This window comes from Crassostrea angulata, chromosome 3 (assembly GCF_025612915.1).
Source record: "Crassostrea angulata isolate pt1a10 chromosome 3, ASM2561291v2, whole genome shotgun sequence".
In the NCBI taxonomy this organism is placed as follows: Eukaryota; Metazoa; Mollusca; class Bivalvia; order Ostreida; family Ostreidae; genus Magallana; species Magallana angulata.
In genome coordinates, this window is record NC_069113.1 from 47,432,582 (window position 1) to 47,504,670 (window position 72,089).

General features: G+C 34.3%; 8 protein-coding genes across 9 annotated transcripts in view; 3 read left to right on the forward strand and 5 right to left on the reverse strand.

Annotated features, from left to right (window-relative positions):
- Positions 1–6,709: 6,709 nt before the first annotated feature.
- On the reverse strand, positions 6,710–7,917 carry LOC128176938 (uncharacterized). The gene is made up of 2 exons (XM_052843453.1): positions 7,873–7,917; positions 6,710–7,502 (listed from the first exon to the last, which is right to left on the reverse strand). The coding sequence occupies exons 1-2, from the start codon at positions 7,915–7,917 to the stop codon at positions 6,786–6,788; spliced, it is 762 nt and encodes a 253-aa protein (XP_052699413.1). The 3' UTR covers positions 6,710–6,785.
- Positions 7,918–17,457: 9,540 nt separating this feature from the next.
- On the reverse strand, positions 17,458–19,381 carry LOC128177939 (transcription intermediary factor 1-alpha-like). Its single transcript, XM_052844872.1, has one exon. It carries the CDS (start codon positions 19,348–19,350, stop codon positions 17,458–17,460), a length of 1,893 nt encoding a protein of 630 aa, XP_052700832.1. The 5' UTR covers positions 19,351–19,381.
- Positions 19,382–19,946: 565 nt separating this feature from the next.
- On the forward strand, positions 19,947–40,388 carry LOC128178025 (uncharacterized). 2 transcript variants are annotated; one of them, XM_052845016.1, is made up of 2 exons: positions 19,947–20,017; positions 36,463–40,388. In XM_052845016.1, the coding sequence occupies exon 2, from the start codon at positions 36,464–36,466 to the stop codon at positions 38,321–38,323; it is 1,860 nt and encodes a 619-aa protein (XP_052700976.1). In that variant the 5' UTR covers positions 19,947–20,017; position 36,463; the 3' UTR covers positions 38,324–40,388. The 2 variants fall into 2 exon arrangements, with proteins under 2 accessions (XP_052700976.1, XP_052700975.1); XM_052845015.1 differs by lacking the exon at positions 19,947–20,017 and adding an exon at positions 28,356–28,437.
- On the reverse strand, positions 23,225–25,174 carry LOC128178024 (E3 ubiquitin-protein ligase TRIM71-like). The gene has a single exon (XM_052845014.1). The coding sequence runs from the start codon at positions 25,142–25,144 to the stop codon at positions 23,261–23,263; it is 1,884 nt and encodes a 627-aa protein (XP_052700974.1). The 5' UTR covers positions 25,145–25,174; the 3' UTR covers positions 23,225–23,260.
- LOC128178023 (uncharacterized) lies at positions 31,675–35,444 on the reverse strand. The gene is made up of 2 exons (XM_052845012.1): positions 35,349–35,444; positions 31,675–34,158 (listed from the first exon to the last, which is right to left on the reverse strand). The coding sequence occupies exons 1-2, from the start codon at positions 35,353–35,355 to the stop codon at positions 31,982–31,984; spliced, it is 2,184 nt and encodes a 727-aa protein (XP_052700972.1). The 5' UTR covers positions 35,356–35,444; the 3' UTR covers positions 31,675–31,981.
- Positions 40,389–40,866: 478 nt separating the features above from the next.
- Positions 40,867–52,043, forward strand: LOC128178349 (protein Wnt-4-like). The gene is made up of 4 exons (XM_052845467.1): positions 40,867–41,619; positions 49,061–49,320; positions 49,975–50,246; positions 50,812–52,043. Exons 1-4 carry the CDS (start codon positions 41,546–41,548, stop codon positions 51,271–51,273), a joined length of 1,068 nt encoding a protein of 355 aa, XP_052701427.1. The 5' UTR covers positions 40,867–41,545; the 3' UTR covers positions 51,274–52,043.
- Positions 52,044–57,987: 5,944 nt separating this feature from the next.
- Positions 57,988–66,582, reverse strand: LOC128177942 (testis-expressed protein 45-like). The gene is made up of 8 exons (XM_052844875.1): positions 66,454–66,582; positions 64,905–65,466; positions 64,483–64,589; positions 63,771–64,002; positions 62,031–62,149; positions 59,671–59,872; positions 59,483–59,571; positions 57,988–59,226 (listed from the first exon to the last, which is right to left on the reverse strand). Exons 2-8 carry the CDS (start codon positions 65,461–65,463, stop codon positions 59,068–59,070), a joined length of 1,467 nt encoding a protein of 488 aa, XP_052700835.1. The 5' UTR covers positions 65,464–65,466; positions 66,454–66,582; the 3' UTR covers positions 57,988–59,067.
- Positions 66,583–66,774: 192 nt separating this feature from the next.
- Positions 66,775–72,089, forward strand: part of LOC128177732 (vesicle transport protein USE1-like) — a 6,121-nt gene continuing 806 nt past the window's right edge. The window contains exons 1-5 of the mRNA XM_052844565.1: positions 66,775–66,908; positions 68,981–69,033; positions 69,226–69,304; positions 70,912–71,035; positions 71,496–71,662. Coding sequence (XP_052700525.1) covers positions 66,813–66,908; positions 68,981–69,033; positions 69,226–69,304; positions 70,912–71,035; positions 71,496–71,662 — 519 coding nt within the window. The 5' untranslated portion in view covers positions 66,775–66,812. The remainder of the gene's footprint in view (positions 66,909–68,980; positions 69,034–69,225; positions 69,305–70,911; positions 71,036–71,495; positions 71,663–72,089) is intronic.

A 72,089-nucleotide genomic window follows, 5' to 3' on the forward strand; every position in this document is an offset into this window, starting at 1 on the left:
ATGATTTGCGCTTATGTCTTGACACTGTTTCACTTTCGGTTTGTCTGAGTAACTGCATAGGAGAGTTGATTAAAATCAACTCACAAAAAGGTCGGTAACTTATGTTGTGTATAAGCTACTAGTATCATCATTCGATTTTCCGTATTTTAAACTATGGATATAGGGATATCGAAATACAATATATTTGATAATTAAATGTTTAATGTATATTTTTAATATGCTATTTTCGAACGAGTGATATCACAACTATCAAAAGTTGAATATTTGATATTATTCGAATAAAAGCTATTTATTGTTGAGTATATGATTTCATCTATTAACAGGTTACGTTAATATTTGCTGGAATGATCGTTTTCCTCATAGCCTGCATGGATCATCAAAACAGCATTTTATTGTTTAAATTCACATATTTCTCTAACAAATTATTGGTTTATTCATCGTAAAAAGAAAGTAAAAGTAACCAATTTATTGTTAGATAAATCAGTAAAAGTAATAGGCTAATTGTTCTCATATGGGAATTTGAGTCCTTCATCATCATGATTATCACGTGCAGTCCGTGATTTTAAAAGTTCGCTGGAAGATTCTACCGATCGATAAACTGGTTAAAACTGGATCATGTAGATTTCAGTCATGTTAGTTTCTATTGAGCAATAATTTAGAATCGATTTTCAAAAGAAATAGAGGAAAATACTTGGTGGATACAGATATATGAAAATAAAGTTAGTTCACCTACTACTGATTTTGTATTAGATTTTGTAGCAATGATTTACAGAAATCAAATCAAGTCTTGTTCTAAACAAGAGTGTACAGTTGAACAGATGAACAGTTTATTTTATCTCTTTGGTTGTAGTTTACAACATAAAGAATATTACAAACATATACACAATTTACACTTTATGCGTGAGTAGAGGAAAAAATAAACAATGATTATGGTCCTGTACAAAATATATATGAAGTATAAATGTACATTTTTTTTATGTAGATAAATACATTTACAAGGATAAATAACCAGGAGGTTTAGCCTTCTCGTTATCAATACTGATACATTTACTTGGTAAGCTCACATTGTTTGAAGAAAAAAGGCTCGTTAAATTTGACTGTATTTGTTTTAAAAGATAAAAAAAATTTGGTACATACTTTTCTCTTTCGTTTTTCAACAGAGTGCAACACAAAATATAGTGAAATTAATCTAGATCTCAAATGTCTCTTTTACATAAATTACATAACCTGTTACTTCTTTTTATATATTTTATGGTTTGAAGTTTGAAATCTATCTAAAAAAAAAATTCATATAGTTACTTAAATTACATTTAACATATGTTGGCATCTAAAGTCTAAATTAGTAAACAACTTATATATAACACCTTTTGAAGAATTATTGCAGATTGATTCCACGTTTTGTTGAAACTGATCTGTTAGCTATTGATTTTAGCTTAAGTTGTAAAAAATGTTTACCTTCATTGCCCTAATTAGTGTTAAATTTTACAGTTTTGATCTCTCTCTGTCCCTCTCTCTCTCAATATCTCATTGATTATGCATATAAAAAGTATTAATTATCGTTACTGTTGATCCATTCGTTGTATTGAACAAATTCTCGATTTTTCCATATAAATCATACACTATTATAATTATTATCAATCCAAATGAATCCAAATTTGACCGATCAAAATTAATTCAAGCATATTCCACTTCAAAAGTGCGTTTTGAAGGCAGTTATAATGGGACATGGTCCCGATGTGAGCTAAATTTTTCAATTTTTCTCTCTAGTATGTTTCATTGAAGTATTGACAATGGTCAACCTTTGAAAGTCATTTGCAGAGTTACTGTATATATCATTTCATTATTTATTTCATTGTACAGATATAACAATTATAGAAAAGAGAGTTTTGTACATACCGTTATATTTCTATACACAACCAAATATTTACAAATTTCAACAACTATATATAAAATATTAATTAGAAAAAAATGTTAATTAATCTGTAGAAATTCATTAAAACTATAATCAAAAGAGTTAGCTCACTAGGTTATTGTCGATTCTACCTTTTTCCACTCTTCAACGCAGGTATTGCATTATATGTATATGTATTATTGTTTATTGGATTTTCCTCAACAATGTAAATTAGCAGTTTTATGTAAACAAAACTTAGGTGATGCTTTGTTTACACTTTGAGTCCTGAAAAAAGGCAAGTTTTAAAACAAATTGAATGTAAGAAATAGTTTTCTTAGGCAATCAAATAAAACGTTTAAACAGTTATTGAATGTTTTGTATGTAAACATTAAAATTTTTATTTTTATTCACTTGGAAAAAGTTCTTTTCTACAAAAGTAAGAAATAAAAATATTCAGAGACATCATGTTACATCTTAATTTTTGAATCATGAGATAATATTTACCACGTTGCTTCGAAAACTTTAACGACGCGTTTACTGTTTGCAACAACAAAAATTTGACTTTGCTTTATTTTATAATTTGTGGTGAATCAATGTCAAATATTTTAATAGATATCTATTTTCTGATAAAATATGAATTTTCCCCCATCTATGTCATCACAAAAATAAAGCCATTATTGTCGATAGCTAGGTCATGTGGTCCCAAAAGTTTTATTGGGGATCATAAATAAATATCTTTCTGTGGTTTAGGTACGGATCAACTTTAGTGATTTTCAGATATCTGTAGTGTCCAAAAAACGCAGTCATAATTGTCAACATCATATCATCTGTGATATCTTTTACCCAAGATTTATAATGGTTAAAATCTAATCAATCTTTCCTATAGTGCCAATCAAGTATTTGTCTTGCCGTTTTGCAATTCCTCTATATGCACATGATAATTTTATTGTTTTCTCTACAGCTAGTGTGCTTTCCTGCATTATCACTATATAATTTAATTTTGGTTGTAACGCTGCATTTGATTGGATAGAAAAATTTAGTAAAATTTGTATATCCTGGTTTGCACGTCACCAGACACGTCACAATGCACCAACGACAAAAAACGTACTAATCCGCTTGACGTTACGTTTGAATTTTGAACAGATTAATATCATTTTTAAAAGTAAAACGGGCTCAATTTGTACAGCAAATTACAGAAAATTTAATTATAAGGAATGAACTCCAATACCTACCCAAGTTATACTCGTATAACCTGGGTTGGAGCAAGTTACGCCTTTTTTTTTAAATCCGCTTTGCGGATTATAAAGCGTAAATTGTCCCAACCCAGGTTATACTCGTATAACTTGGGTAGACATTGAGTTCATTTCTTAATGAATCTTCCTCTGGAATTGTGACGAGGATTCTTCCATCGGATTCTATATATGCACCCCATGAGGCACCAGGGAGGGGTACTTCCTGTAGAACCGATCCATCCTCGCTACATACAAAACATTTTTATGAGGAATTGTCACACAGCGACAGTGGACCATTTGGAAGAAATCCTCCGGCAGTTATAACATTATCTAGAATATTGAACTCTGTAGTTTCTACAAACTTTGCATCCTGAATGTCATTGAACTTGATATAGTTTTCAGTTGTTTTCATTGAATAATGTACCCAGGGAATTAACTTTTTCAACACCGCCGCTTACTTACTTACAAAGGTCAAGGTTCATTTGAATCAAAGGTAAATTTTTGACAGCTTTCAACACTTCCTTAGTTTTCAAACACTTGATGACCATTTCTTCTCTGTTTAGATTCTGTGTATCTGTTGATATGACATCTAACCAATGCTCAAAGTAGAGCTTCCTTTGTTCGAATGAACGAATTGATTCCTCAAGCTTGTTTTTTTTTGCCCCACCCTACCCTTGGGGATCATGATTTGAACAAACTGGAATCTACCTTACCTAAAGATGCTTCCACATAAGTTTTATCTTTTCTGCCTTATTGGTTTCTAAGAAGATTTTAAAAGATTTACTCGATATATTCCTATGTTAAAGTTTGACCACCCATTGTGGCCCCACCCCTACCAGGGGAGCATGATTTGATCAAACTTGAATCTACACTACCTGAGGATGCTTCCACACAAGTTTCATCTTTTCTGGCCTATTGGTTTCTGAGAAAAAAATTCTCAAAGATTTACTCGATATATTCCCATGTAATAATTTGAACCCCTATTTTGACCCCAACCTACCAACGGGGATCATGATTTGAACAAACTTGAATCTACGATACCTGAGGATGCTTCCACACAAGTTTCAGCTTCTCTGGGTGATTGGTTTCTGAGAAGATTTTAAAAGATTTACTCGATATATTCCTATGTAAAATTTTGACCCCCCCCCCTCCCCCATTTAATTAGTAATGTTTAATAGGTTAAAACATAGGTATTGACAGATTACAAAGCTCACCGAGACGAGACATCACCCTTATGAGACATCACCTTTATGAGACCACCTTTATCATATTATATGAAAATCATACTTTATGATCTTGGATATTCATGGATTCTGTTTTGACACAATATCGTATATCATCTGTCTAAAATTGTCTGATAATCATATGTTCATATGTTAATCAATACAATAATATAGAATTAAATATTGCATCCTACCATATTTACAACATATATCATATAATATAATAAAATACCGTAACAAACAATGATGAGATATGATATGATATTGTATTGTGTTATACTTTATTGTATTTGATCACATAATACAATATCATAATATATAATACAATATAGTATTACATTACACTATCATATTACATAATACATCATAATATTTAAACATATGATATTATATTGTATAATATAGTATGATATTGTATAATACTGTATGAGTTTTGATACATAATATGATATTGTATCATATGATACAACATAATTTGATACAACATGGTCTCATATCAAATGATACAATATTATGTGATAAAGTAAAATATTATATAATACAATATTATATTATACATATTGTATCATATTATACAATAATATATTATACAATATCATATAATACAATTTCATGTGATATAATTCTATATTACAGAAAACGATATCATATTATACAATATCGTATGATACAATATTATAGAATATATAAAATTGTATCATAGGTACCATATTATATTTTGCAATATCTTATGTAATATTATCATGTGATTAAATAAGAAATTAATAATAGAATATAATATTATACAATATTGTATCATAATATACAATACTATACATAACAATATCATGATACAATATCATAAAATAAAATATCAAAAAAATTAAAACAATATCATATCGTATCATATAACTTTTATAATATAACATATGATATTATACTGTATCATATTTAACAATATTGTTTCATACAATACTATATCATAGAAATCATGTTATATCATTTATCAACAAACACATCTATCTATCAAGCAGGTTTGAGTGAGGTAGGAGATTTCTTTAGCATCCTTGATAATTGAGATCAGGCTCTGCATCTGAAGCAACCTCTGCGTTTCATTTATAATATAGTTAAATCAACTATGCAAGCTATCATCTATAAAACATGTGACCTGTTCCAAAAAACTAAACCTCATCCAGCATCCGAAACCTATGGCTCAGTTTCAGCATTCAAGCCTGTCAGGTGCATCAGTATACATTAGATGCATCATCCATGCAAGTTTAGTGAAGTTCGGACCAGTAATAACCAAGATATCATCATCAGAGGGCACTAGCAATTAAAACCTTAACCTCCTCCAGTATTTGCAACCTATGGCTCAGATTCAACATCCATGCCTGTCAGGTGCATCTGTATCATAAGACACGCCATCCATTCAAGTTTGTTGAAGTTAGGACCTGTAATAACCAAGATATATTTTTTAGCATCCTTGTTAATAGAGATCAAGCTCTGCATCTGAAGCTACCTCTGTGATTCATTCATATTACAGTTTAATCAACTATGCAAATTTGAAATAGTACTATTATCTATTAAACATGTGACCTGTTCCAAAAAACTTAACCTTATCAGAAACCTTTGGCTCAGACTCAGCATTCAAGCTTGTCAGGTGCATCAGTATCATAAGACGCACCATCCAGACAAGTTTGGTGAATTAGGACCAGTAGTAACTAAGATATAATCATCAGAGGGCACCTGCAAAAAAAACTTTAACCAGCTCTAAAAACCTTAACCTCCTTCAGCATCTGAAACCTATAGCTCAGATTCAGCACTCAAGCTTGTCTTGTGCATCAGTATCATAAGACACACCATCAATGCAAGTTTGGTGAAGAAAAGACGAGCAGTAACTTAGATATTGCTATCAAAGGGCACCTGCAACAAAAACTTTAACCTGCTCCAAAAACCTTAACCTCCTCCAGCATCCGAAACCTAGAGCTCAGATTCAGCACTCAAGCCTGTCTGGTGCATCAGTATCATAAGACACACCATCCATGCAAGTTTGGTGAAGTACGGACCTGCAGTAACTTAGATATTGCTATCAAAGAACACCTGCAACAAAAACTTAAACCTGGTCCAACGACCTTAACCTCCTCCAGCATCTGAATTTTAGGACTCATATTCAGCATTCAAGTCTTTCAAGTTCGTAAGTAGGTCCAGATGCATTATCCATGCAAGTTTGGTGAAGATAGGACAAGTAATAGCTTAGATACAGGACCTGCAACAAAAACTTTAACCAGGTCCGGACGTCGACGTCGATGCCGACGCCGAGGTATTGAATAAGCTCCCCTTGACTTCGAAAACGATTTCTTTTAATAATATACTACACACCGAAATAAATTACAAAAATTTAAAAAAAAATCATTATATGAAGTTGAACGATATCTAATTATCCTATCTGTGTATATCAATCTACCACATGATTTGAAACATTTTTACAATGCCTTTGCTGTTTACAACAAACATTCTCTGACTGTTTTTGTCAAATTTTATACATCGTGGTTCATTAATGTCGATGATTTTCAATAGGTTTCCGTCCGCAGATAGTATGTGGATGTTGTTACTTTGCCGGCCATTCACAAATATAAAGCCATTGTTATCAAAAGCTAGACCACATGTCTTCTCCAGTTTTTCTTGCTTGTAAGTGAATATCACTTTGTGGTTAAGATCCTCTTTAATGATTGTACTATTTTTATAGTTTCCATACACAATGCATCCATCATTGTCAACAGCTATATCATCTGTGATATCTAATTCACGAGATGTCAGGTGACGGAAATCTGTGCTAAATTCTACAATCTTTCCCCAAGTGCCAATCAAGTATTTGTCTTGCCATTTTGAAATCCCTTTGCAGTCACAGGATAAAGGCAATGTTTTCTCTATAGCTAGCGTGTTTTGTTGTAAAACAACAATTGTATTTTTCTCTGGAATTGTAATGAGGATTCGTCCATCGGATTCAAAAAATGCATCCCATGGTGCACCAGGTAGAGGTATTTCCTGTACGATCGATCCATCATCGCCATATACGATACATTTTTTCAGTGAATTATCACACAACAACAACTGACCATTTGGAAGAAATCCTCCACCAAATACCCGGCTGTGTTCGATGTCAAAACTCTGCAATTTCTGTTATTTCTGCATGCTGAATGTTATTGAAATTTACATTGTTTTCAGTTGTTTTGGCACAAAATAATGTACCCAAGGATTCTATTTTTTCTTTACCATTGCTCATTTGGGCACTTAGCCCAATGCTCATTTGAATTAAAGGTACACTTTTAACTGCTTTCAATACTTCATTGGTTTTCAAACACTTCATGACAAGTTCTTCTCTTGTTAGATTTCGTGTATCTGTTGAAACAGTTTCAAACCAATGTGCAATGTACATTCTCCTGTGTTCATACGAACTAAGTGACTCTTCAAGATTCTGCCTTTTATTTTTGGAAATTTCTGCTAATTGATTAAGATATTTCTCTTCTAATGATTTTAATTGACTAACCATTTCTTCTATCATATTTCTTATCTTCTCGGAGTATGTCTCCATTTTCTCATCTATATCAGCAATATTCTGTTTTACTTTTACTATGATTTTATCAACCTTTGATAAAAGTTGTTCAAATTCTCGAACCAAGTTCAATTTAATTTCATCTGAACCTGTGTCAGCAGCTTCTGCAATCGTAGAAAACTGTCTACAATGTTTGTGTTCTTTGATAATGCACACAGAACAGCATCCTTTTTGATGATCATTACATACATGTTCGATTGTTCTATCCTCATGTTTCTAACAAATTTCAAAATAGCTCTTTATTTTTTCATGATCTTTAAAAATGTCTGTTCCATTATTTGAAATTGGTAATATTTGATGGGACTGCAATGCTTTGAACATTTTGTGCCTTTGAACACATTTCTCACAAATTGAGTCTTCGTACTCTACACACCAGCTATCTGCTTTTATGCCATGCTCACCCAATATTTCACAAGGTCCACATGTAGTGTCACTCGGTGATACTTGTTTACGTACACATGCACTTAGAAATGAGTTCTCTGGGAATCGGCTCGCCCAATCTTGAGTAGGATATTGGCGCAAAATTCCGGGTGCTGGTACAAAAACGCGACACACTGGGCAGGGAAATCCAAAGGCTGGGCCAGAGTCCTGGCATGAAGACTCGATGTGGGCTGATAAACAACGGTGACAAAACGTATGGGAACATGGCACGGACCTCGGAGTCTGAAACTTGTCTAAACAAACAGGACATACGGTAAAATCAGCGTTAACATCGTAATGGGTTGATGTTGCCATTTTTCTGAGAAACTTTTCAAAACGAAAGTAGGTCGGGTTTATATATTTATTTTTGTAATCTAGATCCCGATTTTTATTGCTACTGTTCAGAGACTCGACACACCAATATCTATTTTGTTGGATGTATAAAGTAACATTTTAAAAAAATATGATAAGAAATATTAGATTAAAAATATACATTTCCTAAATTTTGTCTGGCGGTCCAGAGATTTTGGCTTTATACATGTATATTCAGATAATTATGTACCTGTCGGCCGACAGACAAACTTTTTAATTGTTCCTGAATTTTTCTTTGTTGTCACGCGATTTTAAAGCATAGTCTTTATCATACTTTAGATATAAAGCATATAAAATAGATATGTTTTATTTAGTTCATGTTTTTTTCTTTATCATTTTTTATGTTAATCAAAAATTATACTGTAGAGTGTTTAACGAAAGTAAAGTTTTAACAAACAAACAAACAATCTTTGAAAATAAAATTTATATCCACGGAAGAGTGTTTTCTTTAGTATGTACAAGTATATTTAAAACACATAACAAAGAGGAGATAATCCACATTAGTTTTGCTTCGATATATTTTGGATTTCTCTCGCGAGTTGACAACCCCCTGTCGTATTTGGTTCCATGTACCCACACTTATGAACACGCCACCAAGTAAGTGGTATATCCTGTATATAAATCGGTATTTAAAACCAACTTGTAATGACCACATTCTCGGAATTTGCAAACTGTTATACATTTTTACCAGAATAACACACACCTATACTTTCGTTTTTGTTTATTTTTTAAGTTTGGAGTTATCTTTCATGTTACCCCCAAAGACCTAACCAGTATTAACATGTATACAAGGTCTAAAACGGTGAATCCTTTTTCATGTAGATAAAATTCAAAATGATATTCATTTGAGGATTATTTACCCATGTTTTCGATAATACAATTTCCAAGTGTTATTTTATCTTGGTTATAAGTAAGATTTTGACTTTTGAAGAGAGTATGTAGTTAAAAATGGATGCATTAAATTTGGAAATACTCAACAAATATCATTATTTTAGCATAATATTTTTTTGAATTAAAAAATATTTATATTCTTAGGATTTCTTTAAAACAAACTGATTGTTCGGTATTCCTTTAGAGTGACGGACATGATTAAGAATTTAATTGTTGGGTTTTTTTTATATTAATAACTCTACATAGGTCTACACACATACTTATGCAATGAAAAAGAGAGTAAAAATCGACATATATCAGATTTAACCCATTTAACCATATTTAAGCAAGGCTTTGGTATATTAAGGATCAGTTCAGGAAACAACGATAGTGAGGTTTGGAAAACTATTTTATTAACTGAATATTTTTTTTTAAATCATCTCAAAGGTCCCTGACAGCATAATACGGAAAGGTTAGTGTCACACTTAAACTCTACGTTATATGCATGTACATGTATTTCCGAATTTAACTGTTATTTCCTTATCAATTGTAATTTATAAAACAATAGAAAGATGAGTTTTATAGCTCTTTCTCCACGTACATGGAATTACAAGAAATATATCAGTTATTTTATTACAGTGTCATATATAAATGCAACAGATGGGTATAGTACACTAATGCATTTTCCATAGGCGGTAATGTTAACGTTATGGTTCATAGCTCCGGCCCTAAGTTTCGTTCAGCAACGAGGGACCTCTTGAATGAAAGCTCATCAAATTGTCTCTTTTCTGTTAAAATTTCGTGGCTTGAAGTCAGATTCGTTTTCCGGTGTAATGAAGAATAATGACCCCCGTAGAATAATGACCGGGGGTCATTTTTCGACGTAGAATAATGACTCCCCTAGCTGAAGAATAATTGGATTTTTCTGAAGAAAAAAGACCCAGGGGTTATTTTTCTTCATGTTAAACATGAAGAAAAATGACCCCCCCCCCCCCCCCCTATTGGTTACCCCGTAAATAAATCGCTGTATATAGTTTTTCATATCCGTCGCAAGCACACACAAAACACTCTTACATTGCCACAAATTGATTGTTAACAGTAACGTCACTTCTCTCGTCGACATACGGCGGGAAATGACGCAAATAAAGAAAGATTCATACACAATGAGGATATTGTGTGATAATTAACGAACAATAATCATGAAAGAATAATTGTTGTAATAATACAAGAAATATTCATTGGTGAATGAATTGTCAATCTTAGAATGATACATGTATATATCTTTATTGAAAAATACTAAGGGGGCAGGTATATGCATACTTCTTATTTACATTTCATAAGAAAAGTGATTTTTAAAAAATCATTTTGTGTTTGTGTTGTTTTCTTCTACGTAATACATGAACATCATATTCTAAACATTTGTTGTAATGTTGTATTTGTGATCATGAATAGACTTTATTCTTTTATAGCAAATGTGTGAAGAGTACCTGACTATAGTAAATCTTAATAGATAATAAACACCGATCGATTATAGTAAGAAAAGATTGTTTCTAAAAGCGTTGATAAAAGGTTAGGGCCTATGTTAGGGGTTTAAATCCCCCTTGATTTTGATCACACGATCTTTATTGTATCCAAAGTAATAGTGGAAATCCTCAATGCAAGTATAATTCATGAACAATATGAACAATACAGAAGATGCGACAGCGAAACGCGAAGATGCGAAGACGAAAGTGCTAAGTTACGAAGGCAAAAAAGTGATACTACTATGCTTTAACTATATTATAAATGAAACGCAGAGGTTGCTTCAGATGCAGAGCCTGATCTCCATTATCAAGGATGCTAAAGAAATCTCCTACCTCACTCAAACCTGCTTGATAGATAGATGTGGTTGTTGCTATATGATATAACATGATTCCTATGATATAGTATTGTATATTAATAATATAACAATATAATACCATATGTTATATTGTAAAACGGTATATGATACGATATAATATTGTATCATTTTTTTTATATTTTATGATATGATATTGTATCATGATATTGTTATGTATAGGATTTTATATTATGACACAATATTGTATATTATTATATTGTATTATTAATTAATTATTTAATCACATGATACTATTACATATCATATTGCAATATATAATATTGCATCCTATGATATAATATTGTTCTATGATATTGTATCGTACAGTACTGTATAATATGATGTTGGTTTCTGTAAAATAGAATTATATCAAATGAAATTGTATATATGATATTGTAATATTACAAAATATCGTATCATACGATATTGTATAATGTGATATTGGTTTATATGATATGTTATTTATTACATGAAATTGTATTTTATGATGTTGTTATATATATTATTGTATCATATGATACAATATGTTTATATAATTGTAAATATATAATATTTCATTTTATCCAATGATATTGTATCATTTGATATCATACAATGTTGTATCAAATTATATTGTATCATATAATACAATACCATATTATTTATCAAATATGATACAGTATCATACAATACAATATCATACTATATTATACAATACAATAACATATGTTTCAATCTTATGATGTATTATTGCAATATGATATTGTTTCATATAATACTATATTGTATTATGTTTTATTATATTGTATTATTTGATCAAATACAATAATGTATAACACAATACAATGTCATATCATACCTTACAATACATATCTCAGAATTTTTTACGGTATTTTATGGTATTATATGATATATATAGTAAGTATGAAATGATGCAATTTTTTATCTTATATTATTGTATTGATTAACATATGATCATATGATTATTTTACAATTCTTTAACAGATGATTTACGATATTGTGTCAAAACAGAATCCATGAATATCCAAGATCATAAAGGATGGTTTTCATATAACATGATAAAGGTGGTTTCATAAAGGTAAGGCCTTATAAAGGTGATGCCTCGTCTTGGTGAGCTTTGTAATCTGTGATTACCTATGTTTTATACTTACGGAGCTCTCTTTGGGAAATTTTATTTTTATAAAATTAATAAAATTAAATTATCCAGGGGGATAGGGTCCGGACCCCCTCTCCCCTTTAACTGCATGAAATTATTAATATTAAATTTCCCAGGGGGACGGACTTCCTCTCCCCCTCTAGATCCATGCATGAGCAAGGAGTCTCGCATAATGAAATTAGAATGTTACTGTGTTTGGTCAACAGTAAACAGATGGCTGGTAAGTGACAGGAGTCTGGAAGTGCATATGTACAAATTATGGTGGACATTAAATTTTGTGTGGAGTAGATAATGATTAGGCATAGCTAGCACTGGTGAACATATATGTCAAATGTACACATTAAAATATTCATAAACATTCATAGTAAGTGCGATGGCCTAGCGCATGCGTACCAAAAATAGCCTGGATTGATCGGAAAATCTTGGCAAGTACGGTGCCTGCATTAAATTCTATTTAATCGACCGAGACTTGCTGAATGCAATCAAAAAAGGTGCCGGCGAAAGTGCGAAGATGCGAAGGCCAGAGTGCGAAGTTGGGAAGGAGCGATAGTAGTATCGCTCCTTCGCATTCGCAACTTCGCACCCTAGGCATCACATCTTCGCGCTTCGTCGTCGCATCTTCGCACTTTTGCTCCTTCGCCTTCGCACTATCGCCTTTGCAACTTCGCATCTCCGCCCTAAGGTCGAAGTGGCCCTATCGGAACACTATAGATATATGTAACTGTAATCGTTAAAGGGGCATGGTCACGATTTTGGTCAAATTCTATATTTCTGTTTTCATTATTTACAATGCTTAAGGGAAGCATTTCTACTGATCAAATGGAATTTGAGGGTCAGTTGTAAAGTTATAAGCAAGATACAGAGCTCACAATACTTTGTCATGTAAACAAGGCTCGTGCCCTGTTGTTCTTTACATAGGTTCAATATACCAGTAAAAAATCTTTTCAAGCTGATTTGTCTATCGTCTTATTCATTGTAAGCATAAATAAACAGTTCCTTACGTTTAACATATTCATTAGGTCTAAAATTGGAATTTTTACTCCAACATTTAAAATGTAAACAAAAGCTTCGTTTACATAGCAAAGAATTGCAAGCTCTGTAACTTGCTTATAACTCAACGAATGACACTCAAATTTTGGTTGCCTTAAAAAAGCATTGTGAACATTAAAATCGGAAAAATGATTTTTGACTAAAATCGTGACCATGCCCCTTTAAGATGACAACCATACCAGGATACAATACGTTAATGTCTTGTTATAATGGAAGGATATTTATTTTCTAAGATATACCCCTTCTTTCGCTTTAAGTTTATTTGAACATGAATTAAAATTTCTGTTACTTTCTGTACACTGCAGCAGTAAAAATTACAATAGTGTAAAGACTATTTCACAAATAATACAAAAAATATACTGTAAACTTTAATCTACAAGGGGGTCATTATTCTACAGGGGTCACTTTTCTTCATGTGGAGTGTGCTCATTTTTATGAAAATGACACTTATTCTTCAGGCAAAGGGGTCATTTTTCTACGTAGAATAATGACCGGGGGGTCATTTTTCTGCGTAGAATAATGACCGGGGGGTCATTATTCTACGTCGAAAAATGACCCCCGGTCATTATTCTACGGGGGTCATTATTCTTCATTACACCGGCAAAATGCGTCTGTATTGAAAAACTCTGAAAATGAAAGTAAAAGTAGGGAATTTCTTAGTTTTGGAAAGGGTGTACATCAAACAATTTCAATTCTTTTATTCAAATGTTAATTCAATTTTGACACTTGTTTTAAAAATTGCAAATCCTCTTTTCTGACATGTGTCAAGCATTCTGATTTAAAATGTCCCAATAAATGTATATACACTCTGCAAGTATAGGGACTATTTTGCTTAAAGGCACTACTTTGTTGTCCTACCGATTCTAAAAATAGTTAGAGGGATATACCCAGATACTAAAGGTAGAAAGGGTTTGTCGGTCATCCATCAAAAACAAAACGTATAACGATGCCGATACAAAAGAGTTACACAAACGAAACAAATTCTTTTCAACTCATATCTATTTTAGTGGGGTTTATTTGGTTGTTGTTAATTTACGTCAAACCTTTTCTACGATTTAAACAAGAACTGCTAAATGTGTAATAAATAATAAGGTCAAATCGTTTTCTTTCTAATATTGGAATGCGCTCAGCACTTCTTATAGAAACTCATCGAATATTTAGCACACTCAACAACCATTACTAAGTTGTATGAGAGTTGATGAGCTGTATGAGAGGCTTGATCATTCTCTCACCAAAGGTCGTGCTACACAAGCTTCGCAAAGCCATGGTGGTAGGGGATAGTTTCGAAGGAAAGACCCGGTCAAAATTTTGAAATAAAGGGAGAACCTGGGGTTTGGCTGGTTATTTGAGGGGTATAAATTGCTAGAATATTTATTGCATTCATTTTGTGGATAGAGGAGCTCATGTCAATTTCATTGATATATGACACTTAAATACTGGTAGCACTTTTCATCAGATATGGAATGAAAATGCGAAACTGTGGCCAAAATTGTCACTTTCGGTTTTGTGCTTGAAAAGTAGGGTGGGTTCAGAACACGAAATGTCACTCGAAAAGAAGGTGATTGACCCCCCATCAATTGTTGATTATTTGCATGGGTATACATAAAGCTACCAACCCTATGGTAGTTTATGGCAGTTGCTCGGGACTGGAGCGTGGTTCTGGACCCGTGAAAATGTGAAAAAAGGGCAATTTTTCAGAAAATTTTGAGACCGTCCCTGGCTATTCTTTATAGTGCTATATGTAAGTTGTACTTGTTTTATTCTGAAATGTTTCAAATTTCTCGAGAGTCGGGACCATGTGTCCCCTGCATGCAAACCAATTTTAGCAAATTTAAAAATCCACTGAAAAATTAAATCTCATATATGAGCACTATCTGCCTCACATTCCCTCGACCAAAAAAACTATCCCCTGCCACCCATATTTGACACCTGCACGCGCTGTCTGAGTTAGGTCGTACGTACAATAAGTCCATAAATACCACAATATGCAACTATATTTTTATATGCAATTTTAACATCACCATGTGATTGTATACTCAGTATAGTTCCTTATAATGTACGTAGTTGTGCAGTTGTAATACAATGAATCATAAATCATCATGTTTACAAAAATCGAAGAAATTTCGAAGTTCATAAATAAATTATCTTCTATCTGCTTTAATCACTCTTTGAACAAATTTTACGGGTTCATCATTTGTATACGAGGGTAACACATAAACAGTGTTTCCCTAATTATAATAAAACGTACTTGTTTATAAATTTAATTCCCGTGTGAAACAAGATTATCTATGGTATGGTTGTTTACAAATAAATCCACACCACGTGCGTTGATCTGCCGTATCTATAATGCTCAACCAAACTAGCTGCAATCTTTCAACTAAATCACAAGATAAATTTATCGCTTATATTTATCTTGGAGACAGTGCCCGATAACAAATAAATTTATATGTTAATTTTTATTTTTATCGGGCACGGTATCCAAATGAAATGTAAGCGATGAACTAATAATATTTAGTGAATTTTTACACCTTATCGTATTCATCCGTCATTTCTTGATTAAACAACCTTATATAATTATGCAGTGAGTTGTCAATTATCAGAGAGACACAGTTGGGTTTTTGGTGCACAATTTAGTTGAATAAATGGAACAAAAGTCATGTAAACATTTTTCCTATGTATTTCTATGTTAAACTTTGAAACCCGCCTGGGGCCCCAATTTTGGTCCGGGGGTCACGATTTTTACAATTTAGAATCTTCACTATATATACAAGCTTTTGTGTTATTATTGGCATTTCTGGTGCAGTGGTTCTTGAAAAGAAGATTTTTAAAACATTTTCCTATGTATTTCTATGTCAAATTTTGAACCCCGCCTTGGGCCCCAGTTTTAATCCGAGGGTCACGATTTTTACAATTTAGAATCTTCAATATATAAACAAGCTTTTTTGTAAAAATTGGCATTTCTGGTGCAGTGGTTCTTGAGAAGAAGATTTTTAAAGACACGCGCCCTATACTCACTGTTTCGCAATTATCTCCCTTTTGAAAAGGGCTGTGCCCTTTATTTTAAAAATTTATAATACTCTTTCCATAAGGATGCTTGATACCAAATTTGGTTAAATTTTGCTCAGTGGTTTTTGAGAAGAAGTCGAAAATGTGAAAAGTTTACAGACGGACGGACGGACGACGGACAACGGGTGATCAAAAAAGCTCCCTTGAACCTTTGGTTCAGGTTATCTAAAAAGTAAAGTAAAATAATACTGATCGCATTACAGACCTGCCTTGCCACTCTTCAAAATTTTAGCTTTGGTATTCAAAAATATTTTCGCCCCTTTGCTCCTATATCCCATGCAATACCCCATGCACAGATGGACGCCATTTCATTTACCGGATGTTAGAATATTATACAAAATGTTTCTAGGCCTCTTAAAAATAGCAACGGGAATTGTCATAAATAAAATGTTTATTGCATGTTCATTGATAGGGATGTTAAAATTAAATAGTTTCCCATTTTGACCTGTTAAAATAAACCGTAAAAACGATTTCAAAAATTTTAAGCGGCTTCCATAGTAACATTTTAATAAATACTGGTTTCTGCATTAAATTCTTCTTTGATATAAAAGTTGACAATAGGTTAACAATAAGTTGTTTTTTGCCTTTGGTAAGGTAATTTAGCTTCAGTTACCCCAAGCGACCAACTGTACGTGGAATTGATAATTGATGATAAGAAAAGAATATCAAATATCATGAGATTTTTTATTCAAATCATCAGATTTATCTACCACGTGGCTTCGAAAATCTTCACAGTGCCTTTTCCGTTGGCGACAAAAAACCTTTGACTGTTTTTCTCAAACTTTATACATATTGGTGAATCAATATCAAATAGTTTTAAAAGATGTCCATCTTCCGATAGAACATGAATGTTTCCACTTTCATTGCCGTTAACAAATATAAAGCCATTGTTGTCGATAGCTATGCCATATGGACTCTTCAGGTTTTTGTGTTTGTAAGTAAACATCACTTTGTAGTTTCGGTCCGGATTCTCTTTAGTTAACATTGCATTGCCACAGTGTCCAAAAACTACGCAGCCATCACCGTCAACGGCTATGTCATCTGATATATCTTTTAACCGAGATTCAAGATGGGTAAAATCAGGGCTGAATTCCTCAATGGAATCCCTGGTGGCAATCAAATACCTGTTTTGTCTTTTTGCAATCCCACTACATTTACATGATACATCCATTGATTTCTCTATAGCTAGTGTGTTTTCCTGCAAAACTACTACTGTCTTTTTATCAGGAATTGTAACAAGTGTACGTCCATCAGATTCGAAGTATGCATCCCATGGTGCACCTGGGAGAGGTATTTCTTGTAAGATCGTTCCATCCTCGTTACATACTATGCATTTCTTTAAGGAATTATCACACAACAACAATTGGCCCTTTGGAAGAAATCCGCCGCCATATATGTTACTACCTGGAATATGGAACTCAGCAATTTTTACAAACATTGCCTGTTGAATGTCATTATAATCGATATCGCTTTCAATTGTTTTAGCACTGAATAATGTACCCAAGGAATTAAGTTTTTCAATTCCAATGCTTACTTCGGCACTAATGTCAAGTTTCATTTGAATCAAAGGTAAACTTTTGACTGCTTTCAATACGTGCTTAGCATTTAAACACTTGGTGACAAGTTCCTCTTTAGTTTGATTTTGTGCATCTGTTGATATGACATCTAACCAATGTGCAAGGTACATACTCCTTTGTTCAAGTGACCTAATTGACCCCTCCAGCTTTTGTCTTACATCCTTTGAAACCTCGGCCAACTGATTCAAATAAGTCTCCTCCAGGTTTCTCAATCCAACAACCATTTCTTCAATCATATTCTTGATTTTCTCGGAGTAAGTGTCCGTTTTGTCATCTACATCAAAAATATTCTGTTTTTCTTTTTGGATAACGTTTTCAAACTTCGATAAAATATATTTAATCTCTTGAACCAGATTCAGTTTTGTTTCATCTGAAACCTTTTCAGCAGCTTCTGAAAACGTTGAAAACTTTTCACATTGTTTGTGTTCGTTGACGATACAGAGAGAACAGCACCCTGTTTGGTGAATATTGCAAACCAGCTCAATATTTCTTTCATGTTTTTCACAACGTCCTATAAAAGTTTTCTGTGATTTTTCTATATTGTTAACAAATTCCGTTTCGTGGCTCATAACGGGGAAAATTTGATGAGACTGCAATCCTCTGTATTTTCTGTGGTTTTGTATACATTTCTCACACAGCAAGTCCTCGCATTCGACGCACCAACTCACTGCTTTAATGTCATGTTCCCCTTGCATTTCACAAGGTCCACATAAAATGTTGGTCGGAGATACTTGCTTACGTATACACGCACTTAGGAACGAATTCTCCGGGAATCGGCTCGCCCAATCTTGAGTTGGATATTGGCGCAAAATTCCGGGTGCTGGTACAAAAACGCGACACACTGGGCAGGGAAATCCAAAGGCTGGGTCAGAGTCCTGGCATGAAGACTCGATGTGGGCTGATAAACAACGATGACAAAATGTATGGGAACATGGTAAGGACCTCGGAGTCTGAAACTTGTCTAAACAAACAGGACATACCGTAAAATCGACGTTAGCATCGTAATGGCTTGATGTTGCCATTTTTCCGAGAAACTTTTCAAAGCGAAAGTAGGTCGGGTTTATATAATTATTTTTGTAATCTAGATCCCGATTTTTATTGCTGCTGTTCGGTGACTCGACACAACATTTATTCTGTTGGATGTATAAAGTAACATTTAAAAAAATATGATAAGAAATATTAGATTAAAAATATACATTTTGTCTGGCGGTCCAGAGATTTTGGCTATATACATGTATATTCACTTAATTATGTACCTGTCGGCCGATAGACAAAATATTTCTCATTTGACAAAAAAAAATCAGTACTTTTTAATTGTTCCTGAATTTTTCTTTGTTGTCACGCGATTTTAAAGCATATTCTTTATCATACATGATAAAAAGCATATAAAATAGAAATGTTTTATTTAGTTTTCAAGGTTTTTTCTTTATCATTTTTTCATGTTTATCAAAAATTATATTGTAGAGTGTTTAAAGAAAGTGAGATTTTAACATACAAAGCAAACAATCTTTGAAAATAAAATTTATATCCACGAAAAAGTGTTTGGTTTAGTATGTATTTTTAAAATACATAACAAAGAGGAGATAATCCACATTATTTTGCTGCGACATATTTTGGATTTCTCTCGCGAGTTGACAACCCCCTGTCGTATTTGGTTCCATGTACCCACACTTATGAACACGCCACCGGGTAAGTGGTATATCCTATATATAAATCGGTATTAAAAACCAACTTGTAATGACCACATTATCGAAATTTGCAAACTTTTATACATTTTTACCAGAATAACACACACCTATACTTTCGTTTTCGTTTATTTATTCAGTTAAGAGTTATCTTTCATATTACCCCTAAAGACCTAACCAGTATTAACATGTATACAAGGTCTTAAACGGTGAATCCTTTCATGTAGATAAACTTCAAAATGATATTCATTTGAAGATTATTTACCTATGTTTTCAGAGATACAATTTCCAAGTGTTATTTTATTTTGGTTATAAGTAAGATTTTGACTTTTTAAAGATTCAAATGAAGAGAGTAGTAGTATGTAGTTAAAAATGGATGCATCAAATTTGGAAATACTCAACAAATATCATTATTTTGGCTTAATATTTTTTTAATTAAAAAACATGTATATTCTTGGGATTTCTAAAGACAAACTGACTGTTCGGTATTCCTTTAGAGTGACAGACATGATTAAGATTATAATTGGTTCTTCTTTTTTTTAAAATAACGCTATTTTACACTAACAAGTTTAAGTTTTGTTTATTCACTCAGGTACAAGAGGAACATATATACAGAATAAAACTAAAAATCGTAAGATGTCTATATATACATACTCATACAATGGAAAAATAACAATCGACATATACCAGATTTAACTCATTTAACCATATTTAAGCAAGGATTTGGTATATAGGATCAGTTCATGAAAACAACTATAGTAAGGTTTGAAAAACTATTTTATTAACAGTATTTTTAAAAAATCATCTCAAAGGTCCCTGAGAGCGTAATAAGGAAGGGTTAGTGTCATACTTAAACTCTACCTTATATGCAAGTACATGTATTTCCGAGTATAACTGTTATTTCCTTATCAATTGTAATTTATAAAACAATAGAAAGATGAGTTTTATAGCTCTTTCTCCACGTACATGGAATCACAAGAAATATATCAGTTATTTTATTACAGTGTCATATATAAATGCAACAGATACTAAAGGTAGAAAGGGTTTGTCGGTCATCCATCAAAAACAAAACGTATAACAATGCCGATACAAAAGAGTTACACAAACGAAACAAATTCTTTTCAACTCGTTTAACGCTAATATCTATTTTAGTGGGTTTTATTTGGTTGTTGTTGATTTACGTCAAACCTTTTCTACGATTTAAACAAGAACTGCTAAATGTGTAATAAATAATAAGGCCAAACCGTTCTCTTTCTAATATTGGAATGCGCTCAGCACTTCTTATAGAAACTCATCGAATATTTAGCACACTCAACAACCATTACTAAGTTGTATGAGAGTTGGTGAGCCGTATGAGAGGCTTGATCATTCTCTCACCAAAGGTCGTGCTACACAAGCTTTGCGAAGCCATATTTGACACCTGCACGCGCTGTCTGAGTTAAACTATATTTAAAAACTATATTTTTATATGCAATTTTAACATCACCATGTGATTGTATACTCAGTATAGTTCCTTATAAAATACGTAGTGGTGCATTTGTAATACAATGAATCATAAATCATCATGATTACAAAAATCGAAGAAATTTCAAAGTTCATAAATAAATTATCTTCTTTCTGCTTTAAACACTCTTTTAACAAATTTTACGGGTTCATCATTTGTATACGAGGGTAACACATAAACAGTGTTTTCCTAATTATAATAAAACGTACTTGTTTTTAAATTTAATTCCCGTGTGAAACAAGATTATCTATGGTATGGATGTTTACAAATAAATCCACACCACATGCGTTGATCTGCCGTATCTATATTGCTCAACCAAACTAGCTTCAATCTTTCAACAAAATCACAAGATAAATTTATCGCTTATATTTATCTTGGAGACAGTGCCCGATAACAAATAAATTTATATATTAATTTTTATTTTTATCGGGCACGGTATCCAAATGAAATGTAAGCGATGAACTAAAATAATATTTAGTGAATTTTTACCCCTAATCGTATTCATCCGTCATTTCTTGATTAAACAACCTTATATACTTCTGCAGTGAGTTGTCAATTATCAGGGAGACGCAGTTGGGATTTTGGTGCACAATTTAGTTGAATAAATGGAACAAAAGTCATGTAAACATTTTTCCTATGTACATGTATATCTATGTTAAACTTTGAATCCCGCCTGGGCCCCAATTTTGGTCCGGGGGTCACGATATTTACAATTTAGAATCTTCACTATATATACAAGCTTTTGTGTTATTATTGGCATTTCTGGTGCAGTGGTTCTTGAGAAGAAGATTTTTAAAACATTTTCCTATGTATTTCTATGTTAAATTTTGAACCCCGCTTTGGGCCCCAGTTTTAATCCGAGGGTCACGATTTTTACAATTTAGAATCTTCACTATATATACAAGCTTTTTTGTAAAAATTGGCATTTCTGGTGCAGTGGTTCTTGAGAAGAAGATTTTTAAAGACACGCACCCTATACTCACTGTTTCGCAATTATCTCTCTTTTGAAGGGGCTGTGCCCTTTATTTTAACAATTTATAATACTCTTTCCATAAGGATGCTTTGTACCAAATTTGGTTAAATTTTGCTCAGTGGTTTTTGAGAAGAAGTCGAAAATGTGAAAAGTTTACAGACGGACGGACGGACGGACGACGGACAACGGGTGATCAGAAAAGCTCCCTTGAACCTTCGGTTCAGGTGAGCTATAAAGTAAAGTAAAATAATACTGATCGCATTACAGACCTGCCTTGCCACTCTTCAAAATTTTAGCTTTGGTATTCGAAAAATATTTTCGCCCTTTTGCTCCTATATCCCATGCAATACCCCATGCACAGATGGACGCCATTTCATATACCAGATGTTAGAATATTATACAAAATGTTTCTAGGCCTCTTTAAAATAGCAACGGGTGTCAATTGTCATAAATAAAATGTTTATTGCATGTTCATTGATAGGGATGTAAAAATTAAATAGTTTCCCATTTTGACCTGTTAAAATAAACCGTAAAAACGATTTCAAAAATTTTAAGCGGCTTCCATAGTAACATTTTAATAAATACTGGTTTCTGCATTAAATTCTTCTTTGATATAAAAGTTGACAATAGGTTAACAATAAGTTGTTTTTTGCCTTTGGTAAGGTTATTCAGCTTCAGTTACCCCAAGCGACCAACTGTACATAGAATTGATAATAAGAAAAAAGAACATCAAATATCATGAGATTTTTTATTCAAATCATCAGATTTATCTACCACGTGGCTTCGAAAATCTTCACAGTGCCTTTTTCGTTGGCGACAAAAAACTTTTGACTGTTTTTCTCAAACTTTATACATATTGGTGAATCAACATCTAATAGTTTTAAAAGTTGTCCATCTTCCGATAGAACATGAATGTTTCCACTTTCTTTGTCGTTAACAAATATAAAGCCATTGTTGTCGATAGCTAGGCCATATAGACTCTTCAGGTTTTTGTTTTTGTAAGTAAACATCACTTTGTAATTTCGGTCCGGATTCTCTTTAGTTAACATTGCATTGCCATAGTGTCCAAAAACTACGCAGCCATCACCGTCAACAGCTATGTCATCTGTGATATCTTTTAACCGAGATTCAAGATGGGTAAAATCAGGGCTGAATTCCTCAATGGAATCCCTGGTGGCAATCAAATACCTGTTTTGTCTTTTTGCAATCCCTCTACATTTACATGATACATCAATTAATTTCTCTATAGCTAGTGTGTTTTCCTGCAAAACTACTACTGTCTCTTTACCAGGAATTGTAACAAGTGTACGTCCATCAGATTCGAAGTATGCATCCCATGGTTTACCAGGAAGAGTTATTTCCTGTACGATCGATCCATCCTCATTACATACTATACATTTCTCTGTGGAATTATCACACAGCAACAACTGACCATTTGGAAGAAATCCGCCGCCATATATTTCACAACCTGGAATAGGGAACTCAGCAATTTTTACAAACATGGCCTGCTGAATGTCATTATAATCGATATCGCTTTCAATTGTTTTAGCACTGAATAATGTACCCAAGGAATTAAGTTTGCTTACTTCGGCACTAATGTCCAGGTTCATTTGAATCAAAGGTAAACGATTGACTGCTTTCAATACTTGTTTAGCATTCAAACACTTTGTGACAAGTTCCTCTTTAGTTTGAGTAGGTGCATCTGTTGATATGACATCTAACCAATGTGCAAGGTACATCTTCCTTTGTTCAAGTGACCTAATTGACCCCTCCAGCTTTTGTCTTGCATCCTTCGAAACCTCGGCCAATTGATTCAAATATGTCTCCTCCAGGTTTCTCAATCCAACAACCATTTCTTCAATCATATTCTTGATTTTCTCGGAGTAAGTGTCCGTTTTGTCATCTACATCAGAAATATTCTGTTTTTCTTTTTGGATAATTATCTCAACCTTCGACAAAATATGTTTAATGCCTTGAACAAGTCTCAATTTTGTTTCATCTGAACCCTTTTCAGCAGCTTCTGAAAATGTTGAAAACGTTTCACATTGTCTGTGTTCGTTGACGATACAGAGAGAACAGCACGCTACTTGATGAATATCGCAAACTAGCTCAATATTTCTCTCTTCATGTTTTTCACAACGCCCTATAAAAGTTTCCCGCGATTTTTCTAAAGATTTAACTAATTCTGTTCCAAAGTTTGCCATTGGTAATATCTGGTGAGCCTGCAATGATTTGAACATTTTGTGCCTTTGAACACATTTCTCACAAATTGAGTCTTCGCATTCTACACACCAACTATCTGCTCTAACACCATGTTTATCCAGTATTTCACAAGGTTCACAGGAAATGTTACTCGGTGATATTTGCTTACGTATACAGGAACTTAGGAAAGAGTTCTCCGGGAATCGGCTTGCCCAACCTTGAGTTGGATATTGGCGAACAATTCCGGGTGCTGGTACAAACTCACGACACACTGGACATGGAAATCCAAAGGCTGGGTCAGAGTCCTGGCATGAAGACTCGATGTGGGCTGATAAACAACGATGACAAAACGTATGGGAACATGGCAAGGACCTCGGAGTCTGAAACTTGTCTAAACAAACAGGACATACCGTAAAATCAACGTTAGCGTCGTAATGGCTTGCTGTTGCCATTTTTCCGAGAAACTTTTCAAAACGAAAGTAGGTCGGGTTTATATAATTATTTTTGTAATCTAGATCCCGATTTTTATTGCTGCTGTTCAGTGACTCGACACACCAATATGTATAAAGTAACATTTAAACAAGAGGCCCATGGGCCACATCGCTCACCTGAGGAACAATAGGTATGATAAAGTCAGCTTAATGGAGTCATAATACAAACAATCTGGACAATGTACAATAATACATGTAGATCCTGTATAAATAAAATCCATTTTTCCCCCTTGGAACTCGGATAGCCCTGATTGCTGCCAATATTTACAAGAGCAGACTTTAATCACCGCTCCTGCACATATATAGGGACTCAACGTTACGCAGGCAGGGATGACCGCACACCTACGCAACTCAACAGGTACCAACGTTAACGCAAGCAGAGATAACGCAAGCAGGGATGACCGCACACTTGCGCTAGAAAGGCCAGAACACCAGAATGGATGACCATACACTAGTGCTCCGCCGCAACCACCACCAAGACAAGCAGGTATGACCGCACACTTGTATTAATGCGATACAGGGCAGGAAGGACCGCACACTCTGTATAGTAGGTTAGAAAAACACGAAGATTAGATAGAGCAGAGATGTCCACACCCTCAATCTCTCCGTACCTGTTCAAGTTTAACCCCAAACAGTCGCTCATTGCAAGGCAATATACACTGTCCCTATATATGTGCCGGCCTAAAATAATTCATAGTATCTAAAAATTGGAAATCAAAAATAAACAAACTAATCCGGCCTAACCCAAAACTACTTATGCAGAACAACTTATATACATTGAATATTTATTATTGTATAAAAATAATCATCACAATAATTGGTTAACAGTGGATGCATTAATTAAAATAATCAAGAATCAATAAATCAAGGGCAATAACTCAAAACAGTAATACAAAAAGATTCTAATGAAAAAATAGCTGCCTGCTTCAATTTTATAGCCATATCACATGTTGAGTATTGCAGTTCTCAAAAAGATCCTTTACAATTGTTTATATATGGGATATTTAGCTACATCAAACTCTGAACCTTCTTGTGAGGCCAAAGAATTGTCCTGGAGCCAAAGTCTTAACAATTATAAAGAATCATCTTGCTGATTAGTTTCTGAGAAGAAGATTTTTAAAGATTTACTCTATATATATTCCTATGTAAAACTTTAACACCCCCCCCCCATGTGGCCTCACCCTACCCCCAAGGGTCATGATTTTCACAACTTTGAATCTACACTACCCTGAGGATACTTCCCACAAGTTTCAGCTTTCCTGGCTGATTAGTTTCTGAGAAGAAGATTTTTAAATATTTACTCTATATATTCCTATGTAAAACTTCGACCCCCCCCCCATTGTGCCCCACCCTACCCCCAGGGATCATAATTTTCACAACTTTGAATCTACACTACCTGAGGATGCTTCCACACAAGTTTCAGCTTTCCTGGCTGATTAATTTCTGAGAAGAAGATTTTTAAAGATTTACTCTATATATTCCTATGTAAAATTTTAACACAACACCCCCAAATGTGGCCTCACCCTACCCCCAGGGATCATGATTTTCACAACTTTGAATCTACACTACCTGAGGATGCTTCCACACAAGTTTCAGCATTCCTGGCTGATTAGTTTCTGAGAAGAAGAGTTTTAAAGATTTACTCTATATATTCCTATGTAAAACTTTGACCCCCCATTGTGGCCCCACCCTACCCCCGGGGGTCATGATTTTCACAACTTTGAATCTACACTACCTGAGGATGCTTCCACACAAGTTTCAGCTTTCCTGGCTGTTTCGTTTCTGAGAAGAAGATTTTTAAAGATTTACTCTATATATGCCTATGTAAAACTTCGACTCCCCATTGTGGCCACACCCTACCCCCGGCTCATGAATTTCACAACTTTGAATCTACACTACCTGAGGATGCTTAGACACAAGTTTCAGCTTTCCTGGCTGTTTAGTTTCTGAGAAGAAGATTTTTAAAGATTTACTCTATATATTCCTATGTAAAACTTCGACCCCCCATTGTGGCCCCACCCTACCCCCGGGGGTCATGAATTTCACAACTTTGAATCTACACTACCTGAGGATGCATCCACACAAGTTTCAGCTTTCCTGGCTGATTAATTTCTGAGAAGAAGATTTTTAAAGATTTACTCTATATATTCCTATGTAAAACTTCGACCCCCCCATTGTGGCCCCACCCTACCCCCGGGGGTCATGAATTTCACAACTTTGAATCTACACTACCTGAGGATGCTTCCACACAAGTTTCAGCTTTCCTGGCTGTTTAGTTTCTGAGAAGAAGATTTTTAAAGATTTACTCTATATATTCCTATGTAAAACTTCGACCCCCCCATTGTGGCCCCACCCTACCCCCGGGGGTCATGAATTTCACAACTTTGAATCTACACTACCTGAGGATGCTTCCACACAAGTTTCAGCTTTCCTGGCTTTCTGGTTCTTGAGAAGAAGATTTTTGAAAATTTCTCGAAATTTTTCATTAATTTTTAATTATCTCCCCTTGAAAACGGGTATGGCCCTTAATTTTCACAACTTTGAATCCCCTTTGCCTAAGGATGATTTGTGCTAAGTTTGGTTGAAATTGGCCTGGTAGTTCTTGAGAAGATGTTGAAAATGTGAAAAGTTTACGGACAGACGGACGGACAGACGGACGGACAGACGGACGACAGACAAAATGTGATCAGAATAGCTCACTTGAGCTTTCAGCTCAGGTGAGCTAAAAAGATATGATAAGAAATATTAGATTAAAAATATACATTTCCTAAATTTTGTCTGGCGGTCTAGAGATTTTGGCTATATACATGTTTATTCACTTAATTATGTACCTGTCAGCCGACAGACAAAATATTTCTCATTTGACTGAAAAAAAAATCAGTCCGGAATTTTTCTTTGTTGTCATGCGATTTTAAAGCATATTCTGTATCATACATGCATATAAAGCATATAAAATAGAAATGTTTCATTTAGTTTTCAAGTTTTTTTCTTTATCATTTTTTCATGTTTATCAAAAATTATACTGTATGGTGTTTAACGAAAGTAACGTTTTAACATACAAAGCAAACAATCTTTGAAAATAAAATTTATAACCACGAAAGAGTGTTTGGTTTAGTATGTATTTTTAAAATAAATAACAAAGAGGAGATAATCCACATTAATTTTGCTTCGATATATTTTAGATTTCTCTCGCGAGTTGACAACCCTCTGTTGCATTTGGTTCCATGTACCCAAACTTATGAACACGCCACCGGGTAAGTGGTACATCCTGTATATAAATCGGTATTAAAAACCAACTTGTAATGACCACATTATCGGAATTTGCAAACTTTTATACATTTTTACCAGAATAACACACACCTATACTTTCGTTTTCGTTTATTTTTTCAGTTAAGAGTTATCGTTCATATTACCCCTAAAGACCTAACCAGTATTAACATGTATACAAGGTCTTAAACGGTGAATCCTTTCATGTAGATAAACTTCAAAATGATATTCATTTGAAGATTATTTACCTATGTTTTCAGAGATACGATTTCCAAGTGTTATTTTATTTTGGTTATAAGTAAGATTTTGACTTTTTAAAGATTCAAATGAAGAGAGTAGTAGTATGTAGTTAAAAATGGATGCATTAAATTTGGAAATACTCAACAAATATCATTATTTTGGCTTAATATTTTTTTAATTAAAAAAACATGTATATTCTTGGGATTTCTAAAGACAAACTGACTGTTCGGTATTCCTTTAGAGTGACAGACATGATTAAGATTATAATTGGTTCTTTTTTTTTAAATAACGCTATTTTACACTAACAAATTACACTAACAAGTTTAAGTTCTGTTTATTCACTCAGGTACAAGAGGAACATATACACAGAATAAAACTAAAAATCGTACATGTAAGAGGTCTATATATACATACTCTACAATGAAAAAATAAAAATCGACATATACCAGGTTTAACCCATTTAACCATATTTAAGCAAGGCTTTGGTATATAGGATCAGTTCATGAAAACAATTATAGTAAGGTTTGGAAAACTATTTTATTAACTGAGTATTTTTTAAAAATCATCTCAAAGATCCCTGACAGCGTAATAAGGAAGGGTTAGTGTCGTACTTAACTCTACGTTATATGTATGTACATGTATTTCCGAATTTAACTGTTATTTCCTTATCAATTGTAATTTATAAAACAATAGAAAGATGAGTTGTATAGCTCTTTCTCCACGTACATGGAATCACAGGAAATATATCAGTTATTTTATTACAGTGTCATATATAAATGCAACAGATACTAAAGGTAGAAAGGGTTTGTCGGTCATCCATTAAAAACAAAACGTATAACGATGCCGATACAAAAGAGTTACACAAATGAAACAAATTTCAACTCGTTTAACGCTAATATCTATTTTAGTGGGTGGTTTTTTGGTTGTTGTTGATTTACGTTGATTTACGTCAAAACTTTCGTACGATTTAAACAAGAACTGCTAAATTATAAATAATAAGGTCAACTCGTTTTCTTTCTAATATTGGAATGCGCTCAGCACTTCTTATAGAAACTCATCGAATATTTAGCACACTCAACAATCATTACTAAGTTTGCGAGATATCCGATGAGCTGTATGAGAGACTTGATCATTCTCTCACCAAAGGTCGTGCTACAAAAGCTTCGCGAAGCTTGTGTAGCACGACCTTTGGTGAGAGAATGAGACTTGATGCCATTATAACAATTTTACAACTTCGCTCATCATTTTAATTTTAAAAACGACCAAAATTATATATATATAATATATATCTATAGAGCGATTGGCGGCATTGCCAACACCTTCATAAGGACTGAGATTAAAAAATGTAGTTTAATATGTATATACTTTCTTTAGTATTGTTAGTTACAGTGCTTGATTGTTTTCTTTGTTTTTTCATGTAATCTATTTCCTTTGTCTTGAAGTAGGGACTGGTTGTCCCGAAAATTTGACAATATCAATTTATTGTGTTGTTAGCCATTGTTAGCGCATGATATATATATATATATTAGGGATGTCAACGAGTACCCGATTAACCGGGTACTCGATCGAACGTCCGAGTATCGAATACTAAAATCGGTACTCGGATGTATATTTTTTAATATTTCTAAGTTTATTTAAAGCTGCTTGGTCCGATTTTTGTGTAATTACAGTATCAAAATTTTTTCCATACAAATCATTTATCTTAGAAAGTTATGGACTTTCTCCTATTTACACCAGCAGAATCAGTCTCCTTTCAAAGTTAGAAATATTCAAAGTAAATAAAAATAATTTCTCTTTGGGAAAACGAAAAAACAAACCAAAATGCATCATGTGAATGTTTAGAAAAGGAAACCGCTTGGTTTCGTCCCCCGAATGATTGGGGTTATTCAACCCACATGCTTTGCATCGATTGTAAAGAAAGCAGACTTTGGAAATATTAGCGAACAAAACGTACACATGTTTATTTGTAATTTGTTTGATCATTTTGACCTTTATTTAAAGCGATGTCAAAGTCGTAATACAACCATACCCGTCTCGTCGTCAGGGGTGAAATTTAACATGAGGCGAAATAACGCGGTACCTTTCAATGTCGTTTGTTTTGTTAGCAAATTTTGTACGTATTTTTCTTCATTGAAATTTGGCATAATTGACGGGTAAAACTACTACAATGTCTATTATTATACATATACTAAGCATAGCCATCGTTTAAAAGCGTGCGTAAAATTTGATATAAAATCGGACCAAGCAGCTTAAATAATGCATTAAAACATCGGTATTAAAACTTAAAATGTCCATTGCACGTGTACATACAGTAATTAGGATTTCCTACGCCTCTAAATATGCTAAATTACCGTTTTAGCCTGTGGCAGTGTTTATATAGTAATTATCGTGACCAAGAACCTTTTACCTAGCTTTTCTCACCTTTGGCTGTCTTCTACCCTTATTTTTGGCTAACTTTGATGATTTGTTTTCACTAAACATCGTTTATAAAGTCTATTATATAAATTAGATAGCACACAGTAATTAAACAAACCTAAAATGCTGCCAGCGACTTCGAAGGTCCGGAAATATTTCAAAAGAACTGAAGATTCAAAAAACGTAAAATGTCAGCTGTGCGAAATAAACTTATCGTATACGAGGGGAACGACAAACATGTTAAATCACATTCGTCTTAAACATAAGGAGGATTTTGACCGGCCAGAAACTCCAGAAAAACAACCGACTTTATGGAATTTTGTCAATTCTCCAAGAAGCCGTAAATTCTCGGGAAAAGAGACAGATGATATATTACACGTGGGATTGTTGATTTTAATCATGTGTTTTAATACATGCCGTTACAATACTGATGTCCATCGTCGCATCAAACTACAACCTACCGTCCCGTAATACTATAAAATCTAGGATCGAAACTTTCATTAGATCATGTGGTTTAAGTTCTACAAAAGTGACCATGGTTTTACAGTTATCAATGTACTTGTTCATATTTATTTACACTTTTACCGAGTACCCGGGTAATCGATCGGAAAAACGTCCGAGTAACCGAGTACTAAAAATTGACCGATTTGACATCCCTAAAATATATATATATATATATAAAGATATGGAATGACTGATGCACAGTCAAATAAGCCGATTACAATCAGAACTATTTGCTGATCACTGTCGTATAACTACAAACTTGTATAATTTTGTTTTCTATTTTTGCCTATGGTTTTGCACGATTTAACCCCGTCTCAAACAAAGGCTAGAACCGTCAAAATGATAAAAAATTATAGGATGCTCGGAAAAAACTTACACTGGTATCAAAGATCGAAGCATCTGAGCAATATAGAACAAAACTGAAGTTCTGGTATACCACTCTGGTCGGTCAGAGTTGTGTACACTTTCAGTCGATCTTCTTTTGTGGATATGGGCTAAACAGTAACACCGCAACGCTTCTTCGTAGTTTCCCAACTTCACGAAAGCAACACCAAGCATGATGTAGGCCAGATATTGTTTTCCTTTCGTTGTTCTCTGCAGAATGTCTTTCAGCATTACTGACACAATTCCTACCATTTCTAGGTTGCCCATGTTAGTGTAACACAGAACTTTTAAAAATCCTGAGTACAGTTCAGGTGGAATGGTAAGAATTGATCCTGTGTTTCTCATCATAACTACCTCGAGTGCGATCTCCATTGGAATAAGAGGCATTGACTGATAGACTGCGAAGTCGTATGAAGCCGCTGACGCCACCTTTTCCATGATACTCAATCCCTGTCCACAGAAGGAATGAGGGTACTGTTGATCAAACCTAACAAAACCTTCACATATAGGTATATGTATACAGCCACGGTCCTCTCCCAGTTTTTCATCATATTTCTTGATGTAATCAAGAGCCGAGTCAAACCTCCCTATGCAATAGTAGGCAGTTGCAAGCGTGAGATTCCCTTTGCTGATATCCGAAAAACGAACAAGATGCAAGTAACAAAATGCTTTACGAATGTATGCGTACCTACTTCTTGGTGTGTTTTTCGTCAGTGAAATGTTGAGATATATGAGCGCGAGCTGATATAAAGTATGGAATCGACGTAATCGCAGTATATCAAGATCTAAAGTTTCCAAATTTCTTTGAGTTTCCCGTGTTAGAGATTTCTTAAGTTCTAATTCAAGTACCTGTACTGAAGGTGATGCTGGGGTTTTGGCAATTATTTCGCTGACTAAGGCTGCGTCTATATTTGCTTCTCCATATACTGTGTCTTCATCCCTTCTTGAAGATTTCAACATTTTGAAGTCCTCCTCCGGGTTTGAGATAGGGAATGAATTAGGTGTTATCAGCCGTCTTGCATTTTGTAAGTTTACCTTCAAGTAAACTAAGGAGTGGCATTGCAACAGGCATCTCCAACCTTCGCTGTGTAATTCATAAAGCTTGCTGCTAATACGATCAAGTTGCCATTCTTGTACCTTACCCATGAACATGTTGTTTTGCCTGATGAAATAATTTGGGCAAAATCCATTCCTAGTCCATTCAATCAATCTTCGAAAACAAATTTCAACGCAAAAAATCAAACGTTCTGGTTTCCAGTACTCAGACGGCGTTTCTTCAATTGTCCAAAATACTGCTGTTTTTAGAAAATATGAACATATACAGTCTTTCACTATCTGATCTTGTGAAAATACCTCTTGATTCAAAAGCTTGAAAATGCCATACGTCAAGAACTGTGTGTTGTTGAAGGAGTAAACCAGATGTTTCTCTGCTACAGAAAAAGACATCCTCCATTGAAGAGGATCCCCTATCCAAGTTGAGTTTCCCAAATCATCCGAAGAAAAATCACTATGTAGTTTCTTGGATCCAATCGCCATTAAATGGCAGCCGATATTTTTAATTTTTCTGACTAGTTTCTGCGATGGCCATCCGTGTTGTCTTTTCCTTTCAATCCATTCGTTGGCGCATGCAGGCCAATCTTTGTATTCCAGACAAAATGCCCTATCATGATCTCCATGCTCTGTTCTGTCCAACACACAGGGTCCGTGAAGAACACCGGTGGGATTTAACCTCTGGTGCCATTTTACATATAGTTCACTAGATAAGAAGTTAACCCCAGATACCCTTTTGGTAGATTCTTGAATTTGTTGCAAAGGCGCAGAAGGAGTCAACACAGCAAGTTTTACATACCCAGGTGGGTCATCAGGAGACAATACCAGTCGCACGACTGCCACGTACACGTTGACATTCTTTGGAGTTTCTGCTACAACTTTGATCAGTTTATTAACATACATTATGTCTACATCCGTTCCTCTAATGCGGAATCCTTCCGCACACCCGCCAGATCTGATAACTTCCGTTTGGGCATTGCAGTATTCGACTAAATCCATAACATCCATGACGTGTCGCCGTATTTTTTGCACATCTGGATCCCCGACTGCATTCACTAAATTGTCCGCAATCAAAAAGGACAGATGAGGATCGTCTAGCCACTTTGAACAGTGTTCTAATTTTAAAAATGAAGATACGTATTTAAATCAACAGTAAACTTGGATTTCTGATCACTCATGAATACAAATACCAAGATCTGTATTAACAATTATGAATAGCAATTCGTATACATTAGAGATCAATAATAAATCAACAGAGGCGGATCCAGCAATTTGAGAAAGGGGGGTCCAATCGATTAACATCAAAACGTGTAAAATCTAGCGCTGGTTAAGGTGGTATGGGACACCTTTCGATTATATATTGTTGATAGATTCGATAGAAGTAAATGATAAACAAATTACTTTCACCTGTTTTTCAAATTTTACAAAAAATTGACCAAAAAGTCTCATTTTATTGTTTATTTCGATAGAAAGTAGGTAATAACAAGCAGGTGTCCCATACTACTTTAACCTTTTATTCGTCAAAAGATCGACCACTGAGAGACCAGATAGCTCCATATATGTAAAGGTTACTTTAGCACATGTATCTACAACTACTTAGAGTTCTGGCCGTCGGGTTAGTCTGTTTTAAATCTTTTAATATAGCTTTTGTTTTGATCGATCAAGATATAATCTATGCAAAGGCAACGCAACTGAAATTTAGTTAGCTAAAAAATACATTTGAAAGAAGTTTTTATGAGTAAAACGATAGGGTGTACTCATACGTGACTTCATTTTACTTGATTGCTTAGGTTTCTGGCTTGTCAATTCAAAACTTTATGAACTACAATCGATTCTATTAAGAAAATCAAGAAGAAAATACCTAGTGGATATTAATAAAAATCTCTGTAACAGTATTTAGCGATAATGTTTTATGTAATTTTTTTTTATTTTCCACATTCTTACTTGAAGAAATCAACATTTGGATGCTGAAGAAGAAAGTTTTATTTTTTCTATAAAACACCTCCTACAAAATAAATTTTGTTTATAAAACTACGGTTCGTTGTACGAAATTTTAAATAAGCTATTTCCAAAATCGCATAGATTAAATATTTTTATGTTAGATAATTATAGTATTTAGTCTATAGTATAGATTAAAGATGAAAAAATTGCTTCTCAATGAGCATTTTAAGTTTTAAAAATCATGTCCTAGAGATAGTGGGTTTCAAACCCCTTAATCCCCCCCCCCCCCTTCCAGCTATGGATCCGCCAATGTATCAACCTGCTAAGGAAAATATTGTAGAGATTAGTTTGAAAACGTATTTACCTGTCATCACTTTCTGTTCGTTGAGAATTTCGTTGGTAGCCAGATGTGTCTCGACGTTTTTGTAAAAAATAGGGTAATGCAATACTCATATACGTCGTCATACAGGGAAATAATACAATCTACAGAGCCTGTCCCGGAAATATCTTATATAAGACTAATTAGGCTGTCCTATAACATATAGTGTAATTCTAAAATCACGAACTACAATGAATTCGTCATTAATACTGTATGTACTGACGGTGGTAGTGTGTGTGGGGGGTGGGGGATGCCCTATATATATCCCATAATTACCTCAACTAAACTATAAAATATTTTAGCTCTATGTGTTTAAAAAATCCATTTATGTATATATAATACAAATTTAGCTTTTTTAAAGAGCTTAACGTATTTAGAGCAAACTCTAATTAGCAATATGTTATCCAGGAAAATTAACCTCTTTTTTCTATACATTTTATAAATGTCCCCTTCCTCTACAATACACGTGGAACTTTTTTATATATGCCGTAAACGTGCGTGCCTAAAATTGTTGTTTAGTTGAGATCGAGTAGTAGTAGATATAGCAGGGGAAAAGAGATCTTGGGAAGGGTTCATATCATTTCAATAAAATCAAAGTTAATACCACATTAGCATCTTGTTTTCTTGATATTGGTTTAACAATTTGTACATGTAATATGCAATTTTTTTTTACTGACATTGGCCATACCGTATCAAATTTTCACTTTTTTTGCATTTCCATAAACAATGCAAAAAGAAAAAAAATTCCATAGATATTATAGAATATTGCTTTCAACTAGCTGTATCGATAAATTAAAGCCTTTTTTCATTTATAGCAAATTTTATTCTTTTTTCGTTTTCTCACTTTTTAAGATTTGAAATCTACGAAAATTATTAAGTCGTACTGAAAAAAGATCATCAGAAAATTACCTCCCTAGCACCAAACAGTATTTCAACCAATGAAATAAATGTAAATTTTCACATCATGTGTTTTCTAAAAATCACAAAGAAGAGGAAGTGCACAACCCGGGACTGTATATTATTTCAACTCTTTATAGTCTTTATACAGTCTTCCAAGGAAGACCGTAATCATCTTATTTTTTATTTATCTTTTTTTCAGGATGAATGCCCTTCTAAATGGTGCAGTATTTGAGGAATTCCGACGGCATATTTTACCATCCTCGGAGGAAACGTTACATTTTTCACAAGAAAACAAGTCACAGTTAACTTTTCCTTCAGATGTCATCGATCCAGACAACGTGGTAAGAACTCAAAAGTTCTTCAAACGAGCAGATTCTCTTCACGAGACAAAACTCCTTCGTGTATTCGATAAACTGGATCAGGTGAATCGAGTAGACCCTAAAGATCCAAAGACAGCGGAAGTGGCGAATGCGGTGGTGACTTTTGTGGAGCGGATCATTAAGAAAATTGGAGAAATCGACCCGCGATTCACCTCAACTCTCTTACGCGGTGGAAGCTTTTTCGATGACGTAAAGGTGGGAAAACCTGACGAATTTGATTTCACCGCTAAGGTAGAGAGGCTTTGTTCTGCATGCGACGCACTTGAGTCACGGTATTCGAAACGCAAGAAAGGATTTGTATACCTGGTGGTCAAAGATGTCGGGTTCATCCAGGATTTCACGGAGTTCGTTACTATGGCAGAAGAGGATGGAGTATTGAATGAAGGAGAACAGATCTTGTCCCTGCGAAAAATTGAAAATCATTTCAGTGAGCTGGTAGATAAAGCACTTCATTCCATTGATGTCCCAAAAGCTTTGTCCCCAGCAGGTGTAGAAAAAGGTCTCTTCTGGCATTCTGTTCACAACGGTCCGTGCGCTACGATTAATGCTACTTACCGTTCAACGTCGTGGGAAGAACTAGGTCTGGATATTGATATTGCTCCAACGTTTGATTTACCAAAACCTTTATACACGCCACCTGTCCTAGAGCTTAGAACTTGGAATAACATGTCTGATTCTAAAAACGAGTTGATGTCAAAGTTAACTGAGATGCTTCACTTCAAGCTCAAAATTATGGTTATTCCGTTTGCCTTTGATAAGATACTTGAAACGCAGAACACGGACATAAAGACATGGTCCTACAGATATAGCGAGACATGGCGAGTGTCTTTTAATTCGCTTGAACAATTCGTCTTTTCACAGTACGACTTTGAATCAGTGGAAAAACAACTTTACAGAGTGTTGAAGATTCTGAAAGAGACATTTATCCAGAAAACAGAGGATCTAGAATCAAGAGCGGGAACATACGATATGAAGCTTGATGAACCACCCAGCACGACCTTGACCTCGGTCACGGCGGTGCCACTCGGGGTGGTGCCTGCCTTCACAGTAGAACCACTTGCAGGATGGCGCCAGGAGTTGGGCGATGACTCGAGCGATGATTCTGACGACGAGGCGTCATCGAATTCGTCATCCGGTCGTGGGATTAAGTACGAGGTTCTCTATGATCGATCGTCTTTATCGTCTAACTCCGATGTGGATGACCATAAACCTTCAACCGAAACTGGAGAAAGACCTAGTGGAACTGTTGCTTCCTCTGAGAGTGTTTATACGGAGCTAGATTTAAAGCATAAATCTGTAACGCAGAATCCTACATCAGATGGTGACAACCTGAACTCTACACAAAACTGCCGTAGCTCAAAACCACTGATTAAAACCTATTATCTAAAAATGATATTTTTCTTCATGAGGTTTATGCATACAGACAACGAGATATGGACACGTGAGAACGAGATATGGACACGTGAGAACGAGATATGGACACGTGAGAACTTGCCAGCATTGGTGGTATTTGTGCTGAAAGCTCTTTTCTTCGTCTACTCATCGAATCAGAAAGCATTCAACAATTTCTGGTTTCAAGACATCATCGACCTCCCAGCCAGACCTTCTGTGAGTTTGGAAATCCTACAGTCACTGGAGGATATTGTGGATGAACTAGAAAGAAGAATGCATGATGTTTAAAGACGTACCTTTATGTAAAATTTATGTAGTAAAGCCAACATAAGCCCCTATAAATCACTTATTTTAATAGAAAAATTTTGTACTAATCACATTATATGGATAACTTTATTTGATTGACGACAAATTATGTGCTAATCATAAAAAGGGAGTTTTGGCCAAATATAGTTTGCACTTTAGAAAATTCAAAGTGAAACAGAAATTCTACAGTTGTCTAAATTGAATGACAGGATGCCGTTTTATCAGGGCACTGAAGACCTTGGATCGACTACATCATCAATTACGTCATTTTAAAGCCAATGTTGACTTCAAATGATTGTCTTTTAAATGTTTTGTATTCACATAACACATCGTTTTTAAAGGCATAAATGTGAATATATTTCTGGTAGGAACAAGGTACAGTAAATAAAAATTGGATAACAAATGCTGTCAAACAAGGGTCTGTTCTTTCAAATTCATCCTAAGGGACATTACTAATGGTAAGTTTAGAACAAAACTTCTAAGGTTTAAATTGAATGACTTACATGTATAAGAATTATTGAAATCAGGAAATAGTTTCTCAGTATATTTTTTGTTTAAAAAGGAGTTTTGTTGTCTGCAGATTTTATACTAGTTTTGATCTGTCGAAAGCTAAACAATATAACTTGAGAAAAAAGAAATAGATGTTCATGTAAATTACACACAAATTGATTAACAGTTCATTGTGTTCGATGCAGGTTATTAACAATATATTGAACAATTCTTTGATTTAAAAAATGGCATTTTAATATGTATATCGCTTTGAATCGCATGCCAAACTTCGAAAATTATCTCTTATAAGATAATTGTTTCATTTTATGCACCTTCTATCAACAAAGACATTTTTCTCCTTTTTGATACTCCCCCACCAAGTACATAATTTTCTTGACCAATTGCATGAAAATGACGCTTTATTTTTATAGAATATCGTTATTATAGATATAATGTAGATCATAAAGTTAAAAAGACGAAGCAATTCATTAAGTTAACAATCTCACAGTATCTAACAGTATCAAGCGATTTGAAACCTTTAAATGTAGAATTACCCATCGCTTTTGGTTTAAACGCAAACTTGCTTGTGACTTGATGCTACCCATGTGGTAAAATCCATGCAGGGACCTCGCCAAAAAAAGAATTCTACATAATGCTGTGCACTTCGGTGATGCAGTTTTATACATATGAGTTGCTTCCCTTTCCACATTGACACTGGTAGATTCTATTACGGCCTACTCAATGATTTAACCATTTTAATAATATGCATTTCTATGTCTTTTCAATTCTAAACTATTACACAGACAGTATAGTTATGTTTATACCATAAAACATGTTCAAGTCTCTCTCTCTCTCTCTCTCTCTCTCTCTCTCTCTCTCTCTCTCTCTCTCTCTCTCTCTCTCTCCGTGGTACACAAAAATACCGATTTTTTAGATCATGTTAATTTCGCAGGTCCACGGGTTAAATTACCATAATTAATATCGCCTGATATTACACTTCTGATAGATCTGAAAAAATTCTTTGATTTTGTTTTTAAAAGTCATAAATCACAATTCAAATGTACAAAGAATTTTTATTTTTAAAATTTTATTCCTGGGGCCATCTTGAACATTTTTTAAAATAATTCCGGTCGTTAATTTTTAAAACTTTCGTACCCCCGGGTGGTCTTGTACACCTTTGATATTTTTCTTATCTATCACACTTGAAAACAATCGGCCGTACACCCATTAATTGGATATATGTCGGTAGTGAAATAGATAAGTAATCTCTAATGAGTATCAAACATTCTTGTTTGTTCAGCGATCTGAATCTAATTTTTGTATAATACCACTCAAATTTTAATTTAAACTATTTTAGAGTGATGTATGTAGCATACCAGAGAGAGACTGAGAGGGTTTTATTATTTTGCTTCTGAAGTTCTGTAGCTCTCAATATATGAAATTGTAATTGCAATAAATTCGTTATCTTATTGAAATTCTTCAATTTTCATGACACAATTTGTTAACATTGTTGCATTTGTCTTCAGTTTGAAAAACACAATCTAGAAAAAAATCTGATATTTACCCTTCGTAAAAATAATATGCAAGAATACACCCAATAAAACAATAATTATTTAAGATATGTTTAAAATTTTCTTTAAATACTATAAGCGGTATACTTTTTCATGTCAATATCGTGTCAAAAAGCTGTGAATCGCTTGAGAATCTGTTATTATAGTCGACATGCGAAAGCGTTAAAATCTTCCGAACAATGGATGAAAGGTAGATATTTCAATTAAGCAATTAAGATTAACTGTCCGTGTCACCGTAACAAAACACACGGTGAAATTTTTTTCATGAGAAAACTCCAGACTTTTCACGGCGAGTTTTATCGCTATAAAAACAAACGGCGCTTCGGTGTTTTGCTGTGAATAGAAATCTTTTGTTATCAAAGTAATTCGAAAGATATCTACTGCTTGAACAAACGGCTGGGTTAACAAGAAGGTGTTTTTTATTGTTTCATTCTGAAATTAAAAATAATCTTGTTAATTTTTTCGTCTCGAGTAACCTGCCAGACGTTTTTATTTTCAATCTGAATGGGCGGGCGTGACGAGGTACACTGAGCAGCGCTTTGCTAAATATTCCGCCGATATTTTCAGAGACCTGTGACGATTTAAGATCATTTATTTATCAACCAGGGACCCGGACCAATCAGATTCCACGCACGTCGAACTGCTTTCATTCATATTCCCACCCCGGCATTGCGTCTGTCAAATTCCACTACTCCGCTACAATTACCGTCACCCGAAGTTTTTAAAAAGAAAAACATGTGAAAAAATGGATTTTTTAAAATTTACCTGAGGATATAGACTTTTTACACGTTCTCTCTAATTAACGTGCGGTTACTTTGATCCCGGGGCAACGCGACCGAATCAAAGGGACACTACAGCGATCAGTTTGTTCCGTCTAGATCTAATTTATGATGTATGTAATTTTATTTTGGAGGGAAAATGTGAAATAGACCTCTTCGGAAAAGGACGATATAGGTGTAATAAATTATCTATTTGACTCGGACTTATCACTGCCGATATTCTCCCACCTTTATTCTAACTATCGACACCTTCAGACATCGGTGAAGAATTCGGCTGAAATGTGTGATAATTTCTAATAAGTGCTGCAAAGTTTTCAACGGGAAATTGCTTCAGTTTTTGTTCCTGTATAATTTTTCCGATCGGAATGAAGACCCCTGAAGTCTCCTGGATTGTTCTGTACCTGTTTTCCGGAATTTACCTCGCACAGGCATCATGGTGGTAAGTTTCATTCAAATTAGTTATCTTAATTAATCATTTACAGGTTAAAATCTTCAAGTTAATGTTTTAAAATTCGTCATCACTTTAAAGCATTAACAGTTCATACTTAAAGATAATTAGATATCCAAAATTATTAATTTTAGTGAAAATCTTTTGTTGAATTTTTTTTTTTTTTTTTATACAACAGAATTTTTGGTTTAGCAATTGCAAAGAATTGTTTGGACTTTATGTCTACATTGTATATGTTACTGATATCTTTTAGAAGTTAAGTACAATAAGAATTTATAAATATATTTGTACTTGAATGAAAACCACAGGACTTTTCATTATTGGCAAATCTTTTATACGAAACTCAATTTTCCCCGGATACCAACCAATATTAAAAGAGATCGCGATAAAATACAGGACAGAAGATTATTGTTCAATGGTCAGTTGTCAGAAATAAAAACTGGAGGAAATTAAAAGTAAACAACAAAATCCCTACAAAAGACCGGCGTTTCATGCCAGGGTCCAGAGTGAAGTGACCTCGAGGAATAGGTACAAAAACCCACTCATATTTACTTGACAATAAATACAAGAATGAATACTTGATTAAAAAGTACATATATTATAATAGACAAGTCACAAATTAATTCAAACACGGTATGTCAAGCATTAGGTACATTGTGCCGTCGATTTTGAAACTCTCTCTCTCTCTCTCTCTCTCTCTCTCTCTCTCTCTCTCATTTAAGATGTAAGCACGCCTGTTTTTAGAATTTTGCGAGCTACACCAGATAAAGATGGAACACTAGTCTGTTCTTTTCAGACATCCAGCGAAAATTCCTACATGCTAATTAGCCAGATTAAAAATCTATTGCACGTTATAATGGCGTGCAATTAAGTGAATCTGTTTTCAGTCTATCTCGCTTTCTTTGTAGTAAAATCTGCCGCAATACATTCATTCAACAGATGGATAACCGTTTGTTGGGTCCAATAAGCGTCATCAAATTTCAGAAAATTCTTTTTGAAATTGTGGTTTGGCATACAATTTTATAACCGATTATCGCGTGTTTCAAACTATTTACTAAAGCTTTTTAAAAAGTGCAAGATATGTTACCCCTTTTGCAATATTACATTTTAACAGTACTTTTCAAAGATTTTCTTCTGGAGACTTAACTTTAACAATGATGTTATTTCGTTAACAGATACGCAAATTGTTTTTCGTTTGGTTGACAAAGTATTCGAAATATCGTTTTAAAAAATAGCCTTTATAATTGATAAATTGGCTTCTTTTTTTTCTTTATTCCCTTTTTTTTTTGAAATGTGACACGCTGGTCTAGTGATTGGATTAAAATCGCTGGATTAGGGAGGATTAATCTTAGATTCTTGTTTATAGACATGGCCACGATTTTCTTTTCTCCGCCACCGAGAGAGAGAAAGTGACACCCCAAACCCCTTAATCACAGCGTAAACACTGGTGAATTCAGTGGATTAATCCCCCACAAAAGCCGATACAAGTTCAGCAATATTTATCAAATCAGTCGAGTTCTCTTGTAAGTTTTATTTATTTTATCAAAAGACAAGTTTAATCGCAGTATGGCGTTGTTGTGATCTGCAGGGCGGTTAGCACTGAACTTTTTAAGTGTAGAAATCAGCTCTGGTGCCGTGCCTTTCAGCATCTACAACACTCTTTTAAAACATTCTTTTTTTTTCTTTTTCTCTCATTCTTTCCCCACAGAGAGATTTCGAAGAACAAAAAAAAAAAAAAAAACTCATCCCCTTCCCGTTTCTTTTGCATATGCCATTGGTTTTCTCCCATTACAGACGAATTTCACTGGAGAATTTTCATCACCCGAATTCAGACATTCAGAAAAAATAATTAATAAATCAATAGATTATTCAATATAGACACACTTCTGATTTTTACATGCATTTATTTTATTTAAAAAGATGATCGGGTACAGCTCAAGAAAAATAGATTTATCCACAGTCTGTACATTCAATATTTGAGTATATATTTTATCTCCATTTTAAAGAGGGCATTTGATGTTAATGCCCACTGCCGGTAATTTTGGCATATAAGTTTTCGTGATTTTGAGTTTAAATTTCCTAAACAGAATAGATTTGTTTACATTAATTACTACAGGAAATATACTAGTATCAAGAAGTTTGAAGGTTAGAATCAGCGGAGTTTATGTTCCATTCATTTTGATCTTGCCGACATGCTGCTATTTTCTATCAATCATATTTGAATTATCCTTTGAATTAAACCTAAAACAGAGATGTTCTCAGAAAAATTTGTAGAAATGATAGGATTAAATACGGAAACAATATAAACATAAAAACAGATCCTGATACCATTAATCTTGACTTTTAAGATTTATTATTAAATAGAATATTAAGATAAAACAAAGAATAAAGTTGGGTTCTTGTTCATTTATTTCTCTGAAACAATTATAGTGTATTTTATTTCACGAAATTCGCCGTCTCATACCAGCATATAGAAATGAAAGGTATGCAAAACGTGGAATTTAAAATTGTGTGTTTTTACCATTCAAAGGCTAAAATTGCCCTGTCTTCGAATTAAACGACAAATTATGGGGCAATTGAACTTGAATCAATCATACAAGATATATTGATATGAGATATATGAGATATAGAGAACCTTCGTGGTAATGATATGTTTGTGTGAGAGTAACAAGTCTGTCTTACCATTGCGCACTTCAGCCGGCCTTGACATGCGAACAAGGAAATTGACACTGTTTTTTATGGCGGGTGTAATAATAATTAGTCAAATGGTCTACATTCGATGATCTGGGGTCTAATTGTGGGGTGGTAACTTATCCAAATTGTGAATGAATTCTAGCTTTATTCATTTTAATTACCCCATCATGTTTCATTTGTGGAGAATTAACCCGTGGGATATTAGTAATCCAATTAAGTTACCGTGCAATGGGCTGGCCGGGTGTAGAATTTCCCGTGGACCATTTAACTATCTGTACCGATGTTTTAAATGAGCCAGGTCTGAATGCTCATGTCGATTATCATCATTTCTACATAATGAACCCGAAAACGGGATATGACGGACAAACTTCAAATTTTCTTTAATGGAAAAAATCAGTGGATTAAATTTCAAAGACAGGTCGTTTTTCTGAATTAAATCGTAAGCATCTGCAAACGTTATATGTCCTTAGTGCACGAGACAAATTGAAATCGGGTACCTCTTGAGTTAAGGCACTCTACCGGGGGCTGAATTATCGGGGGCCTAATCTCGGACCTGGATCTCTATTGTATTGGAGTATCGGCCAGAACTGGAAACATCACACCTTGTGTTGTAACAACAAGGGAAGCACCCACCAGACAATTGGGTGGTACACATCAATGGCCGGCTATCGATAGAACCTCCCCATTCACAAAACACGAAGCAAACTACAAACGGTTATCAAGGATAATGCAATGCATTTAAATCAAATCATTTATTGTTCCACAATCTTCATTTAACTTTTGAGAAACTGGAACAACTTGGGGGTTTTGCCAGATACGCAAAATGCACGTCCATCTGTATGTCTCGATGCCAAAATCGATGGATGATTAACATCAGCGTATACATTTGAGACATTAAACTGACTTACTACTATCGGTTTCTTTGTTTGTCAATAGTCATGAGCTAGTATGGTGACAATACTTTTGAGGATTTAGCCAGAAACACATTTTCTTGAAGAGGCAACATCGTCTACATGTATAACATCATTTAGAAAATGAATAGCAGTTTGATAGCAAAAGTCTACCCAAATGGCCTTTATGATAGTCAGTTGAAATATTGGTGAAAATTACCGGCAGTAAAATTTTCGATTTTGAGACAACATTATTTAACCATTAATTTAATTTTCTTGAAACACAATGATTCCATTCACAACTCCGCATAAATCATCGCCACAAATATGAAATAATTTTAGAAGTTTCTGACAGTGGTCAAAACTACAACCTCGGTGGTCAAACCATATATCAAATTAATGTCATAGAAGAATGAAGGCCATTACAAGGCAAGGATCCGGGGAGGGTTATAGAAAAACGGTTGATAGCCGAGATCACCGAATTCAATCGGCACTGATAACATTGAGGAACAGTCCCGATAAACCCCGATAAGCTCCCTTTGAAGCCTGCGCAGAGGCAGATTGGCGAAGTAATTCGCTCACTTTCTTTTTCCGCACGAGCTCTTTGTTTTTTGTTGGACATAGCACTTAAAAACCAAAGATCTGAGATTCTTTTTTTTTGTGTACAACATGGAGTAGATTTAGATTTAAAACATTATGAATTACATTCGAGTTTTTTTTATGTCTGGTGATACAACCATCCCAGACAAACTTGTTCACATGCACATTGCAATGTGCTTTTTTTACCGGATTGTTCCCCGATTTCATATAAAAAACCCTCTAGAAAACAGATCACTTCCGAATTCTGCCTTCAAAGAATTTATCCGACGTTTCGTTTAGAGTGTCAGAAATTATTAATTCCTGTGTATAGACCATAAAACATACGTCATAACACAGATGATTCATTTGAATATTTTAAATAAATGTAAATTAATTTTGATTTTCGACAAGAAATATTTTGATGAAAATAGTGCACCGGAGATCTTTTGTACATGGACGTGTGGTAGGGTAATAATTAGATCCTTAAAAGTTGCATTTAAATTCTGATAATTTATCTTATGCGATTTGGTTAGCTGTTATAGTATTTGGAAACAAATGAAGTGTAGTTTTTACGTAGTACGTGCCAAAATTCTTTAACCATAAAATATGACCGCTTCTTCAATAACGTCTTCAACTTATGGGTGGCAATTGATATACCGAGAAAAGCGTTTTGTCATATTTACTGAACACTCGATCTCTTTATAATAAAAGGAAATTTTTAGTCATTAAACAGTGACATAACAGAGAATTTTAGTATCGGGTTCGATGTGTAAATATTTGTCAACACACAGATAGGTGTCATCGACTTCAACGAGAAGTGCGTGATCTCGTTAACGAGACAATACGAGATGATGTCATTGCATAAAGATTTGTTTTTGCAATATAAAAATCAATCGGAGAAATTTTTAAATCTCATTAAAATAGATTTTGACACAGTATCATATTACAAATATTTAAGGCCCGGATTTTAAATCGTCAAAACGCACTCGCAAGTTATCCATCATAAAAAGGAGAGAGCTGTCTGTGTTTACCTGACCAGACAGGGTCGTGGAATGAGTGAAATAATTGGGTCCAGGTAGCACAGTACTCATATTGAAAATTCAGCTTTGATGTTACAGAAATAAAATTATGCAGTCCGTTTATTTGCATAGACGTTTGAATGTGCAAAGAGGAATCTTTATTTAAGAAAAAGAAAATAGGAACTGGATCGCTCGATTTAATTCTGTTTAAATAACAACCTTAGAAATATATCAATGATCAAATTAAGCTTGATACTTTACAGCATTTTCTCCATCTCTTAGCAAATTTTAAATGGAGTTGCAACAGTACTGTCGTATAGATATTTCCAGCCATTTGGTGTAGTAATAAAAGAACCGCTTTGGTAGAATTACAAAATTCCGATCGCATCTGTTGGGTTTTTATGATTGTGTTATCACTAATATCAGTTTTACTTGATTCTGACTATTAGGGTTATTTGTGCTAATTGAAGGGGAAAAGAATTGATCCATCATCATCAAACTTTTTTCTAACCCCATCATGGCTTTGCATGTACTTTTCATAACGAATTTTTATTTCACTTATTCTAAATTCTTGTTCGAGCAGCTTTTTTCACAGAAAACTTCTATTTTCAAGGATTAAAGGGGAAAAAATATCAAAAAGCGGGTATATATGATCAAAGGACTCGACGCCTCAAAGAGTTTATTGTCTGATTAAATTTGCCCTATCATATTCAATCATCTCTTCGCCTCATACTTAGATATAAAGTAGAACCACAAAGTGTTGGATTCATGCATAAATTTATAAGATTTTATCAAATGCTTATAAAAAAAAAACCGCTCACAACTTCTTGTGAAGGGAGGTCTATATACACAGATGAACATTGCCTATACACGTGGGGAGCCGAATTGGAGGAGTTTCAATTAGAACATATTTTATGAGCCTCTTTTACGAGCACCTCAATAGGGTTTTTACGGCTATAATGATTCCGGCTCTTTTAAGCCTAATTTATGAGATCATATCATAATTTTCTGCTGAAATGAATTGATTTACCGTTCTCCATGCTGCTAAGGTTTTATGAATCGATGGTCAGGACAGCGGTGACGCTGGCGTATAGGGAGAACTTTCTTCTGGATGTTATTTGCCCCCAATGGAACGGTTTCCATCGTCGAGCGAATTTATGAGTTTGTTCGATTAGAAATCCCGGAATGAGATTAACCTACCGAGTCTTTATGGCTCTACATGATATCAGTACCAACACTACTAGCGATGAATGATTTTCCCTATAGATAAAGGATTTACGTCAAAGATCGGTGAACATTCTAAATTTGAATTATGTTCTTTCTGCATGTTTTAATATCGGGGGATTATGTAAGTATAGGGGTGTTTTCCAGTCATGTCGACTCTTGAAATCGGGGGAACACAATTTTCTCTATCCTTCAGACGCAGGATGTCCTGTGTACCAGCGGGAATAATTTCTGGTCTCTGTGTTTTATGAAGCTCTATATGAACACTTATAAGTGAATTATTGGATGTGATGAGGCCACACACAGATGTTTGTTTAGAAGCCAATTCCTGCCACTTCAGCCCCAAGCACTTAATCAGTCAATTATTCTCTCCAGCTAGTTATTCTTTGAGACATTTAAAATATAAGGATTCTTCTCTTTTCTCTTCCTTTGATTCCCTGAATATTTCGTTTCATGCGAACTGGAAAGTTCATGTCTCTTTGGGCCATCACCGTCTTTTCTCCAAAAAACTTTGTCCCTTTTTATATTACCTTTCAATAACACCCCACTTCTGTCATTTAAGAAGGCGTTGGTTTGCGCATACCTTGTAACAGTTAAAAAGATTTTAAGCGTACAATCAACCGATTGGTTTATCTGTATGTAATGTGCCCTCACATTGACAGCAATATGTGTATTATGGTATCAAGTTTCTTTAAGATTTCTTGAACATGAATGATGCGTTTTTCTTCCAAATTTTTCATTTTAAATTACACACCCACATAAAATTATCGATAAATTCTGCTTCTCAAACGTAACAGTATTTTTGTTTTTCAAATAAAATAAAATATATAAATAATTTTCAGAATACTTTTTTGAGAATGAAACACATACCTTATCATTTTACGAAATGGGATACTTTGTAAGTTTCTGTTGACCTGACTTTTTAAAAAAAATATTTTTCTGGAAATGAAAACGGTAAATGCACTTATTTTTTTTAGAATATAAAACTTGAAAATGAGATTCACGTAATAAATTAATTCATTATAGGTACCTGGGAATCATCGGGTCCGTTCGACCGACTATGAGGGAGATTGTGACGTCAGAAAACAAGGAAACAAATTGTGCTAACATGAATTTTCTGTCGGAAGATCAGCGGAAGTTGTGTGGAAAAGAACGCCGCCTACCCAAAGTGATCAGTGATGGCGCGTCTTTAGGAATCCAGGAATGTAAACATCAGTTTGCCAATCGTCGATGGAACTGTTCGACTTATAACTCAACAGACGTATTTGGTGGCATTTTGAAAAAGAGTAGGTTTCATTTTATCCAAAAGTACTACATATACATATTTTGATACATGTGTTACTTATTACATAAGCTGAGAGACGATTCATTACAGCATACTTTGCATGAGCATTTAAAATTAAAATTATAGTGACCAGTGACCATTTAATTTAGACCTCTGTTTAAATGATAATTTTTATAGACAAAGAAATGATTTATTTCTAATGGTGAAAAATAATTTGATTTATTTAGTCTTCGGTTGTATTTTAAAAGGCATAAAACTGTCATTAATATAGTAAAAAATTTCTTAAAATGAACGTGAGCGGAAGTTAATCAGAAGTTCGTGTTGTGGTCAATCGGGGACACCACTGATAAATTACCAGTATTATATACAATTATTATCGCGCTCTTTCCCTGAACTCGACTAGACGTATTAGATGATCGCTTTGATCGACAGATAATTTGATTAAGGAAAACAGAGAGGTGGTTGGAATCATTGATTATCGATACTACATTGTTACGTGTCATATTACAACAAAAACATGTCATCCATTTGTGACCGAAACTCCAATTTAATAACAAGCTTGATATAAAAAATTTTCTTGTAGAAATTATAAGCTCGATGTGTAATCGAAACAACATCTTTACAGCTGACTGTATAGAATTTTTCTTTCTTTCAGAAATTCGTGAAAAAGCTTACATTTATGCTATATCGTCTGCTGGTATCATGTACAGCATCACGAGGTCATGCGCCAAAGGTGAGCTGGACAACTGTGGCTGTGACATGAAAGTCAGGCGGAAGGATACACAGGGGCAGTTCGAGTGGGGCGGGTGTTCCGAAAACACGAAATATGGCGCCAAATTTTCCCGCAAATTTGTGGACACAAAAGAGTCGACAACAAAAACAGCAACGTCACTGATGAATTTATGGAACAACGAAGCCGGGCGGAAGGTAAAGGATACATGATATGCAAAGAAAAGATAAAAGATGTCTTATTGTTTCAACCCCGAAAATCTTTTTTATATATAAAAACCCCGGTGTATCATTCTCCTGGCATATAATATTCATTGCTTGTCTTTTGTTTTGTATTTTGTACCGATACAAATATATGATAATTGTAGAACAACTTACATCAGTTACAAAATGTAGTATGAAAAATGTAATATTGTAAGATATTTTAATTACAAACTTGTATTATACATGTATATAAGAACTGGAGATATAAAATAAAAATACAGTAAGGTAGAGAAATTGGTTTTTCCTTTTCGCTTTAACATATTCGTATTATCAAGATTAGATATAGTGTGGTTCAACTGTGGTTTCAAATCTGGAGTTACAAAATAAATAAGCGTCATAGGTTTTTAGAAAACAAAATATATTTCAGTGACTTAAATAAAAACACAGAAGATATGACTTAAAATCCGACAAATTAGAAAAAACCCACTGTAGATAACTAATTTTATCCAACGGGAACTGCAAAAAATTTTATTCTATATTTTTCTCTTTTCTTTTTAAGGCTGTCAAGATGAAGATGGACCTTGTATGTAAATGTCACGGAGTCTCTGGATCTTGTTCAATCAAAATCTGCTGGCAAAAGATGAAAGATTTTCGGTCAATTGGAGCATATTTAAAAGACAAATTTGATGGCGCAAGCCTTGTTCAATATATCATACCAAAAAACAAGTTAAAAAGAATCAGCAAAAATATGAAAAAGCCAACGAAAAAAGATCTTGTATATTTAGAAGAATCTCCGGATTTCTGCGAAAATAATCCCGAAGCCGGGTCACTCGGAACAAAGGGAAGGCAGTGCGTGAAAGACGGTTATGGACTAGATGGGTGTAACTTGATGTGTTGCGGGCGTGGTTACTATACCACTGTCGAGGACATTCGAGAAGACTGTGACTGTAAATTTGTGTGGTGTTGCCGAGTAGACTGTAAAACTTGCACGCGCAAGGAGGAGAAACACTTCTGCAACTGAGAGATTCTGGGACTATATTCACTGAGAATTCCCGCCAAAAACCCTCCATGTACCTTCATGTACTTCTGATGAAACCGAAACTCTGTCATCGGTAAATTAGAGAACACTGTAGAAAACAAGAGACACAACAAAGGCGTTCCGAACGAAATTCAGATGCAGGGTTATCGAAACGTTCATACTTCAAACAGTGTTTCATGTAATGTTATGATGTATAAGATAGGTATTTTCGAGGCGATTGAAAGATTTGAAAGATTCTGATGTGGTTTTCAACAATATTTTCAGGATGCGACCTTATCTGAACCTCTGAACCGCCGAGTTCGGGAATTCTTAGAACGGGTCGACAATCTTAGACTCTCAAAGAAGAGAGAAAAATGTGTGAACTTTGATCATATTCATACGGAGTTTTTACTGTTGAATCTCTGAAAACCAATTGGCTTGGTTAGCGAAAGAAAAAGGGAAATTCCTGAAAGTTGACGGAAGTTTGTGTTGACATTGCAAATATAATATGTCTTCCGCAGCTTGAGCATCCTCTTTAATTAGATTGGAGGTTAAGTCGATGAGAAAACTCGGACGTGAAATGGACACGTAATTCTCCTCATCGAAAACAAGAATCAAAACCGAACCGAACCACGGGTACACATTGTATTTATTATATGTTATATAGAGTTATTATATTTCCTTTGGTGTGCATTGTTTTGTTATTCGTGAAGTTTTACTACTGAACAACTGTCTTAAAAATACTTTGTTAATAAATGAAGTACTACATGTAATTCATTGCGCAGATTATATATTTTTTGTTGATCTTGCAGACTTCTGCATCAGCTGTACAATGAATCAGCTAGATTTTCTCAATTCAAGAAACAAAACCAGAACCAGGTTGGCTCTAAGTTGCGCCTATTGAACCATGTTTTCTCGCTAAAATAGTTTTTAAAACTAAAAACTAATTCGTTCATAATCAAAAAGCAAATCATTTTCTATTTGATTAATATGAAAAATCACATTCATTCACAATAAATGAGTGAATTCAGAGAGGGATACATTTTTTGAACAAACAGAAAGTCGGACATTGAAAATCAACTATCTGGCACTAGTTACTCGTTAAAATAATGGATGTTTCAGAAATTTGTGCAAATAGTTAAAAAATAAAATGTAACATTATGATAAAAAAGAATATAAATCAGCTTGCAAGGTCGATCGAGATTCGCGCAAAATCTTGCAGCGACTTTCTCTTCTCTTGAAGCCTGGTGCAAAGGAATGCAGCAGAGCTTTTGTTAAAAAGACTCAAGATTTATTTTGAACAGGATAGCTGGTTGAATTATAAACAATCATAGAAAATTTTGGAAAAGCTTCAAAAATCGAAATAATCAAGAAAGTGGAGGATGTACACAAAAATGATATCAAAGACATGAATTTATAATGAATCAGAAACAACGCTCTTTGTTGCAACAGTTTGGCAAAGAATGCAGCTAGCGATAAATAGCAGTATCTTAAGCTTGCTCACATACTTGTCGAATTTTATGAACTTTTGTTTTCTAAATGCAAGCATACTTTTAAACATTCTTAATCTAAAACTACCAAAAATTGTTTCTCTCACATACTTGTCAATTTTAATAGTCATTTACTTTCTAAACGCAGGCATATATTTTCACTTTCTTATTTCAAAAGTACCCCAAATCGTTTCTCTCGCCCCAGTGGTCAGCGCGAACGATCCTGTATAGTCAGCCGTCCTGTCGGTTTCGTTTGTTTACAAGTTAAGCTTCAGAATACATAATGACTCGTAAAGAATTGAATTTTAACCTTGGGGGTATGAATAGTTTGTTATTTCTTCCGTCTGTGAAATGGTCTTTTATTCTTCAGGCAGGTCGGCATTGTTCGAGTGGCATACTTGGTCGAATTATACAGTGGGATATTAGAGCTTTTAATTGTATTTAAAAAGTTATCCCGGGAAAAAATCACAAAATAAATAAAGAGATTCTCACAATATCGAGATAAGATGGCATTCGCGTCAACGAATGAAATGAAAAAATAACAAACCAAACATGAACATTGCACATGATAGGCTGTCATTTCGAAGCCGAGGAAACTCTAGCCAGTGTAAGTTTTATCAAACTCTGCATTGGGAAGAAATGTATCGCAGAGATGTTAATCAAACATGCACGTGTGGCAATTACTTTACCGATGCCATTGCACGTACATAGAAACTTTATTTCTCGTTTCTTTGGGGTTGAATTAAGATGTAACAAGTTGCACTTGGATTTTCAGATTGTTAGGAAACATCTGTCTGCTAGTGCTTAGAGTCGAAAATAGAATCCTTTTTTAATTTTTTTCTCTGCTATTGTTATCTCAGGAAATTAATCTCAGGCCAAAAAAATGTCAAAGTTCTTGTTAAGTGCCGAAGTTGACAATAAGTTGTATAACTGAGATTAATGTGAATGTATTAGGCATTGGATGACACGCTAATCTATGGTGGTCGCAGGGTGCGGTCTGGGTATAAAAAATGTTTCGTCATTCATTCTCATAGAGTTTGATATTGAGAACTTCACAATATTTGTTTTTTCTACTAATAAGATCGTGTACAAAAATAAATATTGTTACGGATTCCATCAAGAATGAGATCACAGCCATCTATAATGAACATATGGTACTTCCATGTGACTCTACACGGTCCAAGACGTAATGGAAACGTGAAAAAAATAAGTTAAAGGAATCCCCATGAAAATATATAATGCGATTATTCAATTGTACTGTCAATGTTTCAATAAACCAGTCAACGGTTATTCAAGTGTGTGCACTAGAAATCATATATCCCTTCAGAATGTACTCTTAGCTTACTGCTGTTGCGTGGTACAGAAAGCTTCGTTGATTCCAATATGGCAAAAGACAATTTTTGCAAATTATATAACCCCTGAAAGCCAGATAAAGAAAATTGTCCTAATGGCTCCTTAACACCCCTATCTTGTTTATGTAGTTATAATGGTAATTGGTTTGAACACTTTTCTCTCGCTTGGAATGGTTTTGAAATATCTCAAAACTCGCATTTCTTTACAATGAATGTGTTCTTTTAGCCTCGCGTGTTTTTTCAGATTTTAATAAGACGGTAATCTTGCTGGAACAATATTGTTAAATTCCTCACAATCACTTAAATGACAAATTTCTTTAAACTAATGAAAATCAACACAAGTGACGTGCAAATATTGACACATACCCCTTAATGTTATCGTTCCTTGATACTCTTTGTGAAAGTCAAGCTTTAAATCTATACGGACACTCTGATAGAATTAAGCGTAATCATGACCTAGGGCATCGATCGGTCATTGATTGCATTGGAGATAAATTGCTCTTTAATTTGTTCTAGACAAACGTATTCATGTCTTTGAAGAGGTTAAATGTAGCGAATTACTCGTCTCGGGCGATCTCTGCAAGAGACAATTTTTTGAAGAGGGCGCTGCTGACACATATAATGTCTAACGTTAAATGACGTAATTTTCTAACACTGAAAAGAACGTCAGATTTTTATCTGAAGATTCGATATATTTGGTTAAATTAAGTCAAAAACAAAATTAGCGAAAAAAATTAAATATCATAACTAGACCCCTGATATACTAGTATTTGTTTTCGTACATCAATCGTCAAGGTTCAACTAATTGTTTTAAACAATGTGGAATACATTGTATATTGTATGGCATTAGTTCACGAGAGTCAGCTGATATAAACGTGCATTCCGCGTGTGTTCCTTTATCATCTTTTTTACAGAAGTGAAGACAAAAATTTGGATCGCAAAACAAAACAGACTGGAATCAAAATTGATATTATTTTCTACTTGTACTAATTGTTAAAATTAGTCTTCATCCTATCTTCCACATTTATCTTCCAGATGATAACCTCTAATTCGAGCGTGCATTTTTTGTCCATCTTAAAGTGTGTAAAACTTGTAAACAGGCCTGTGTGAAATGGAAGGTTTTTGTAAAGACAAACACTGAATTATCTTTGATTTCATTTTATAGCTTTATGTTTTTGTAATATAAGACGAACAACTTCTCGAGGTGCGCTCAGTCGTGCAAACCTAGTCGACCCTTCTTGGCAAAAGCTGCTTCATTCCACTTTCATTTACGTCGTTTGGAACCCAGAATATTCTTAATTGTCGATGGATTATTCACGCACACAATTCCTTTATTTTTGTTTCGATCGTTTAAATTAGCTTAATTTAAAACATATTTATAACAAATTTCAATTAATTACAAGTAATCAAAATATTAAGCTTTCAACTTCACTTGTTTTATTTCATTTTTAACCATATCAATTGTACAAAAGGTACAAAACAAAATGTATTTACAAATTCACAAATACCTAACATTATCAATGTTACCAAGAAGTTTTAAATAGATATGTATTGCTTAGTATTGTCCTATATTAGGCTATATAGCTTCTGATTAGCTTCACTGGACACACTCTCCGACGACTTAAAAAGTCATCTCTACTTTCAGTTCCAATTCAAGAAATTCTTTGCAAGTTTTTGAGAGTCTTTTTAACAAGGAATTGTTTCTGCATGGTGGTACCTGTTGTAATCTTTTAGAAATGCATTACAAATCCGTCGACCGCAGGTGCTCTGTCTCTCCCCGGGACCGCCGTGCCGAGCCGGCCTCGCTTTGATCTTGACGATCTAAAGATACAGATGTGGTACGCATGCTCGTGTACATACACCAGACTGTCATTTCGTCCGAAGACTTTAAAGGGATCTTTGAATTTGCAGGGAATTTGTTAAAAACTGCTGATGTGACGAAAAAATGAATGAGAATGTTTAACGCATACGTCCGTTTACAAACGAATTTCACTTTTTCTTAGTATCACCACCAGTCAAATCAAGTATATTAGGAAAAGGGGGGTTCATCTCTCTTCTTAACCACCTAATCCATAATTGTGGTATATAATTTTAAAAAATAAAGGCCTCATTACTTAATTCTGTATAAATTCTGAATAAACATACATGTTACATATTTACGCATTTTGGTAGAATGACTCTAGCATGGCTTTTTTTCAACAACCCGAAGAGCTTTTAGATTTTTTTTTTAAATATCCCACTTGTTTTGAACAGTATTTTAACTAGTGAAATCATGAAAATTTTAGCATCATTTATTTTCTAGCAATCAGAAAGGAGAGTACGAAGTAGTCCAAAGAGAGTAAAAATGTCGTCTTCCACAGAAACAGAAACACGTTTGACTAAAAGAAGGAACACATCGTCTTAATCGCACAATGCACAGCTGAAGACTTTCAATCTAACATTATGACCTCGAAGGAAAATCATTTTTCTAACATTAAAATTATTTTAGGTAATTTTGAGTATTCGAGTTATTTAATTTTCATGCTAAAATAAGATACAGAGCCCATCAAGGAGAAAAAGGACAGAACCACGAACTGATTGGGCCTTGAAAAGCTGACTTTGTGGAGTACCTGTCACCGGTGTCACACAAAAGGATGCCCCCCCCCCCCCCCCACCTCCCACAATAAAAATACAAGTCAACGACCGGGCGAGCAATATTCTCTTTAAGCATTCTGGATTTGAGTCCCAGATAATTCTATCCCCCTTTTCCTGTGATTTGTACGTTTATTAGAGCTTGCAGAAGTCTACAAGATCTTCCCCATCAACAATTTACATTGTGGCATTTTTATGTCAGGCTTAGCGTAAATATTCCACGAAACTCCCATCTCTTCTTGTTTTTCATTTTGTCGAATTGTGATTGAATTCTAACATCGACAGCACACCATCTCATAAATGTCACCCCCGCCATTTTTCAACAAAGTGACAGAAGGCACTTGACAAGTTGTAAGAATGCAGACTGTTTACTGGTTAGCTCTCCAATTAATGGGGCTTTTACACAATGATTGCCACTGTCGTTGCTTTTTTCAAGTCCTACATTTCAAAAGATGATTTGATGTATGTTTTTTTTTTGGAAGAAGCTTTGTTTGTATTTTTATATTTTCACCTGCGCAATATTCACAAGCCTTGTCATTAGAGAGAGAGAGAGAGAGAGAGAGAGAGAGAGAGAGAGAGAGAGAGCAATAATATATCTAGATTGAAACTCACATTTCTAAATTTTAGTGTAAATTAAATTTGAAACTAACTTCTTATCAAAGATATATCTAATGAATTATCAAACTACATAGGCATGCAGATATCACTAGAGATAAGTGAACGCACGCTGGGAAAGGCTTGCTTTTCTGGTCGGAGATGCAGATCCATTTTTGTTTGGGTTTCAGTCTAGCACTGTCGATTTGAATTGAACTATTGCACAATTTTATCAGTGAATTGTTTACAAATTGTTTATACGTGCTTTTAATCAGCCCGGAAGAACGCATATAAACGCATCAAACCTCAAATTGGACGATGAAATAGATATTTATATATGTCAGTCACAACGAGAATCGCTGCATAATTACAACTTGACAAATTAAATAAATGTCGGGTCTTTGTGAGGGAGCACCCCCGCTATAGCAACCCGTCTATGTCCGGGGTTGACACCTATACGACTCTCCCTTTTATACCTGGATGCAAACTGCACTTGCAATTTATCTTCTAAAATCATACGATATTTTCTTGTAATGACGTAATTTTTCTTTTAATTTTTTGAAAGGAGGGCCTTTGGCACAGATTGATTCAGTTTCACCCGGTACGTATCAAATAAGATAATTCATGCAGAGAAATAAGTCTGACATCCATTGTTTCTGTTTTCAACGAATCTTTATTTCAGGAAGTCATTAAAAGATAACACAATTGTGAATACTGAACACATTAAACATAAACAAGGGACAGCACTTTCACAGCAACAGACAACTGGATTTAAATAAAGCTACAAGCCCCATCGCCTCTCCTCTAAATACAAACAAGTTTGGACAAATTTTAAACTGTACGGGGCTCGGCACATATTGATAAAAATTATGTGTATACGATAAAAACTTCAAAAAGGACATAAAATGCAACAACAATTTATAGCATCAGTAAAACAAACGATAAAAATAAATCTCTTCAAAAATACAAATCAACAAAACAAGACATTTATTATTATGAATAAGTTAAAAAAAATTCGTAATACTGTTAGGGTTGGTATTATGCATGTAAATGCTAGTACTAATACTTTTCGACGCACTGTGTATAGTGTATATAGTTAATACTGATGCTTGCAACATACATATAAAAAAAAACTATAAGGCAAGACGCAAAACTTTAATACTAGGTTGAGCATTCAATAAATATTATTTAATATAAACTATAACCCAAGTCAGGGTATCTGTTTGCTTGCTAAATTAAATAAAAATTTGCTCATAAAAGTCATACTTGTGATTATCTAGGTTAAAAGCAATACACAACTACAAAACATGGCGGTGGTCTATAGTTATGAAAACTACCTCCATTAACACACACACTATAAAAAATTTCAAAGAACCCTTGTAAATATACTTTAATTTCCTTGAATCTTACTCTCGTTGATTTCATTTTGATAAGAATTTTATTAATATACTTTATATTCCTCAATAAACATTTATCATTTATCCTGATGGGACCCGGGTCTTATCTGAGTGTTCTTGCTATATTTAACCACATTGATAATGCACAAGTGTTAACAAAATAAATCAGGGGGGATATTAATGTTTAATTGCATTTCCCCCTATACATTAAGCACTCTAAATTCAAAGTTAAATACTTGACAGCTGACATTTGCAAGCTCTTGTGAAATTTAGTAGTAGAAGTGAAAGACTTCTAAAATTTCAAGCTTGCAAAGAGAGACAACTCTAAAATGTCTAGACAATTTTCAGTGTTCCCAGAGGAACGGAACTTTTCTGCAGCCTCTGTGAGTCGTAGACGTGTTTCTCTGACGACTTTGGGGTAAACATCACTTGATGGGTCGTGTTGTGCAGTTGAGACCCGCCCAATGGGGGCAAGATGTGGGACATCTTCAACTAGAAAAAAAAGTACACATTGTTTCAACGCACTAAAAATATCAATATTACATGAAGTAGCATTTTATTTATAGTCAAGAATTAATGCTAAACAAAAACGATAATTTTTCAAACATAGATTTGAAACAAATTTGCAAAGAATTGTTCTGTGACCTTCATATTCAACATTTTATTCATGAAGACAAGGAAATGTGGCTCTCCAAATACATGTAACAGAATCGTTAACCCTATTTAAAGATGAACATAGAAATCTTACGTTTTCCAGGGCAGGATTGTGCATGTTCATCCTGCCGATCCTGGGGTCCTTAAAATCCATGAAGGAAGAAGTGGGCTTCACCTCGTTCTCTGAAATGTCAACAAAATATATGTAAGTAAGAGAGAGAGAGAGAGAGAGAGAGAGAGAGAGAGAGAGAGAGAGAGAGAGAGAGAGAGACTCTGGCTTACTATCATAATAATCCATTGGGATGTTGGTCTCCTTGTGGAACTTGGTACGGTCGTACGTATAGGGAACGTTGGCTGGCTTGAATGTGCTATGAGTAGTGGTGTCATAGAACGTTTTCGTCAGAGGTGGCTCCTCAAATTGCACGTTACTCTTGGTTCTAAGGTTAGCTCCCGAGACAATCCGATTGTGAAGGCCCAAAGGTGGCTAAAATTACAGCAGAAATTACAAGACATGCGCTTCTATCAAACATTTGAAAAAATCGCTGAAAAAGTTATACTATTCATGTATGGTGCTTATTTCTGAAAATATTAAAAGTTACGTCTAAAAGTAAGTGTATCTACATGCATATCAAGGTGGTACATGACACATCCATGTTGTGACGTACTATCTATCGAAATAAACAATAAAATCAAGTGAAATTTGTTAAAAAGTTTCTTTCCCAAAATTGTCACCTAACAGCGTAGCACAGAGGGCCAGAAGGTTCACTACGAATATATAAGTCATAAGTTCGGATCCCGCTGGGGAATTTTAAAATTTTACTTTTCCAAAAAATTTTAAAACGTATTTTTGGTGAAATATTGTAAAATTTGAAAATTCTAAACCGGTGAAAGTACATGTATTTTAATTATAATGTACTTTAAGGTCAGACGACACGTTCCTCGAGAATATTTTTTGTATCTCCTTGTAATAAAGAGTTCCAATAAAAAATATTAATTTTATAATTACTTTAAAAATGATCAAAATTTACTTGAATTTGATTATATGTGTACATAGTCGGGTGGTTAGAACCGTGTCCGCTATATAGCGTATAGGTTCTAGATGTCGTGTGTTCAAAGTCCCGCCCCGGCTGAGATATAGTTCTAATTTAGTGAATTTCGCTGTGCTGTAAATGTATTTATTTTTATATCAGCAATTCAATTATATTTTCAAGAAGATTATATAGGAAATTGCATACTCTAGTATTTTGCAAAAATGCCTGGTAAGGTACCCTATTTTTTTGCAAGAAAGCTTGGCAAAGTAGTAGTAAACCATTAACAAATTCCTGGAAAAAATTACCTAAAATTGAGGAACGTGTCGTCTAACCTTAATCCACGCTTATATCGACAGATGTCCCATACCACCTTAAGTTTGAGATAAATAATTAGGATAATTGTGCAAGGAAAGTTGGCTGAAGTACAAAATCATGTTAGTGAAAGGAAACTCTATATAAAACCGTTCTACTTTTCAAAAAAAAAATTAAACTGTTTAAATTCTCCGGATACACATGTCGTTCAAACCTCTGAATATTGTATTTTTCATCAGGCAAAATAAACATTAAACAAATCAAAATAAAGTACGTTGAACATAAAAAATAAATAAATCTAACTAGAAAATGATAAAATTATCAAAATATACTGTTAGTAAAGGTTGTTATGACAATAAGTATATATGATAAGTTGTTAGAATAACCTAATCGGAATCGGAAGTGATCTGTTTGTGTATCACTCAACTATATGACACAGTATTAATCTGGTTTTCCGATTTCGATGAAGCTAGTCTTAAATTGTAAACGATTAATGATCTTGAAATCCCATTCACCATTATGAAATATTATAAACATTACCAATCTTTCTAGCGTTCTAAGCGGGTGAATAATATTTTCGCTACAGATAATTTCTTTCTACCAGAAGTTACATCCCTTTTGGACTCAAACCGAGACCCCAATTAATATAGATATTTCTATAATCAGTATAAATAGAGTGATCTAAAAGAGCTGTACAATATATTTCTAAAAATGGCTTACTTACGACATGATGGAATGCTGTAAAACATTTATTAATCAACACAATGTATGGTTAACAAAGCAATGAACAGGATGATAAGCAAACAGAAGTGATGGCTGAATTTTTTATGGTCACTTGGGATAGCTTTTATAAATTCATTCATAACTCTATGAACATAAATTAGTAAACTTTAAAAAATCACTACCGGTATATATTCTGTCAAATACTGATGTTTTACGATGTAGATGGATTTTTTCTTGTTCCTTCTTATTTCACAGACGATGCGTGTATGTACATGCACCAATTTTTATCACAACACATTATTATATACATGCAAAAATCGAGAAAATGCAGTTTATGTTGAGAATACGAGATAAAACTAATTTCTGACTAGAAATTCCAGCGAGGCTTTTCTGTTACGAAATAATTCGACTATTACTTAAGTATTTTCACAATTAGTATTCATATATATTGAAATGTTTTCAAATATTATTTTTATGTGGGTAATATGATGCATGATTAAAACGTCAACATTGCGATTCATTAGCTAACTTCAAACAAAGCAGACGATTTATTTTCTCTAACATTATTAAGCTTACGTTGCCATGGTAAAATCTTGATGTCGTCATGTTGACACGTTCGGCAACTCTGGATTCCTGGAGGTCCCCCTCGGGGAAATCGCTGTGGTTCCGGTGTTTCCCTGGACGGTACCTTTCAACTGTACAAAAATGCAACAAATACTTCAGTGTTAATTGGCTTTAATATTTTTTTTTTTGCAACAACGCAATAAAATGGGACTTTTTTTGTTTCAGAATTAGAGGAGTATCATATAATGTACGGTTATAGTAGTAATATCATAGACCAAAATTGGGGTTTGATCTATACGGCTTAAGGCTGTTTCAAAAATATATAATTTACTCTGAAATTCTTGTAGTCAATTGGCTAATCAAAATTGTTCAGTCTGTCCTAAATTCTTTGTTGGCCAAGGGCGACAATCCAATTCTGTCGATATTTTTCATGTCAGACAAAGACTTGTGTATCCCTTCCATTCTTTTGCCAGATCAAAAAAGTCTCTAGGCATTTTCATCTCTCAAATCTACTCCCATAACCACACAGAAAAACCTATACATTATGTACATGTATCTATCGTGGTATGGGACATCTTGAAATAAACAATAAAATTAAATCAATTGTACAGTTCAAAACTTGTTGGTACAATATTTTACCGTAAAATTCGTTTTGAAAATTCTTAAAAAGGTACAAAATTAAAAAACCCAAGCGGGTTTCGAACTCATGACTTGAAGATCTTCTTTAACCACCGCGCTGCGGTATTACATTATGGTATTGAACGAAAAAAGCCGCATTTATGTGTTAAGTTAAAAAAAAGTACATTTTTTTTAATTCTTTGTTTCGATAAAAAAAAAAAGTCACAATATGTAAATATCCCATACCTTTGTCATGTTGTAAATTTTGAATATACCGGGTGGCAGTAAATACAGTTTTTTTTAAATTTCGTATTTACTGCCACTCGGTAAATTCAAATTTACAACACGATACCTTCTTTACTTGCTGTCATTATATGGTATATAACGCAATTTAAGACCAGTGAAAAACAAGTAAAAAGCTGTCAATGGAGTACCCTATATGCAACATTTTGCCAAAAAATGACTTATATGCAACATTTTGCCAAAAAATGACTAAGTTCAAAAGCTAGTATTTTTTTCATAAATTATTGGAAATCAAAATCCTAGCAATATGCACACCTCTGATATATGTACAAGTGATCTGCAAAAGAACAACTTCTTATCTTGAGAACTGTATGAGGAGTTATCCGTACAATGAGGGTACCCTATATGCAATGTTTTGCCAAAAAATGACTAACTTCAAAAGCTGGTATTTTTTTCATAAATAATCAGAAATCAAACTCCTTGCAATATGCACACCTCTGATATATGTACAACTGATCTGCAAAAGAACAACTTCCTATCTTGAGAACTGTAGGAGGAGTTATCCGTACAATGAGGGTACCCTATATGCAATATTTTGCCAAAAAATGACTAAGTTCAAAAGCTGGTATTTTTTCGATAAATTATCGGAAATCAAAATCCTAGCAATATGCACACCTCTGATATATGTACAAGTGATCTGCAAAAGAACAACTTCCTATCTTGAAAACTGTAGGAGGAGTTATCCGTACAATGAGGGTACCCTTATGGCAGCCGCCCGCCCACCCACCCGCCCGCCCGCCATTTTCACCATTTTTATAACCGGATTTTTCCGTTGGAAAACCCGATTAAAAAAGCCTCCGAGCCTCACAAGGACAACACCGGCATACTCACACTGGGTGGACGCGGGCTGGAAGGAGACACTGGCGGTGCTCAGGTAGTCGTTGTATCTGCCGTGCCCGTCTCTCTCCTTGAAGTTGGTCCTCCCCAGGTAGGCGCTGACCGCGGACTTACAGTACGGCTTGGTCTCGCTCTTGTCGCTCAGGAAGGGGTAGGTGTCCTGCATGGTGGTGGCGTTGATGGTCACCTTATCCGGGTCTCCGACAGGAATGTTGTAGCCATAAGGCTGTTGTAAAGAAACAGCAACTTACAACAGGGTTGTTGTATATAGCGTAAGGTTGTGTAAATAGATCATTTCTTATAACAGGGATGGTAATAACCTACAACATGGATTTTGTAACCGTAAGGCTGTGTAAATACATCATAATTACTGTAGGAAGGCTGTGTAAATACTTCATATTCTACAACAGGGATAGTGTAGCCGTAAGGCTGTGTAAAGTTACACTTTTTAACGCAGGCAAGTATAAGGTGGCAATGATTGCATCAACTATTAAGTGTCTTTGGAAATAGTACTAAGTAACCAAATATCGTCTTTTAATTAATGTAGTACTCAATAAAAAAAACTTAATTTTTTAAATAAACTAATTAGAATGTTAAACTATTATTAAATGTTATTTATCATAAATTAATTGTATTGATATTTCAAATAATTGAATAGGACTGTTGTCAAGTAAGGCCCCTCTCTTAGACGGACCGGATCACTTACCGCCGGCAGGGTCTGCACGGGTTTCTCCCACTTTCCCTGGAACTGATCGCCATGGGACGTTTTAAAATTCGTCATTCGATCGTCTCCCTTCACTGTTGGCGGGCCGCCTAAAATAAAAAATTGCTTTCCGATGTTATTCTAAGTATTTCCTAAAAATTATGAAGGAAAAATTTTTCTATCAAGTGATGTCGATGAATGAAAATAATCTGCGTCATTTTGTATGCATCTTAAATATGATAACTAGGTCTACGTACATATTACATATGCTATTAATAGCGTTTAAATATTTGATAAATTCAAAAATAAACCATAAAAATTCCATCATGATTTACATGCATGACCAGTCAAACATCAAACAAATTAAAATTTAACCGTAATATACATTTTTTTTGAGAAATGCTCGAGAAGTAATATCAACTGACCTTCATGCATTGAGGGTGCCCTGTGGGTCACGTGAACTGAAGTATCGTGACCCATGAAGCGGTCACGGTAATCCGAGCAGGGTTCCAGTGCTTTATCGGGGTCACCTTGGGGGATATGGCTGACTGACGTTGAAGCCGCCGGCTCTGTCCGCTGATAAGCTGACGTCATCTTGGGTTTAAAGTATGATGTATGCATTGTCTCAAATACATTCACTTTATTAACATCAGTATCCATCTTAAAATTCGTAGATCGAAGCTTTTGATGGATGTCATCTAAAGCAACCGGCTTTGGGAGATAGCGATACTCAAAGGCATGGACAGTTTCAGAGGCTCTGTCCTTGAAGAAGGTGTCATCTCGGGTCATGACCTCAGCAAGCTTTGGTCGCTCAGATTCTTTTTCTCGGCCGTAGTGCTGGTATGGCGGATAGTCCTTCTTGAAAACGCTCTTCATAGACTCCTGTAGGACGGACATATCCTGGGCCACTTTAAAGTTGGTGGACGCGAGAAAATCCGACCCCGTGTGGGGATTCGTGAGCGGGGTCGCCACAGACTGTGACATGTTCTGAAAATCCCAAAATAATAATGTCTGAACAAAACACGATTTTTCCTTTACAACGTGGACAGAACATTTTTGTTCTGTCAGCAAATCAGCAAAGATTTTTCTTTAATTTACATACAAAAAATTGAATTAACATGGAGATGGCCCCCACTTTTATGGGACCATGTAAAAAATTGAATTGAAAATTTAATGAAATAAACAGTTGAATTGAAGTTAGAAGTATACTTGCCCCCCCCCCCCCCCCCCATTAGGATTTTGGAAAGTAACGATTTTTTTGGCTTGTCAAGATTTTTTGGATGAGTCTGCCCCCCCCCCCCCCCACACACACACTTTCAAATACGATGCTACGTGCCTGTATGTGGTAATGATAACTTAGATTACGAAACTAATGCTAGAGATCTCACTGCTGTCCATAAATTTATGACCAATTCTCGCGGGTTAACATAATACTGTGTTTTCCTATTATTTTTTTTTACCTTTATTGTTTATAGTTGATAGAATGTTCTATCGTGAAAATGACAGGAGTCCTACGGACCTGACCGTAGCCTGGTCTCAGTAAGATTATTCGTTCTAGTTTTATAGATATATCATGTTTCATTAGATGAAAACCTAGTAAGTTGCCAGTACTTGTTTTCAAACCCACTGTAGATTATACTTACATTGTACAATAAAATATGCATGGCAAAAATTTTGGATTTAGAGGGAAGAATTTAAAAAACCTTGCAATATTTTGCCATGGAAGCATAAGAAATTCTATATCTAAAATTTAGAGCTTTTAAAATTGGTCTAGAAGTGTGACTCTTGAAATTTAAAAATGTTAGTTTTCGATGAAATATGTAGTTAAAAGGAAAAAAACGGCATACTTTTTAGTACCTGAGTGCGTACATGTATGTTTACAAAATCGGGTAACAATCACATCACTTTTTCAATCGTAATTGCGTTCATTTTACTTTGAAAGACATATAAATTTTTATTTTATTTTTCATTTACCTTTTTGATAAATCAGTATAAATCAAGCAATCATAATCTTTTCATTTCAGTAGAGGAACCAAGGCAAGTGGGGATTTTTGTGTATAATTTCCATAGCTACATGCTACTTCCGGTACGCAGTTTTTAGATAGGGTCTTCAAGGTTTGTCTATTTATTTTTTCTCAAATAAATTTTATCTCTTGGCTTGCAACATAGATGTCATTAATGAAATCCAATATTAAAAAATTTATTCACCAAACATGAAAACATTAAATAAAAAATCAATACGATTCAAGGATCTTTTGTATTCAACGTACAAATTGTCTACATCCATTAGCTCTTCTGTATTGAAAACCATTAAAATCGCCTTTTTTGCCAACATGGCGTCAAGAACTGAATTGAGTTTTAAAAAAATGTTAAGTAGGTGTGAAACCATGGCCAAAGACAGGAATTCTGGAGAATGGAGGTTTGAAAAGGTGGATTGTGTTTTTGAAACGATATGTTTTGTATAGATATGGTATATTTTAACGGAATCCACGAATTATGAAATAATTCCACCATATGTTTTTTTTGTTTCACTTAGCAGGGGCCTGCGTTTAAGGTCCATTTGTATATACCATGTTATACACAAGATCTTTTTACAAAACAATTATTCTTTTTACGATTTATAAGTAATATGTTAACGGTGTTAACGTTGGACCGAGCGCAGATTTAACACAATGCAGTTTGATTTTTGTCAGGTTGGGACCAATCTCCCAAATGGGATATAATAGCCCGTTTGGGATAGAATAGCCCAAATGGGATATAAATTTAAAGTGCAAAAAATAAAAATGTTTGATTTTGAACATTTTGATATAAATCCGCATTAGAATAGATGAAATACAACAACTTTTGGTAAACAACTTTTTTTGCGGCTGTACTATTACAGAGATTGATCCCTCAGTATATTCAAAACTTCTTGGGGATCAATCTTACAAACTATAGACATATAGAAAAACTTCTTAACCAAAAGTTGTTGCATTTGATTCACATTATTGCGGATTTATATTAACATTTGTGCTATTATACCCCAAAGAGGCTATTATATCCCATTTGGGAGTTTTGTTCTAACCTGTTTGTAGAACAAAATTTATTTGAAAAGCACACAGTACGATCCACCTGGTTGCCTACTCAAATCATTAGCCAAAGTTTAACTAAAAGTCGGATGCTCAGTCTACATTATGACGTCATGTTTCATGCATAAAACGTACAGGTTTTGTCTTCGGAAATAGTCGAAGAGAGTAACGTTATTCTGAACTTTTTTTATTTCTTCTTTCATTGTTTATCAATTTAATTCATATAAATGCCGTGGTAATAAAATTGAATACTTTATCCAGTATCTAAAAGATCAGTTCCTTGATGTTAATGTTTTTATTTTCCATCTGATAATTTGATAAGACATACATAGAACTAGTTTTGTTTCTTGATTGAAGCACTTTTGAAACTTTTCTGGTGTCCTCTTTTATTTCTGTTAATTCAAATCACCTTCTATTGAAACACTGGAACATTTTAATTTAATCGAGTTTAGGGGCAATAAACATCGAAGTAGCAGTCAATCAATGATCAAACTAACTTTTTAAAAACAAAATGGCAGCCAATATGGCGGCGAAAAGGCTGGAAGAAACTTTTTTGGCCTTAGTACCCCTGATTCAACTTTCATTTTTCACAGATTTTCTTATATATATGTGTTACCATTAATCCTCGCTTCGCTGCGCTCGGTATAAGACAGGTGAAATACAAGTTTGAAGAATGAACTACACAGACCCAATGATTCAAGAACCCTAATTAATTTCTGGTCATACTACACTCTGTCCAAAGATATCCTCGATTCACATTTTGCCTAATTACTTGATATTTATAAATACCTCAGGGGTTAAAAGATGTTCATTTAAAGCATGAAAAAATTCCAAGATTTCTGCATTGAAACACCCTCTTTAGTTTATTAGGTTTCAATATATGGCTAAAAAGTATTATGTCTGTGGGGATTTTGTATTGAGGCAGACCCGGATGATAACGTTGAAAAATTGTGCGGCATATTCTGAGTGACTTCCAAATAGAGAAAAGATGTAAACACTCCCCATTATAAATCTCCGAAAGAAATCTGTTTTCATTCTTGTGAATTTTTCTTAGAGAAAAATGATAATGCGTCAATGAAAATATCTTGGAAATTTTCCCTTTCATCGATTTCAATTGCACTTCTTTCACAGATATGTGAATTTTTATTAAAAATCGACCAAATGTGCTGCACAAATATATTGGGACAGGGAAATTTTGACTTGCTGAGATTTGGTCGAAACGTCACAAAATACAAAGTGATATCAGAAAAGAATGAATTTCTCAGAGCCAGCTGGTGTCAATCTTAAACCCACCTGAATTATTTGAATTCTATTTCATTGACTGCGAACAGGCTGATACTTTGCTGAATTCAGCTCTAAAAACTTATAGTCAGCGTGCTGGCGGTCAATTATCAGCTATGATTAATGCATTTGACCTTGGTTTTACATTTTAGTATGTTGACACACTGCAAGAATTACTCAGTGAAATGAGGAGGTCTCGAGTCAGGTATACTGCTTTTGATATTGATACCTGTCACTTACAAGTACAACTGTAACTTTTGCTGTTATTGTTACTAAAATGCTCTCATAACCAGTAGGGTGTATAAATGTAAGCAATGGACATCTCTAAATATTAACATACATATTGCTTTATTACAGAAGCGTTTTTCTAATTTTGTACCGGTAATATTTTATTTAGCCGCCCTCCTCAGGAAAGTTTGGATGAGTACAGTGAAAAAGTCCAATACCTGAAGGAGTTAGTGGATTCTGAGAGAGAGGTAAGACTTACAAATCACTATAGAAACATGTACCCAGTAAGATGAATAAGAGTACCTACTGTACAATGATAATTTTCTGTCAGCCGAAACTTAATTCTGAATTTTATAGGTAAACTTTTAAATTAAGCAAGCAATTTTAACTACATATACCAATGCTCTTTCAAATGTCTAAACCCTAAGTTTGTAAGTCTATACCAGATAATTCCTTCATTCCCGTTAGATAAGGAGATCTTTGATTGATTCAATGATTTACAAGTAATATTGGATTGACTTTAATTTCATACATGTACACCATTGACAATTACATTAACCCTGAACAAACTTTTTTTCTATAGAACTTATTTTGGTTACAAAAAAGACAGCCAAAGTTGGGTCATATTGTCCATGAGGATATAAAATCTCATAAGTACATAACAATTTTTTTTAAGTTTATAAATAAACAGGGCCCGCTCTGCAACGCCCTATAGTAATCAGTCTGTCATTCCATCTGTCCATTCTTCTGTCCTTCTGTTCATCCGGAGTATATCTTCTCTCCCCTTGCCCCTTGGCCCAATTGAGATCATACTTCACCAACGAAGTGCCTCTGGGTAAAGGGTATGCAGTGACCTTGAACCATGTTGCTAGGTTTAAGGTTAAGGTCATAGCAGCATTATATATAAAATCCTTGTCCAGGGCATATCTTCTCTCCCCTTGGTCGAATCTGGCTCATACTTTACTCACAGAGTGTTTAGATTAAAGAATACGCAGTGACCGTGAATGAAGTTTGTAAGTCAAGGATCAAGGTCATATTTGACCATGCAAAAATCAATTTTTCTTAGCATATTTTTTTTACTGAGCCCTATTTGGCTCATACTTTACATAAACAGAGCTTTTGAGTAAATGGTGTGTTGTGACCTTAAACCAATTTTCAAGGTCAAATGTGAAGGTCATAGCAGAGTTGTATGAAAACCCCTTGTCTGGAGCATATCTTTTCTCCCATTGCTCTAATCTGTCTCATATTTCACCCACATGGTGCATTTGATCAAAGGCTGTGCAGTAACCTTGAATGAGGTTTGTAGGTCAAGTGTCATATTGGAACACACAAAAATTGTTTGTTTGTTTTTTCAGAGCATTTATATACTTTTCAATTAGCCCTGTTTTGTTAACACTTTACTTAAACAGAGCTTTCTGGTTATTGGCATGCAGTGACCTTGAACCAGGTTTATATGAAGGTCATAGCAGATATCTTTATAATCAGTTTAAGACCATAGATCATTTCCCATTTGCTTAATCTTGCTCGGATTAAAAAAAAAATCCTGTACGTAAAGGGTAAGAGATTGGATTAGAAGTTCAATGCCAGCTGAAAATTTTTGAAGTTAAAGGTCAAGGTCAAAGTAAAATTTTCTGAAATTCTTTTCATCCTATTGTCCATTATTTAAGCGGGGCCCTTTGAGCTTGTCACCATCTCAATGTTGTCTAGTTTATAATCAAGTGAGTATTCTTCATTTTGGAATTTGTTTTTATACCTTGGGTGCATGTGCACATATCATCTCAAAATTGAGTGCAATATCTAATTATGTTACACAAATACAGTACCGGTAGTAACTTAAATGATTTTTTTTTACAAGTCTTCATCCTTGAACCGAAAACCATTAGAAGACAGATTGAGTAACTCCAAATTTTCCCAAGTGCAAGAGCAGGCTCGCAGTTATCAAAATGAACGCTATGAACTCTTAGGACCAAAAAATTCAGGTACTAGAGAAACTTGAAAAGAAAATATATTTGCAAGCATTTTTAACTTGTCAACATGGCACACTGAAATGTGCTGTTTCTGAAGGATGAAATTGATAAGTTCATTTCATGATGAGTATTGAATATTAAAGAAATTTTAGCGGTTTGCTAAAAGAAGATTAATTTAATTAAGTTTTTGGTAATTTGAAACACCAGTTCATGTACTTCTTCTTTAAAGGCCTTAAAATCATGAAGGTAAACTGGGGTATCAGTATCATGATATTAAGATTAATGTACTGGCATGTACAAATGTTTATAATCTCTGTTTTACTTTATAAAATTCTTCATATTTCTGATAATTTAAAGTGACATTTATTATTAAAATGTAAAGCAGCAATGATATTTTTACAAATAGGGTTTGATCATCTATAAAATGATTACCTGGTACTTGATTTTTTATGTCGAATGGATGATTTTTCAGATTCTGAGTTAAGACACCGAAAACAAGCAGATGGTGAAGATGCAGAGACAATCATAAGACATCAAAGGGGGATGCATGAAAAACTGACAGAGGAAATGTTGAATTTGACTCGTAGTCTTAAACAGAGTGTGAGGGATTCTGGGAGAATAGTTCAGGAAGACAATAAGGTATTCATTGGTGCATGGGATGTCCAGAAAAGAGGCAGAGCTTATTGCTGTTTGTTCTGTCATTCAAATGACATAGTATAAATTTTTTTCTATTAAGTTTTTGTTTCTAATGATGTCAAAATGACATGCTCTGTTTTGACATTGTCATTTGACAAACAATTTACATTATTTTGGATTTGGATGAAGAAAAAATAAAATAAATGTACCTACTGTAAAATTGGTTATTTACACTGGTGGTTAAGTATGCGTTTTCTATGGTCAAACAATACGTGTACGTGTGGGCATTAAATACACATAGGCGTAATATACTACTCTAAAATGTTGAGTTTTTTACCATATGCATAGGGTTGTTTTACTCGGTTTTAAGCCTACCTCATAACTAGTGTAAATTTCCCCCATGCGTAAATAACCACTTTTACAGTATTAT

Bases quoted from the DNA above. Each gene is read 5' to 3' on its own strand.
- LOC128178349 (XM_052845467.1), top strand. From the start codon at position 41,546: ATGAAGACCCCTGAAGTCTCCTGGATTGTTCTGTACCTGTTTTCCGGA. The intron at 41,620-49,060 runs GTAAGTTTCATT...AATTCATTATAG, and splicing joins CTCGCACAGGCATCATGGTG to GTACCTGGGAATCATCGGGT. The intron at 50,247-50,811 runs GTAAAGGATACA...TTTCTTTTTAAG, and splicing joins ACAACGAAGCCGGGCGGAAG to GCTGTCAAGATGAAGATGGA.
- LOC128176938 (XM_052843453.1), bottom strand. From the start codon at position 7,917: ATGGAGACATACTCCGAGAAGATAAGAAATATGATAGAAGAAATG. The intron at 7,503-7,872 runs GTTAGTCAATTA...CAGAAATAACAG, and splicing joins GAAATATGATAGAAGAAATG to AAATTGCAGAGTTTTGACAT.
- LOC128178025 (XM_052845016.1), top strand. From the start codon at position 36,464: ATGAATGCCCTTCTAAATGGTGCAGTATTTGAGGAATTCCGACGGCAT.
- LOC128177942 (XM_052844875.1), bottom strand. From the start codon at position 65,463: ATGTCACAGTCTGTGGCGACCCCGCTCACGAATCCCCACACGGGGTCG. The intron at 64,003-64,482 runs GTAAGTGATCCG...TCTTTACAACAG, and splicing joins CCGTGCAGACCCTGCCGGCG to CCTTATGGCTACAACATTCC. The intron at 62,150-63,770 runs GTGAGTATGCCG...ATTTTTGTACAG, and splicing joins CCAGCCCGCGTCCACCCAGT to TTGAAAGGTACCGTCCAGGG.
- LOC128177939 (XM_052844872.1), bottom strand. From the start codon at position 19,350: ATGGCAACATCAAGCCATTACGATGCTAACGTCGATTTTACGGTATGT.
- LOC128178024 (XM_052845014.1), bottom strand. From the start codon at position 25,144: ATGGCAACAGCAAGCCATTACGACGCTAACGTTGATTTTACGGTATGT.